This window comes from Empidonax traillii, unplaced genomic scaffold (assembly GCF_003031625.1).
Source record: "Empidonax traillii isolate 1590-97213 ecotype Southwest subspecies unplaced genomic scaffold, ASM303162v1 scaffold44:size1908036, whole genome shotgun sequence".
NCBI lineage: Eukaryota > Metazoa > Chordata > Aves > Passeriformes > Tyrannidae > Empidonax > Empidonax traillii.
Window position 1 is genome coordinate 1064666 of NW_020955237.1, and position 72089 is coordinate 1136754.

At 43.4% G+C, this 72089-nt stretch overlaps 1 protein-coding gene across 2 annotated transcripts; it reads left to right on the top strand.

The window, feature by feature from the left end:
* The first annotated feature begins 31598 nt into the window (after positions 1-31598).
* GDNF (glial cell derived neurotrophic factor) lies at positions 31599-50726 on the top strand. Of its 2 annotated transcripts, XM_027878702.1 has the most exons (3): positions 31599-31658; positions 32914-33111; positions 48805-50726. In XM_027878702.1, the coding sequence occupies exons 2-3, from the start codon at positions 32940-32942 to the stop codon at positions 49287-49289; spliced, it is 657 nt and encodes a 218-aa protein (XP_027734503.1). In that variant the 5' UTR covers positions 31599-31658; positions 32914-32939; the 3' UTR covers positions 49290-50726. The 2 variants fall into 2 exon arrangements, with proteins under 2 accessions (XP_027734503.1, XP_027734504.1); XM_027878703.1 differs by lacking the exon at positions 31599-31658 and having other exon boundaries at positions 32910-33111.
* Positions 50727-72089: the final 21363 nt, after the last annotated feature.

Genomic DNA, 72089 nt, shown 5'->3' on the forward strand with positions numbered 1-72089 from the left:
GGACCGTAAGTGCTTTGCTGGTTCAAGGCCAATATTTTTTCAGACTTTAGAGGAAGCCAGATTGGACCCAATGTCTACACAGGCTCTCCTAGAAAGATCAAAATAAAAACAAATGATACTAAGCAACAGGAATGCACATAGCATAGAGGAAAAGACTGCTGAACACAAGATGAGCCGAGGACGCATTACTCATTGAAACATCAGTATAGGGGAGAGTGGTGGCAGGTTGCTTAGTTCACAATATCCTTCAGTTTTACAGACAGACAGTTTATCCATCTAGAAAACAAGCATCTGTCTGACTGAGATCTAGAGAGGCAAATAAGCCTGCAGCAGAGCCAGAACTGTACCTTTCTCCAGAAGAAGGTTCTTATGCTGCACTAGTTAGAGAACAGGCTGTGCAAAATACTGTGTGCAGTAATCATCTTCTTCACACACCTGTAGTAGTATTTTGAGCAGCATAGGCCCCAGCTACAGGCAGAGCAGACAACTAAATGTTCAACCTCCAGCAGAACAAGCTCCTTTAGTTTGCACTCTCAGAGGTGAGAGCAGGAGGGAAGACCAGTGCTGAGTGCGCGACCTCTCTCCTCACACCCTCATGTCCCTGCCACTGCAACTCAAGTTGCACTACAGGAACAGCCACATCTGCCATTGGCAGGAACAGCCTGCATGAAGGAGCAACAGCTAAGTCCTGAGCCAGTCATGTTCTAACACCTCTACAAGAGCATTTCAGGGAAGTCATTGGTTCCTTTACATGGCACTGTTTAGCATAATATAGCTCTGTTCAAACTATGTTTTGTGCTATGACACTCCCCTCACACTAAGAAATTTTTACCATATTAGAAGTTGTGTAGACTTGTTTATTGTTTATGTGCACTCAGAGTTTGGTACATTCAGTGTATGGCCCACTGTATGTTTTAATGTGGCATCTACCACATGTATACATGATCATGGCCAGGGATCACATAGCTTCTCTAAACCAGCTGAATCCTGCAAGCACATAGTCTCTCAGGTCCAAGACTGCTGACTGATTTATCTTAAATAAGGAATGAGGCAATTTCTTTTATTATTATTATTAATTATTATTTCTACTAAGTGAGGGGCTTTTTCTGCTGTTCCGGCTTTTCACAATGGCTCCTTAGGCAAAAACTTGCAGGTATACACTTTGGCTCTGATTTTGTTACTCCTCTAAGAATAATCCAGCCACATGTGTTGCTACTCTCATTGAAGTTAGTATGATTATTTTTGTGGGTAAGATTTATTCTTCTAAAGCCACAGACCCTTGGTTTTCAGATATATTTCTTTCAGTGAGATAGCCCATGCTGGGAGAACATTTATTTACTCCTCTCATTCCATTCAACCACACAATTAGTCAAGTCTTTTAGGCATGTGTATCTTTCTATGAAATAGAAACCAACTACCAAATGCTCTGTTGTTTCAAGCCAGTTGAAAACAATGCTCTACAGAGCACATGAACAACTCAGGTCCATGAAAGGCACATACCTTGAATTGCTAACCAGCCCTGGATAGACCAGAGAATGCATTTTAAATGACAATGTCACATGCAGCTTGTGAGTGAGTAATAAGCTATGCCACTGTGATGTCTCTGGAAATAAGTGCTACTGTTTTCCCCAGGCACTTCATGACCTTGTGTGTTGATCTCAGTCCATTTTCCAGGACTGTAAATAAGAGCACTTGGAAAAGCTTTTCTGTTCACACATTTGTAGTTACGAGGGAGAACTCCTGAATGGAAGCATGGCATCCATCAGGCAAGCGCAGCAGGTGGCACAGGACAGACTGCATTAAGCAGATCCTACAACTGGGACTTCTATGGCATTTTATTATGGCAACAACTGAATACATATTTATCAAACAAAATTAAATAGAAAAAAGTCATTCCCAAGCACAGTTGTAAGATGGCAGGTTTCCAGTCAGCAGTTTTACTGCTGGCAACACAAAGAAGTCACTTGCTGGGGTCACCAAACTGCTGTGAATTTGCAATTATTTTTATCATATTATATAATATATAATATTATATTACATTATTGTTATAAGAAACTTTATTTGGGTTCCTTTATACTCCCAGAAGAACTCTTATCCAGTCAAAAGAGACTAGTTAAGCTTAACTGCTTCATTGATTGTACTGTATACAGAACAGTTACTTTTCCCCCCTTCTTCAGTTTCACAAGTGGTGATATTTTCTGTTTTCTCTGTTACTTTCTATTTGTATTATTCTGTTCAGGGCTATGCATACTGAATGATTAAGCAGCAAGTAAGATTACAAAGTGGCTTTTATCAACTACAGATTTTTTTTGTTTTTTATATTGTCCATGCTGGCATGGATAGTAAAAATGCTGCCAGCATAGCATCTGGGTGCTGATATGAACTAGTTCTAATCCAAAAGTCAGAAATGAAGCCTTGGGAAACCACAACTACTCTACCATTCTCCCACAAGGAAAAAGAAAACACTGAGATGGAAAATTACATCTACAGGATAACATATGTGCTAAATAAGCTGCCAAAATGAGGAAGCAGTAAGTCTTTGACACCTGTATTTACCAAAAACACTAATGCAATTATAGTAAGTGCCTCACTATTTTAAAAGAAAAACCTCAATTCTTTCTTATTTCCTGGAATCACCTCTAGTAACTTCAGACACACAGAAAAGAAGGAAAAATAGAAGAAAAAAAAAGTAGAAGGGAGACAGCCGTGATTGTTGGCAGTTTCTGCTACTTCCTTCCTGTAATCTTTATGGATTACATCACCTGCACATTGTTCTCTACATGATCAGCTATAGCTACATATTTGCTCTTGAAAGGCCAGACACTGCCTACTAGAGCTTGCCTGGCAGCTCCCACCCAATATTTGAGAGGACAAACGAAATACAGGAGATGGACCCATTTCAGTGGCCCCATCTCAAGCTGCAAAAATCTATTGCTAAATTTTCATCCTCTTTTTTCATTACAGTGGTGTTTGCATTTGGGAGCAGCTCCCTGTGAGCAACTGCAAACCTGCCTCTATGTCCCCTTTAAAATTTTTCCTTAAAAATTTACTTTTCTTGTGATGTCTACTAAGAGCTGACAACAGCAAAGCACTGGGATTGCAGCTTAGCCCCCTCTTCACTCTCCAGATGCAGCCAGATTTTGTCTCCTACTACTTGCTATAAATGCAAGAGTAATAACCCAGCAGTAGACAGATGGAGACATGATCTACTCCTTATAAGAGGTCTCGTTCCAGTCCAAAATATACTTTTACATTATGCCTCAAGAGTAGAGGGCTTACTTTGATGGTCAGCAGAACTGAGAAACTCTGATAGCTCTTCCTTTCACAATTTCCATTTTCCTTCACACAATATCAAAGGCTTTATTAAACACATTACAGCCTGTCAATGGCTTCTATGATAACAGAAATCTCCCTGAGTACAAGAGTCCTTCCAAATTCCACTTTAGGGAGGAGACTTCTCATACAGGAATAAGAGTAATTAGACTAAAAATCAGTAGCTTAGAGATATGCTAAACAGAGTATCAAAAAGTGGACATACTAAACCATCAGAGCTTCATATAACAAAAAGTTCATTGGATTTAATACAAGACTATTATTCCTTCTTATTAAAAAAAAAAAAAAAAATCAGTGGTTTTACCGGTAATTACTCGTCCCCTGAAGTTGAAGAAGAGAAGCCTTGCCAGGAGGAAGATGGGAAATTGCAAAGATAAGCCAGAGAAAAGTCTAAAAATAATGCAAAGAAAGTGGTAAAGAGAGAGTGTTCGAAAGGATCTTCACACACTGTAGAAAAAAGGATTTCTTTCCCGTAAACATCTTTCTCTTTGTTAAAGTCCCTACTGGCTAGACACCGATTCCAGCCCTGTAATACAGCATGGAAAGACGATGGAGAATTATAAGACAGAAAATCTGCACTGAAGAAAACGCAGGATTTCAAGTAGGAGTCTAAATAGAAGTGGTTTTCCTGTGAATTTGTAGTGTGATAGGTCTAAATTTTTATTATCCTATGGCATTACTAACACTTCAGAAATGTGGCACTTTATCCCATATTTAGTAACAGGGCAGGAAGGAGGAGATTGCCAGTAACAACACTGAAGAAAGGATGTGTCTTTTCGCAAAATATCTGGTGTTAGGAGTACCTTTAGGACCTCCAGCCAAAGTCACTTGCATAGAGGTCTTGTTCATCAATGCCATTAAGTTTCTGACCTCTTTTGGAAAGAGAGACTGATAGTCATTTATAATCCCCACTAAAGACATGTTTTCCTATGCAGTCTTTTGAGCTGTCAAACCCTGAGCCAGACCTTTCTATAGCAACAAAGCACAGTAGGAGTCATGCCTTCTGGAAGCTTGGAAGGGCAGGAAGAGAGAGATGCCAGTGTCTCTCTATTTATACCTTTAAAGCTTATGAGGAGACTGGCGGGTCATGAGGACCGTGGCCAGCTAGGAATTCCTTGCAGAGCTAGTGTTGCTAGCTACTCTGAACCTAGATTTCTCTGTCTGCGCTAACTGCTACTCTGTGGAAATTACAACTCATGCGTTTTGCCAGTATTTTGAGGCAAACAAATTAGGATATACGGGAAATTAAGGGATCATATGTTTAATTAATCAATACAGACCACATGGTATTTTCAATTACTTAGTTAAGCAACACAAAATAATCCAATAATTATGAAATTTCAAAAAATTCCACATGTTCCATCCTGAAACTATCAGAAACCCATTGAACAGGCTACCAAGACTGCCCACAAAAAAGGACAACTAAAGGAGAGCCAGCTGTATGCAATTAGGATACGTATTTTATAATAAAAAACCCAATTCATAATACAAGGAAAAATATTTATTTGATCTAGATCCACATAACAACTGATAAGTATTTCTTGGCACATCAAGTTTTTCCCAAAGGAGTCAAACACTTACGTGCAATTTTAATAATGTGCATAAATACAGTAAACATTTTAAAGTATGGCTCAACATGCAAGAAAAGAAAATATATTTAATGACAAGGCAAATCTTGCATTGTATTGAGATCGAACAAGATTTGTTTCTGTACCTTCCTAAATGGGAGTATCTGTTAGGTAGATCACTAGAAAGATTGAAAAGTGTTTTTAACTTCACTTTTAGATCACTTCTTAATTGGTTCCATGGAAAAATATGTCCTTTCAGTGCAGATTTTCAGCCAATTATTTTGTTTCCATTTCTATTCTTTAATGCAGCCTAAAGCATTCAAACCTAATTTTGCACTGCCCCATTTCTGGGAGTTTGACGTGAAGTAGTGCCCCGAGATCTTTGCAGCACCTCAGAACCACTGTATCTACACAACACAAAACAGCCTGGGGTCTGCACCCACACCATCATTCTCGTCTGCCCTCTGGACAGAGGGAGGCCAGTGAAAGGCTAAGCCAAAGCTGTTTTTGTGCCTTTGTAATGACAAATTTCAGAGAACTTAGCACCAAATCTTCAACTGAAAAATATTTCTGATTATTTATTACTAACTTACATTCTTCCTTCGTGTGCTCATTTTTCAGATATTCTCTGGCAAAGATTCCGTATCTCTGATCTGTTGATTCATAAAGTTCATTTTAGTTTTCATTTTTCAACCTGTGGTTGAGTCTGTAGAGGTTTATCCAGGAACATAATAGTACTCTTTGTAAACAAGGGCCTAGAAAAGCTGCAAATGGATTAATATCTTGGCCCCATGAGAAGGCAATATCCTCATGAATAGTAGAGAAACGCCTCTTGAAGTTTGGTCCTAATCATCATACTGTTTCATGATCTGCTTTTAACAAGTCCAGAACTACTTGCTATAAATGCAAGAGTAATAACCCAGCAGTAGACAGATGGAGACATGATCTACTCCTTATGAGAGGTCTCATTCCAGTCCATAATTGTTAGCAGAAATAATAAATAAGATGCTATTTATTGCACGATGTAGCATTTTGTCAACCTAAAGCTTTTCTCTTTCCTTTTTTTTTCCAGTTTTCCATCTTCTTCTTAATTAGTACCTGGCCTTTACCATCTGCTGAAGAGAGATATGATAGCAAACACCAGATTATCTTCACAAGTATCTGATACAGCTAACTGCTTTATGTCAGAATTGCCTAAAATGTTTTTCTCTGAAGGAAATGATAAATCACAGCTCTCATTTTTCAGCACACGTTCCAAGGCAATGGTTTCCAAACTGTTTTGGACCTTGCCCCACTGTTAACTCTCAGCATTACTTACACAACATCAATCGCCATTACTGTCAAACATTTAGCCGAACTCCTAGGAAAGCATGGCTGTGTGTGCCAGCAATAAGCCTATGCCCTCGCAGGCCACCATTTGGGACAACCTCCTGCAAACCTGCTAAGGAACAGTAGAGTTAGAACAGGCCGCAGTAGAGTTAGAACCAAGTCTCCCCTCACCACTTAAGTGGGAGATCTGAGACACAAGAGAATTTCCATCTTCCCTTAAGTCCCAGATGACGACAAGGTATAAGTGACACCCCAGTGTTCAGATGACCTCAAAAATCCTCTTCTCTTCCTGTGCTGAGAGATTAAAACCAAAATGCTTTTGTTTCTGCAGAGAACAGCACAAAATCACACAATCATACAATCATTAAGGTTGGAAATGACTTCTAATATCATCAAGTGCTAGTCATGAACCTAATAATGCCAGGTCCACAACTAAATCATGTCCCCAAGTACCCCATTGAGACATTTTTTGAACACTTCCAGGGATAGTGATTCCACCACTTCCCTCAACAGCCTGTTCCAATGTCTACCACCCTTTCAGTGAAGAAATTTTTCGTAACATCCAATCTAAACATCTGCTGATGCAGGGGCCATTTCCTCTTGTCCTGTCACTTGTTAGCTTGGAGAAGAGACCAGCCTCCTTTTAGGTGGTTGTAGAGAGCAATTAGGTCTCCCCCGAGCCTCTTTTTCTCCACGCTGAACATACCCAGCTCCCTCAGATGTTCCTCATCAGACTCATGCTCCAGACCCTTCACCAGCTCCATTGCCCTTCTCTGGACACACTCCAGCACCTCAGTGTCTCTCTTGAAGTTAGTGGCCCAAAACTGAATACAGGATTCAAGGTGTGGCCACACCAGTGCCCAATACAGGGACACGGTCACTGCCCTGGGCCTGCTGGCCACATTGTGGCTGACATGGGCCAGGATGTCTTTAGTCTTCTTGGCCACCTGGGCACACGCTGGCTCCAGTTCAACCTCCAACAACAAGCACCCCCCACGTCCTTTTCCGACAGGCCACTTTCTAGCCATTCTTCCCAAGCCTTTAGCATTGCATGGGGTTGTTGTGACCCACAGCAAGAAAAATTTCAAAAATTAGAAAGCATCTGGCAGAAGGAGTCTACCAAGACAGGAATATAGGGGTTGAGGTGCATGGAAAGTGTATAAAGGATATATGTTTATATACCTTCCTCTCTACCTATGTATCTCCCTGTGTGCATGCAGAGGAGCTCATGCAGCATGTGTACTTCTGTTACCCAGAAGAAAGCTCCAAAAGGTCCCAGACACCCTTCTGCTTTGATGAAATATCATGCCTATCACAGCACTGACCCCAGCTTGCTCTGTGAGGCTGTCTCCCACTCCTGCCTGTACTGTCTCCCATGCAGGACTGCTCTTCCCTTCATGTGACAGTGCCAGCAGCTCTAAGGAACTGAACAATAAGGCATTTGATTCCCTTGATTTAGTGACCATGAGGTTCCCAGTCCCCCTCAAACACCTGGGCCTGACCCTGCTGTCACTGAAGTCCAAGGTTTTGTGTTTGAATTCTGTGAAAGCAAAACACAAGTCTGCTCAAGAGACTCAAACCCTTCTGACTAGACTGTGGAAAAAGCAAGGATTTGCATTATGTACCTGCATAATGTCTAAAACCCCAAATTTTAATGCTACCAAGCTTCCCTAACAGGCTATTTTTCAAACTTGAAAATTATGCATATGCCCAAAGAGAAGAGACAAGAGAAGTTTCTTTGCAGCTGACAGACTGAGGATTTTAGCTTTCTGGCCTACAGTCAGCAGAGCATCTATCCATTCTTGTGAAGCTGTTGTAAGTGTGTCATCAGTATACCACATGCTTTGATAATTACTCTGGTGGGTATTAAAGTTAATCCTGTGCTGTATAGATCACTTACAAAACACAATAACTGGACCAGAAATCCTTATGTGAGACAGTAATGAAATCAACGTCTCAAAGTGCCAGCACGTCTCTGACATGTCCGGCGTAAACTGGAACCCAAAATTCCTGCCTAAAGTAGTCAGTCAGGAATCCAACTGTCCTGTGATTATGAAATCTGAGGCATGGCAGAGCAGCTTATGTCAGATCTACTGTGTATCCATGAGCCTTAAACCAAGACTTGTGAATATAACCCATGCCCTTCCAGGATTGTGAGAAGGGTCATTTTATTTCAGACTGAAATAGCCAATGTATCACTCCGTGAACCCAGCTCTTCTTCCTTTAAAGACCAGACACCTATCTCAGATGCACTGGTCCTACCCAGATATATTCCTAGCATGAAATCTCCTGTTCTGCAGAAAGCCTAGTGAAAAAAAATATTCTTGGCTTTCTCAGCCTTGTCTCAAGGAAAGCCACAAAGCTAAAGTCACATTTACAAGGATCATGGAGAGGGAAAAGATATCCATCCTTCTAACCCTTCTGCTCTCCTTTGTTATCTCCTTGCAGCAGCTGACACATTATTGTGTTTTCACAATAACTTTTCCCTATACTTTCACCATCCTGCTGGTGAAAGTCCCAACTATGAAATATGTTGATAGTTTCAGTCTTTCTCAGTAGGAGAAATCCAGTGAAATAAATAATAATAGCAAACAGCATATCACTTTAACACCTCCCTTGGATCATTATCTTCCCTGGGTTTTCCTATGTCTTCGTATTGTATTGCATTAGATAATAAAGTCAATACAGAAGCTGGACTCTAACCCTGGGTAACAGTCAGCACCAAGTATCAATACTAAATATCACCATCTGCTCCACCACAGCTGTTTAGAGCTTGGACAACACTGGTTTAAAAGTGAAGAATGGTTATAACTAAGTAACAATGCTTGAAGGTAGTTTTATGCATCCTGAGTCATCTGCAGGCATATAATTATCACTTTTGCTTGAAGATTTCCCTGTAACTGCCTCCGCTGTGCTGGATTCACTGTGTGCTCTGAAAGCAGTATTCATTAATAACCCTTTCTGTATCCATGGTTAGGTGCAAGAACCTTTCCTCACTTTCAGATTGGAGCTTCAGCCTTTAGGAGACAAACAGTTCTAACACCAAAGTAGCATAAGATATTTGAAGGATATTGGGCCTATCTGTCCTGTAAATTGGCTCAAATCAGCTCCAAGGTTTTGACCATTGTCTTTGAGGCATTCATATTGCCTAAGTTCAGGATATACAAAAGGCTATGAGCTAAGGGTAGGTAGGAAAAATTTCTCCAACGACTGGGAGTAAAACCTTGGGTATCTCAATATTCACTATTTCACATATACAACTCTTTCTCTGGTCTTATTCTCCCCATATTTAAACAGACAGAAATATCCAGAGCTTAAAAAAATTACATATCCTTGCTAAAATATTTTACAGAAATAGTTTCTCATAGAGCAAAGAATAAAGTAAACAGAGCAGAACCTAGGAGTTCAGGCGAATTTTAAGACTCATTGGGTACCACCAAACGGAACAGAATTCACCTTGCAATAAACTATCTTAAACCTTGGGAGGCAGAGGCTGAGTCAAGTCTTCCAGACTGAGGAGAAGGTGAGGAGATGGAGAAGACACAGCTGGATTGGCAGTAGCTGGTGTAGCTGAAGGATGCAGTGGCCTTTGGGAGCAGATAGAGGAGATTTATCAGCCCACTGGTGCATCCTGCCTTAAAGTGGGTTAAGCCAACCTTCTGATCAGTGCTCATGTAGGATTTAGTAAGACATTATACTTGTAATTTCCATCCTGGATTATATGCAATGGTCCCTCATGCACATCTACCTTTACATAGCAAGAAAGAGATGTGTCCTTCCAAAAAGAGCCACACAATATGCTCCCAAGGAGGTAGACCTCTGTTCTTAACATCACAAAAGAGATGCAATTCCTAGTTTCACAGACTCTAATATATGACTCTAAGAATCTAGAGGGCTTAGGGTTTTATTTCTTCCTGGGGCTGAAACAGGGTTAGAATTTTATATTTTGGTTATGCCTAAGAGTCTTTTTAACCACGTTCCCTAACAATGTTATTTTCACTACCCTTAATTATTTTAATCAGGCTCATTATCCTACTCTTTAAATTTGAAGTAGAGGCAATTCTCAGTGATCTCTGAGTTACAGTGCCACTAAGACTGAATAGCTATTAATATTAATCCAAATGAGCCCTAAAACCCAGTCAAACTGAGGTTAAAAACACAGCAAACAGACAAATTAGCAGGAACATTGGAATTAGATGGCCATTTTGGTTAGAATGTCAAACTGAGAGGACAGGAAATAAATCTTCATAAATCCTTAAAACAGGAAGTTAAAAGAGGTAGTTATGTTAAAAGAGGTAGTTACAGATTATAGGAGCAAATTTTTGCCTGCAGCATTAAAATCAAATTTCAGTTGGGTATACATTTTAGTGCTGAAGCAAATTACTGTTTATGTCTAGATCACAATCTCTAGGCCAGCAAAGGCTTCCTCCCTGCATATCTGTTGTATGAAGACTAATCTGTTTCTTTCTGCCTCCCCACAGAAGTTATGGACTTCAGCGGGGCAAACTTTGAGGCAAATGCCTAGCAGCTTGCTCTCACAGATGTATTTGTATAGATATAGATATAGGTACCTGACAGCTTAATTTTCCTGGAACTTGGTGCAAAATGGGACCCAAATATTTCAGTCTGAGATTTAGCCAGTAGAAATGTAAGAGATTTTCCTTGGTCTCCGTGTGAGGTTTTTGCAGGAACCATAGGCACAGGGCAGCATCAAGCCAGTAAGCTTTACTGGCCTTCCCAAAACAATTTGCTGTCCTGAATGTCTTCAGCTTCACTTTTTATCTCTGAGCTGTCCTCCCCAGAGTGTCTCTGCTGGAGGTTTCAGTGAGTATGAAGCATGCCTTGAATTTGGATAAGAAGCGTACAATCCAGGCAGTTTCATAAAAACTGCTGAGCTAGAAGTGTTGTTAAAGTAGTACATGTGATCACAATAAATATAATCAAAGTTGTAAAAAAGAGTGTGTGATGCCATCTTTGAACCCTCCTCTCTGGAACAGGTGATCAGAGCATTCCTTTGGTAATACCTTTGGTATTACCAGCACTTAGTAGAATTTCTGAAAAGCCATAAAGAGCCAAAACAATGTCTAAATGTGAGTAGAGCATAGAGGTACACCAGTAAGAACGGATCAGGACAATTCTGGGTTCTTGCACCCTGGGTGCTCTATGAGGCAACAGGAAATGAACAATTGGTCCCCTTTCTGGCTCCCAAGCTTCTCAGAAGGGTTTCAAAGTTAAGTTGTCATTCTCAGCACTTTACTGTTTCTCTTCCAGGGAAGTGATGTAGAAAACTAACTGTATAATCATCAGAACACTTTATATATAAACGTATAAAAAACTCTTCATATCCAATCTCACATTTCATTCTTTTTCTAACTTCTTAAACTATCTGAAAAACATATCCCAGGAGAAAAAGTTAATACCTAGGAAGAAAGATGAGAAAGGATCCAGGGGACTTTTCAGTGATACCTTGGTGGAGCAACATAGAATCATAGAATGGTTTGCATTAGAAGAAACCTTTGAAGCCCAATGCCTCAGCTGTGAGCACTTCAATTAGACCATCTTGCCCAAAGCTCTATTCAACCTGGCCTTGAACACTTTCAGGGATGGGCCATCCACAGCTTCTCTGGGCAATCTGTGCCAGTGTCTCACCACTCTCATTGTAAAAATATTTCTTCCATATGTCCAATGTAAGTCTACCTTCTTTCAGTTTAAAACTGTCAAGTCCTAATCAAATGATTATTCCCATCCCAGCTACAACTATCCTCTTGCGTAGATATGATTACGTACATCCTGTCCCACTCATGCACCACACCAAAAGTCATCCAAGCTGTGATTCACATCCCTTCCCAGGGGCCACTTCAAAAATTCCTGGCCATGTTTGCCATTGGAAGACTGTCTGACTTCAGGCCATGAGAAAAGCTCTGCTGCCCTGTGTGTTTCTACGCGATATGCTTGCCTGACCTTCAGAAATAATAGCAATTGTGGAAGAGTTTTAACGACATTCACTTCATTAGGGCTCCTTCACAGGAAAAATAGTTTGGCAAAAATAAGTACCAAACGGAAAACAGATGCTAGAATTGGTTGGCCAGTTCCTCAACCACCTGTTGCTCCATTAAAAGGTTCACATCACTATCATGGTCAACTACCTACCCTGTAGCACTGGGTTTCTGTATCAGTCCCACATAGTCAGCTGCATCAGTATTTTCTATCACTTGTCAAATCAGACTGCAAGTTTATATTTCTGAAGGGAAAACAGTGTCCTGAGAGTTAGGCATGCAGCAAAACCATTGGTGACTGAGACTTTTTTCTCCAACTTCTTGTAAAGTTGTAAGTTGTGACAACTCAAGCAAGCTTTACTCATTTTAAACAGGCCTCTCTCCACGCACACACTTCAGTGGGCCACTATGATTTCCAGAGAGATTTTTGAGCAAGCCTAGAATTTCATTACTGTATGCAGATTATTTCATGAAAGTGAAATCACTCTTAAAAGTAAGTACAGCCACTGGTGTCCTTCTTCTCCAGCTCTTGCTCCATTCAGCTGAGTTTTGCGTTACAGCAGGAAGTGATTCAGGAAATAATGATTTTCTGTGGTAACTGGATCTGGGAAAGCATCAATGAAATTATACCACATCAATCAATGCTCGCTTACAACCTCCCCAGAGCAGACGCAGGCACAGGCAAAGCACTCAGCTCTAGAGGAGTTCCTGGTATAGGACTTCACAGGAAGGCTGTAGCATCGATCCCACAGTGCGAAGCCATCTCCTCTGGCCAGGTTTAGTTTTACCCTCTTTGTCTTCTGAGGGAGAGAAGAAAATTCCCGGATGACCTGTCAGTAAGCCAGAGAGAGGCTCCTGCTTACCAACGCAAGAATGATTCTTTGAGACAGTTTTGTAGCATGAGAAACACTACTTTACTTACATTCTCCTGCATAAATTAAATAAAATGCTATGCAAATACGTCCTACACTACCATAGATATAACCAAAATATAACTTACTATTGGAAGATACAACATTACGCCTTGTACTCAGCATATATTAGAACATAGAGTTCTGCATATTTTTATGGATTTCTTGATTCCCAGATGAGTGACAAACTTCAGAAATGTTATTTTTAGTGGAAAGAGAAACAGACAGACTATTTTACATTGATCTTTAGAAGACAACAAGACTTGCAGGGCTTTTTCAAATAATAGTAATTATCAAATAATTTCTTCTGCTCTATGTCCATAGTTAGGAGTTTAGGGACAGAACTGCAGTTACCACTGACTGTCCAGTAACTGATGCTAACAGATGATCTTACATCTGCTAGCAGATGTGGATGCAGGCTCTCACTGTTGTTTGTATTCGTCCAGTCCTAAGAACTGACACAAGTGAGCAGCAGGAGCAGATGAGGTACTAAAATCTTCAGCAGTGCCATACTTGCAACCACTGGCTTGGTGATACCATGACAAAATTACCTATTCAGCTCATATAGGTCTTATCTCCGTTTTTGCTTCCCAAGCTACACTTGGTTGCAGTGTTAAGGAATTTGCTTATGTCATTGTAGATTTTCATGGAGTTGTCTTTTTTCCTCCCAGCTCATTTTTTTTCATCAGTCTTGTTCGTTATCTACCATCTATCTCTTCTTTTTCTTCCTGATCTAACTTATGTGGTTATTACTAGAATACTTCTTCATTCCATAACAGGAATTTGAACAATTGTGCACATTATTTACTTCGGGAATTCCAGTAGCGCAAAAATAATAGGATCAGATTCTGATACTGGTTAAGCTTATGTAAGCCTGGAGTAACTCTACTGATTTGATGAGAATTTGCCTGGATTTACATTGGTATGAGAAAGATAAAAATCTGGCTCAGAGTTACTATTTCTTCACTCACTTTGGGCTTCACCAATCAAGCAACCCCAGATGCTAATAATTTGACTAAAACTGGAGATGGTTTTTCAGAGAGGCTAGCACTTCATGGTCTTTTCCCCCTAAGGAACATCAGCTGTCTCTCCCAGGAAACTTCTGTTGACTGAGAGAGTTTAAACCTCCAGCCTAAATGCCAATTCATCATTTCAATCTGCTATTAAAGTGCTTTTAGAATTTTTTAACAAGTCTTAAATGCATGGGAAATTTCAAAATCAGCAAACTACCTGTTTGGTCTACAAATCTCATTTTCAAACTAACGCAGCTATACACTGGCTGTAATTTATTGCAGTATCCTCCTCTTTGAGGACCACTTACACACACGATGGATATGAAGTTGCTTTGCTGTAAATAAGAATAGGGCATTTTATGTTCAGCATTTCTTTTTGTCATTTATTGTCAGTAATTCTCTGCAGTACATTGATTTCATCTTGTGGATAAGATGCATGTGGCTGTTTATTGCCTTCTGATATTGAGACTTTTGTCCTCCCTTGACTCTGCCTGTCTCAGGGCATGATACTCTGACAGTGGCCCCAGGGTGTGCATCACCAGCCATGCCTTGAGGTTCATCATCACACACAATTTGCCCCAGGGCAGCAGCAATTTTCCTGCAGCACTGGCTGCAGACATCAAGGGCTTTTACAGTACGGGTCACTATCCGTAGCAGACTATCTGTGCAGTAACACTGCACAATCGAATGCCACTGAAGCCACTGGAGCACCATCAGACTTTAGGTCAGCAGAGTTTGGGTAGCAGTTCATTCATCCTGCTGCGTTACGTAAGGCGTGGTGGCTGCCCACTACTGTTGCACTGGGCAATAGTTCCTATAAGAATATTATTTTTTCTCCCTCGTGATTTATTCAAAGCACTTTGAAATCAGTGGAAAACCAGTGACACCCTGCAATTTTTATTTTAGCTGACTGGCACAGCCATCTTCAGAGTTTAAATGAGGAAATTTACTATAGCTGAAACTATCTAAACCCAGATCCATCAACAGGGTAATATCATTTTTAGCTTGCTGCCTGAGGGCACATAACTGACATTTTGTCTATATAAAGTATTGGCGTTCCTCATATGTCAGAGTTTAAACCACAGAAAGAATCTTCTGGCAGATTGTAACAGAAGCTCCCAGAGGCAGCTGAAACGGTCTATTATCTATGCGTGCCTGTGTTGACTAAAAGTTACACATAGGCTGCACTCCACTGTCCAGCAAGCAAGACACAATGCCAGCCTTATCCCTGCAGTATTTCAGAACAGGAGCTCCCAACAGCATCAGGGCTGCTTTCCCACATCCATCATGGGAAGAGCTGCCCTCTGCCAAAGCCAGCAGGAGCTGCACAGGGATCACACCATATCTGTCACCTCAGCTCTGGAAGTTAACTGCACCTCTCCAGTCACTCAACAAAAGGAACTGGAATTGTATAGAGATGGATCACCCAGGAAATTATTTTGAAGGGTTAGAGACTAGCAAAGGGTCCATGAAGCAGCTTGCACTAAAAGTACCAAGACGTATGCTCCTAACACCTCACAATTCAAATTTTTTTCACCCAAAGATAGCCCAAGGCCTAGGAGAATTGGAATTTTTCATTTATACTGGTTTCTTAGGGCTGCTTGAATGGGTTCTTTTCAGTCTTTAATGCTTGTTTCTCAAATCTTCACTTTCTTACTTGTAAAGCTAGGATGCAAATAATAAAAGCTGCCAGAGAGAGCAGTGTTTATCCTTGTGCTAGGTTTTATAGAGAGAGCTTGAACATCTGTTTGCACTACTAAGTTCTGTGATTTTAATTATGAGCAACCTAGTCAATGCAGGGGCTCATCCTAGATCTTCCATTTATAATCTCATGAGATGAAAATGCACAGAAAGTGTTTGTTTAATTAAGCCTGTCTCACCAAGTCAAAATGGGAATATTTTGGAACAAATGGATTTGTGTTATTAAGAGAAGAGTTTATATTAAGGGTTGTTGTGTACAGTGTTGGATGTCATACCAAAGCCCTTGCTACTGCTCTTCTGGCATTGAAACAAATAAACAAACAAACAAAACCAGTCTTACAGTTACCCCAAATTTAATTTAGATACATAATAAGCTTTATTTGTGTTTTCAGTGAGATTTATTGTCAATAAAGGTTTGCCACCACTTAGTTCACTCTTCTGTCCCTGGCTTATGACCACAATCAGCCACTGCAGGTAAAGCATTTAAGCATTTTCTCCCACATATCCAGTGGGACAAAAATAACATTTATCACTGTGTTTTGCTCCATTTTTGTAATATTCACCAGATTCATGCTTCTTAGTAGATATCTTGTTTCCAGGCTTATGCAAAATTGGCACTGAGGAATTTTCTATTTTACCTACCAGATTTATATATTCTAGTCAAACACCACAGAAGAGTGTAGTGATTTTTTTCTATGGGTGTATATCCTCGTATGCAATAATATACTTATTAAAGACAGAAAGCATTTTTCCTATTGTTCAAAGCTGTGATTCTGTTTTCTGCCTGTTCCAGTATTACATAGCTGCTGCCCTTCCTCCGCAAACATTAAGTTCATCTTGAGGGTAGGCTCAAGTGGTTGACCTATAACAAAGTAAACACATGTAGCTCAATCAGATGAGCTCAACGCATGCTTGTGTGAGGTTGCTTGACAGTCGGGGGTCTGTGAAACAAAATGTGTAGCTGCAGCAGTGCAGGCTGCTCCAGAAGGGAATAGTTTACATGAAGGCAAAGCAGAATTTAGATTAATATCCTCTGCTACAGGGATGTTGCAACCTTGGCCGAGATTACTCACCTCACTAAGCTTCACTTCACAGCCTCCAGGTCTGTAAAAACCACACTATCTGATCACCAGAGCACTTCTCCCCTGCCCATCTTTCTGTTTAGGAGCTATCCAGAGCTGTCTTCTGCTCCAGCCAGGTTCTCAGCAGCACCAAGGTTGGGTACATCAAAGAAGGAAGAAATAAAAGTTCTAGCGGCTGTTCACAGCATCACCCACTACTCCCACAGCGATGGAGAGGACATCTCTCAAGGTCTAGTAGGAAGCATTCAAGTGTAGTTTTACTTTTCCCTCCAAAGTCATTGAATCGGGAGCAAAATCATCCACAAATATCAAAACCTGTAGTGGAATGGATCCATAAGCCCCAGTACCGTTTCTCTAACTAGGCTGAACATCTTCTGCCCAGTTCAACGTGGCCTTGTGCCCTAGTCCCACCTCACACCAATTCCAGCTATAACGTCCATGTTCCTTTACGATTCCTCATCACACACCCCTTCTCAGCCATTTCCCTTCTCCCCTTCCAGACAAGTTACTCGTGGTCCAACTTTCCTGAGCCAACGGAACTGAAACAGAATGACCACAGTATTTGAAGCCATGGTGCAGTTCTCTCTGCCTGTTTTTCCTCTCCTTTTTCCCTCTACCTGTATCTACCTGCAGCGTTTGTGCCATGTAACGCAACTCAGCAGTTCAGCTTTCATATCTTTTGGCATTTTTAAAATACGAAAGCAAAAAATACATTTTCACCCAGTGGAAATAATTTGAAGAGACAAAATTTAAATTGCACCTGCTCTAAAGTAAGACTCAAATTTTCAGGCACCATCTCCCCCTGCCATGGGGAGCAAATCAAGCATGAAAGTGGCTGTTTGCACAGGCAATATGGTGTCTAAGCACCTCAGCCTGTGGCTGCAGATAAAGATTTACTCCAAGTAGTTGCAAATGAAAGTGCAAATTACTCACTATAAAACTAACTTCAATTTCTGTATGGAAGAAATGCCATACCTGATCATGTCAGACTGACAATTTGGTCCCAGTAATTCAACATCCACACATACTAAGTGATGACTGGGCTTTTGGTAACTTGAAAAGGGAAAAGCTTGGTAACTTATGTGAAATAATTATCTCTGCATGCAGAAGACAGCTCTTTTCAGCTCTAGAGTCAATACATTGTCTACAGAAATGTTCTTTCTGTATATGGAGTTGATCAGATGTGAACACTGTTCATATCTAAACTGAGCTTCTTTTAAGTTTTCATTTCTCCTTTCCTACAACTACTTTTCACCACAACATAAAATGACTGATTACAATATTATGAATGCTGGTGGTATAATATTTCAAATGCACCAGCAGTTAAGACTTCAGCTCATAAAAGAATCTAAGCTAATATATTTTTTTATAACAGAGTTTTTCTAGCAGGAAAACTAGATGTGTACCAAGGGCTAATGGCCACAGCCATCAAGAACTCCAGCTTCTCTAGCACTCTTTCCAGGGCCAGCATTTAAAAGCCAGTGGGTCCTCTCTTAAAACGCACACAAAAATATTGTTAGGCTAAATACTTACAAATTGACAATATCCTAACAGCAAACATATTGTCTAGTTCATTTTCGTCCCCTGTCTTTATATAGTAAGAGCAGTGTAGCCCACAATGAGAACACCAGTGCCCATCTCGCATAGGAGACAAAGGATTCTCCCTTTCACAGCAGTGGGCCATGGCAGCCTCTCTCTCATCCTTCAGGTGGTGTTTATTCCTGCTGTCAACAGCAGCAGTGGCATGCTGAGAGTGTTACCAAAACTGTTTCGGCTTGTTGCATAAGGAATAAACAAACTCACTGAGTTGGGACCTATACCGGTCAACAAAATCCATCCTGTGTCTCCTATGGCATTACCAGGCTCCTATCTGCACTCCTGTGTATTTTTGGGCTGGGAGGCACGTGTGTGTGTGTGTGCGTGTGTGTGTGTCTGTGTGTGTGTGTTGTGATTCTTGAACTTAAGTGTGGCACATTCAGCAATTCACGTCGTCACTGGAAATGTATTTGTTGAATTTCTAACAGCTTGGAATCAATCGAGACTTAAAGGTCAGTTTGCATCAGGTTTTCTATTTAGCAAGTAAAACTTAAGTGCTCAAAAATACGTCTCATCCAAATGAATGTATTTAGTCCAGTAGGTTTATTTCATAGTGATGCTTTGAAAGACCATAAGCATGATAGTTACTGTCCTATCATCAAGAACACTAAAATCAAGTGCTATCCTGAGAGGTTTTCAGGATTTTATCACCCACACAAAAGCCAAACATTCTTTTAAAGCAATTGCCCTTAAAAATAGAAAAGATATTTTAATCAAACTGCTGGACTGCATTATCTTGTTACCTGTGCCCAGAAATGGAACACTTTTTTCCTTTAATAGTTATTTTTCTTAAAATATCCAGATCATAAATGGTTTTTAAGCAAAATACAATGGAACAATTTAGTCCTGCTTCTCTTCAGGGCAGGGGAAACCTGCCACCCCTTCCAGCACAGAGCATCTGAGCCTGTGACATGCACAGGCTCTACCCTGCAAAGCCATTTCACCCCCCATTAGAGTTCACGGACAAGGGGGAGCTCTCAGTCCCTCTGAGTATCAGGGCCAAGGGATGCTTTCCAAATGATCCACAGTAGAATAGCTTGGCATGCACAGCCAGCTGACAGATGAGAGTCCTGTGGGAAAGAAGCTTTCAGTTCTGATTTACAGAGTGAAAGGGCAGCAGTATCTATGGCATCTTTGGGCAGGGACTTTGAGGGATGAAGCAGCAGCTGCCCAGCCTGCAGAAATTTACGAGTAGGTGAGACAAACAGGCCACTATCTGCTGGCCCTTTGGAGGATGAAAGGTGTGACCAGATCTCACAGAGAGAGAAAAAGCTCAGGTTCAAACCCTGAAGGACTTCACAGAGTATGTGAAAAGCGAATTACTTTAAAGGAAATACTGAAGCCGAATGTAAGCAAAGAAGTAGCATAATATTCACTAGTGGTTGGTGGAGCGCTGGAGGCATATGTAAAACAAATTATGGCAATTTTTTTGTGTGCAGCAAACCAGCATGAGAGGCATCACAGTAAGAAATGTCTATAAACAAACTGCTGTCAGGGAAAGGTGCACTGGCAAAATAGTTTTTCATGAACTCATGTCAGCCTCAAGAAAATCTTCATTAAGCAGTCTAAACAAAATTTTTGTCATTAGCCATGAGAACCCCTTTATTTTTGCTTTGAATTTCATTTCACTTCCGTTGTACTTATGTTTTATCAAGATGCTTTTGCACAAAAACTATCACTTCCATTCTCTAGTGCAATAGCTAGGAGATACAATGCTTACTTAACTCTTAAAAGTTATCAGATACTGAATACAATTTAAAGACACCTAATCAGAGAATTTACTATTATACTGTAAGGAAGGAACTTCAGCCAGCTCAGTTTATTACAACATATGCAGACAAGACAAATATACAGTCAAGTATTTTGAATGGAAGAGCTGCAGGTCTAGGAGACACAATGCTGATACTTCTAAAAAGGTTAAAGTCAGAGTTCATCATAGAAAAAAACAGTGACTAAAACATTAAATCTTCCTCCTGCAACTTTGCTTCTCAGTAAAGGTGCTGAAGAAACAGCACCTAAGAGACCAGACAGGGTGAAGGGTTGCAGATTCACAGGTAATTGCTGGGAATGCAATTGAGGGTAAATTTCCAGATTATCTAGATCCTGATATAGCTAGAGAAAGAGTAAGAATTTTAAAACAAAGCAGTGACAAAAAGGCTTACGAAAAACATCTAATACCACATCAAAATGCAAAATTCTCCTTCGTAAAGCATGCACAGATGTAAAAGCAGAAGCCTAGAAGACACACAAAAGTTGACCCCAAAGGAGAACCTGAAAGCTATCAGGGGGATGAAGAGGCTCAGGTGAGCAAGGACTGTCAGCCAAGGGGCTACAAGCCTCTCCACATTCAGGGCAGCAAATAAGAGATCTTCCCAACATGGGGGCAGTCCTGGACTATAGAGAAATAAATGTAAATCGCAGTAAATAGCAGCCAACTCCTCTGACCACAGTCCCAGGCTCCTCAGGATGTCAGTCTGAGCTGAGTCATTAGAGACTCTTCAGTTTTCCACATTTCAGGGGCTTCATTACAGAGTTATTCTCCATGCAGAAGTTTGGGATTGGGTGTCTTCCCAAGTAAAATACTAGGAATACAGCTGCTTACCATGTTTTACAGTAGGATTTAATATTATCATTAGTGACTGTAGATGACAGTAAAAACTTGCCTATTAACTGAACTTCCAGGTAATTTCCAAAAACTAATCAGCCATTTCAGACATATCATTATCTTTGCAGTCACTCTCCTCTTCACAGATTGCAAGTGACACAAAAACTCTTTCATGGATTGTACTGAAGATTGCTAACATTGCTTGTGCCAAGTTAACTCCAAATCTTGCAGGAAAATTGATATAGCTGTGATGAAGCCAAGGAGGTGAACTACTCCCATGTGTTTCCCATTTCCTAGTCAGCACAAGCTGCAGTAGATACACACAGAGCAGGCAGAAGAATGCAGAGTTTGTTTCAGCTTTGGTGATTGTATAGCCAGTTACTGGGAGTGCAGCTGTTGAAAGCTGAAGGCACTTCACTTCCCTTTGCCCATCAGACATGTGCTGACATCCCAGAAACCTTACCTGAGAGATTGCACACTCATAACATCACTGTTAGCATTTGTCTTCTAAGGTGTCATCAGCTTAGCAATAATTCATTGAACATGGTGATTCTTAAATACATTCTGCTGTGCTCAGGGCCTATGCCCTTGCATTTTCCCATGTATTTGTGCTGCCTTTTCCCTGGTGCCAGGGAGCAAGCCAAGATTCACGTTTCTCCCTAGGCTACATCTTTTTCTGTGAGAAGATGCTTGCAAATTTTTTGCCAAGAAAACCTGGGAAAATTGAAACCAGAAGAAGTACGACTAAGTTCCCTCTGGTCTTTGTGCTCTAGGAAATTATGGAGGAAGGAATATCTGTTGCATATGCAGTGTATGCACACAGCAAGGGCTAGACAAAAGGAGCATTCATCCCAGCTCACTGGAGAGGAAAACTTAGGCAAGAAATACCTTACAAATTAGGTGGTCAACTCACCTGACAATGGCAGCTTTGGGGAGGGAGGAAAGGGCTTTCAGGACCACAGGGCATGAGGAGTCAAGTGGGCGTGTTTCTATATGGAAGCAAGTGTTTATGACAGCCAGCCCAGAACACAGTCCAAACACTATGTGTGAAAAACAAACTTCTGAGGGCTCCTGCCAAGCATTAGAAAACAGGTCCTCTCTCCCCTGCTCCCATCCTATAGACCTGTTGTCATCTGAGCACGTTTTGCAGAGAAACCTCTTTTATGAGACTGGTCACTTTTGGTTTCATTCACACCACAGACAAGACACAGAACTGCTGTTCACTTCTTAGGTAGGCTGAGTTGCCCTCTGTAGAGGATGTGCCCTCTGTGAACTACTGAAAAGTTTTGTGGCAAACTGGCGCCTTACAAAAATTAGGTGAAGGGGGGCCAACCCACAGTACCTCTCCCAAAATCTCTCACTGAGATTTCCCCAAAATAAAGGAGCATCAAAGGGGAAAAGATGATTCAAGAGCATCAGTGCCAAGAGTCTGTGGGTATTTACCCTAATTCCATTCCCCTGATCCCCATTTCCCCCACCAAAAAGAAAAAAAACCCTCATTAAAATCAGTAGCCACCTCGCTACAAAGTGGATGTCGAGGACTGTTGGAATTCCCATAAAGAGATAAGAGATAAAATTATGCATTCAGGAGACTCAGTACTAAACAGTTATTTTGGTTTGGAGCTTCTTTTTCTTTGTTTCATATTTTGAGGGAGCAAGTCAGTTTTGTGAGTTTGGTTGTTCTTTTGGGGAGGGAGGGTCGTTGGGGTTTTGAGTTGGTTTTTAGCACTTGTTTCAATTAGTGCTTTGTCTTATACTGTCATCAGAGAGGCAAGTGCTGGAGCTGTGAGCAGAGAGGACTGGTGCCTGGCACCTGCACCCTGCATTCCCACGATCCCAGGAGCAGGTCCCCCCAACACTACACCTCCTGTCTGCCTGCACCCAGGCACAAGCCCTTTGTGTCCCTGAGAGCATCACTGGAGATGAAAGCCTGGGTAGCAGAGGAGGAGATAGCAGCTTTTAGGTACAGAAGAGAATCCATGAAGAGAGAGGTGAGAAGCAAATGGAAGGATCACTAATAGTGGGGGGAGGGTGCTGCTTGTAGCTCCTGTAGAAAGTGAAGCAGGAAAGGTTGCAGTATGGAAATACAAGGGCTGCTGTGGCCATCTAGAAACAGTGAAATGCAAAGGAGCATTGAAGGAGGAAAACATGACTGAAATTCTGACAGAGACTGGAGCCAGAATTGGCCTTGTATCCTGGGTTGTCAGAAAGTGAAGACTCCTTCATTTCAGGAACAGATAGTTTGGTATCTCAGGATTGTCTCCAAATTAAGGAATCTGTTGATGTTTTGGGGTAAACTGATTTGACATCAAAAGCTACCTCGATTAAATCCTCCCTGAATTTTCCTCACATGTACTGTTCTGACATATGTTCCCTACTGCTATAGCAAAGGGCTGTTTGCGAGGGGGCTTTTTACCCTGAACAGATAAAGCTAGTGTCTTTCTGTTTAGATTCATCCTCACTTTAAAAATGCAAGTTTGGCTTTAAAAATGCCAGTTTGGCTTTAAAAATGCCAAGAAAAAATAATTTATTTGAACAAGCATCCTTTAACAGCTCCCACCATGATATCACATGCTTATCCTGAACTTTTTCCCAGCTCCTTTCTAAAGGTCCTAGAAGAAAAATGCAAAGGGAAACATAATCAAGAAAGGCTGTGTGGAAACTACCTTTTTACCCATTTTCAGCAAAAATAATTAATTGGGATCTTACTTAATACTTATATATTCTTAAATCCTGTGCAAGAGCAAATTTCTTCTTGCAAAAATAAATTTCTCCTTGTTTCCATTTCTCATTTCCATTCCCACAACCATACCGTAAGTTCTGAAAAACCTGAAACAGTGGCTTAGAGAGTACAGGTGAGATATTTCATGAAAAGAGTGACATTGGAAGCAACTCTCTCCTGAGAAATCATCACAATTAAGTCAATGGAAGTATTGCTGGAGTAAGAACAGCAAACAGTTCCCAATATGGATTTTGTATTAACTTTCATGAATCTAAGACAGCAGATACTTCAAAAACTTTGTACAAAATTTTCCAACAGTGATCCACGAAGCCTTGTAACATCTTTCCATACCAAGATATACAATATGTTTTGGGGGTTTAAGAAGCTGTGCTGCAAATTTTAACATTTTTGACATTGCTTTTCAAACTGATCATTTATTTCTGGTAAAAATGACTGATCATACTTGGGATTCTTTCACACCTTCCCTCATTTACTCACCTCTACATTTCTAAATGTCTGCACTCTATTTCAGTTTGCTGATTAATACTGTCTTGGGGTTCTTTCACTTCCCCTGCACAAAAGCAGTGAAAATATAGCTTCATGATGAGACATTTAAAGATCCAGGAACCAATTCTGCAAAAAGGTTGCATGTATCAATGTTAATCATCCTTAGCTCAAAGTCAGTGTTTCACTGTTATTCTGAACCAAGATGCTAAACATAATCTTGAGAGGAACTTCCTTGAAGGTCACATACATCACTGCACTTCAGTCTCACTAACTGTGGAGAGCTCATAAGGGTAGGCAAGATGATGGTACAGTCCCCCACACTTTTTCTTGTTGAAGGAGAAAGAGGTCTGTGCACAATCCATGCAAAGATTTCATAAAACACAAGGCAAAATTTACTTGCTCCTACTGAGTGACTTTAAAAGGAACCTGGTATAAATAAAATGTGACAGTTTACATTTTTATCCCAGATTATATCCTCAAATTTTCAGAACTTTTTTCCTAGCTGCTGAAGATTTTCACATCTGTAAATTCACGGACCTTTTAATTATTGTTATACTTATTTTGCCTGTGAGCTATTTTCTCTGAATTTGTAACAAGTCATAAGTTTTCCTCTCCACTGAAGTATAATCATAAATGACACTTTCTGAACACAGGGACAAAATAAATGTTTCTAGTTTCAGTAATAGTGAAGTTTTCCCAGTTTAAGCTAGCATGTTCATGCACTACAAGCTAATGCTCAGCACACACTATAACTGTTTTACATAAAAGCAAAATTAAACAAACACTTCCATAATTCCACATTTGCAAGGAGAAGACAAAGTATCAGTTAATTGTCTCTACATGATGATGCACACATAAGCAAGAAGCAGAGATTTATAGCCCAGTTGTTCTCGTAACCAATCCCAATTACAATGTGTCTCTGTTCATCCCAACAGAAACATCTGCCTAACCACTAGGGCTAGGGATAACCACTGCTATCTGACATTCCAGTGGTTTACAAGGGCAACGCAGTTAGAGCTGCAAATCTGCCGTAAGCAAACAGCTAAATACTCTGCTGAATGCACCACAGTTATTCAGACTACTGAGATGCTTCTTCCTATCCTTAGTAACAGGCTAAGATGGATCTTCATCCAAAAGAACCAAGCTTCTGCTCCATATCTCATAAAATTTGATGGGGTTTGGTTTGTGGTTTTTTGCAGTATTTTTTTCAACAGCTTATCCTGGCAGAACTTACAAGCTAATGAATACTTCTGAATGACCTTCCTTATGTCTTATGCCAACAACTGACAGCAGAATTCAAATTCAGAAATACGGGAAAAACCCTTGTGAGAGAGAATCCAAAAAGAAAAGCTCACCACTTGTGCAAAATGTCGCTGCTTGTTCCAGTTGTCCCTCTGCATGACTTTCTCCTCTTGGCTGCTTTCAGCAAAGATTAGTGACCTTCAACCCTGACAAATATGTCGCCCTCATGCTTTTATGATCTCATAATCTCTCAGAAGGTGACACATTCTGAGATTAAATACACCAAGATCCCAGTGGCAGCATAATACAGATGCAGTTGTGATTAATGCCAATTAAAACAGTAGCAGCATGTGACAGCTGTTACAACTACTTTTAATTAGCAAGTTTTAAAAACTCTGTTATCAGGCTTCACTTCGAAGTATGCAACTAAAATAGGTCTTAAGTTCACGATTTCTTAGTCCTTTGAGTGGCTTTCTGCTAGAGAACTACTGCATGAAAGGCTTTAGCAGAAAAGCTTTGCATGATCTGCTCGTATTCCCCTGGAAACTGCCTTGTAAAGGATAAAGGAACTTCAGCTATGGGGGGAATTTGAGCACAGGACACTGCCCAGATGAACTGTTAAACACAATTTGCCTACAGTGTTCCCCATGGCGCATTAAACTTCACATATAAATATACAACTTAAACAATACAAGCAGGTATCTACAGTAAAGTTCTGTAGCAGCAATCCAAAAAGAAGAGAAGGTTGCTTTTAATCCCCATTTGCCACATCTCACATCAATTTTAGGAACATGGTATCTTCTCCCCTTCTCACACCACAGCAAGAGAAGAGCCTCTGCTTAGGACTTGCTTCCCATTGCACTGGGAGGTCTGCCTGAAGCACGTGCAGACATGCTGGCTGCACCTTTCCTGGGAAAATAAACACTGCCAGGGGTGCTGCCAGGCCCAACCACTGATGCTATCACGCTGGTAGAACAGTCACTGGCATGCTGGGACCCATGCTGTCCCAGGAAACCCCATCCCACATGGGTGCAGGAGTCCACAGAGGCCAGGAGTCACCCCATGCAGACATCCTCTCTAGGTGGGAGTGGGAAGGATGTGGTCAAACATCCCAAGCAGCAGTTAGCCCCCAGGCAAAAGAACAGACCTTGGCACTGGCACACAATAATTCTAATAAACACAGCAATTAGGGATACCTTTAGCTAGATTGCTTGAGCAACACGGGTAATCTGGGCTCCAGCACAGCTAGGCACCGCATAGGCCCCAACAGACCTGCACTGCCAAGGGAGATATCTGTGCTGCCACATTTTCACTCTAGTTCTCACCTAATTCAATGTCTTACCCCTTGCCCACCAGTTAAACCACCATAATACATGTCCTGTGAGATGCAGGAACAACAGGTCCAGTGCTGGATGTCAGCACAGAGCAGAATGGCCACCCATGTCCCCAAAACAATGAATTCAATATAAACTTTAATCATCTTAAATAAAGAAAGGGAATGAATGCTCAAAGCTAAGTTTCATACAATGGCCCAGTGCTGCAGGGATCTCCTGCAGGTCTAGGGCTGACCAAGGGAATTCGACATCTTGTGGGTTCAGGCAGCTGTGGCCCAAAACACAACTACTTCCGCAAGCGTGCAGCCGCTCCGTGCTTTTCCCTGGTACTCAGATAACGTCCAAGGGCGCTTGCTTTAACAACAGCACAGTCTCCTCTGTTACTAATACCAAAGAAACGACCACTTACTGCGTGAGCAGTCATACTATGACTAAGAAATCATGTTTCATATTTCAAAGGTAACTTAGAAATTACAATATGGAGCGCTTGACATCTTAAGAGATCTATACATCATGTTGACACATATAAACAAAAAATGAGACCATACTGCATAATGTCAAGCAGCTTTTTAGCTTGTTTTAAAAGAGGCAACCTTTACAATGTAAAGACACACTTTATTTAGGTCTGAATGGGTCATTTTTCTCTTCCTAGTTTTTTTTCTTGACAGCAGACATTCTTTTTTTTTTCTTCACCAAAAAGAGTTTTATCTCAAGCAGCTTCTAAACACTTTTATGATCTCCATAGAAAAATATAATCAATTCTGAAGTTTTTGTAACTTTTGTTAGTTTTTAATAGAACTATGGAAATCTTTCAGCAGCTACTTTAGTTTTTATGAAGCAAGAGTTTACAGGGCTCTCCTTACCAAGAGACTTGCACCAGCAGTGCAGGGAGAGGCAGGTACATTATTTTGTGATTAAGAACTAGCAGGTTTTCTCTCCATTTATTTCAACCACCCTATTAGCGCAGCTAAGACATCTGCATAACATTTCCTTTCACTGTGGTTCACATGAGCTAAATAACGCATAAGTAAAAAATGGGCTTTCAGCAGCTTTTAATAGCAAGGAAAAATAAACTCCTGCAGTATTATAGATGGACAATCTCTCCTGGCTTCCTTACCTTATGTTATTTAAAGAAAATTAGTGGCTTTGCACAGACAAAACCAATGCAAAAGAATGATAGGTTGGGCTCATTTTATCCAATATGTGCAGTAAGGCTTTAGCTAATGATCTTTTACTTAAATTACTAGGATTCTGTGTCACCGCAAACAGGGTAACCAAGGCATTCATTTCAACATGTCTCTGTCCCTGAACTTTAACGGAGGCACCACGTTGTATTCGTTCCTCTGCTCTGGTCAGGCTGAGAGCTGGGAATGGCTTTTTGTGCATACAGCATTTGGTGTATACAGCACTTGCATCCATCTCCCATCTCAGGACTACGCATAAATAATTTTGTGACAGAGGCAGCACAATCTGAACAGTATTGCTGAACCAAACCAAGCACTCCTTCTTGTAATGTCTTCTCTTGTCCCCTTCTGGCATGCATATATATATAAACAGATGCATTTATCAGATGCCTGTGTCTTTATTGTACAGATAGCACACTACTGATTTCTATTCAACAGATTCTTCTGTCATTGTTCCACCCATTTGTCATCTGCAAAGAAGCTGCACTTCAGAAAGTTTTATTCCAGGTGCCTATCATTGGATTGTCTGTGCTGTAAAAAAAAATCACTTTTAAGTGAACATTTACATTTATGTATATTACTCTTTAATACTTATAATGGGAGATAAATTTGAGGAGTATTTTACTCTCCTGTACTTAGAAGAAATCTCTTTTCTGCAAATTAGTCTTTCTCCAAGTGGTACAGTTAGGAAAAGAAATACCCTGAAGTTAAAAAGAAATAATAATAATCTAATAAAGTAATTCATTCAGACATTATTTCGGAGTCATGAATCTGTTGCTTCTGTAGACATCAGGACGTGTTCCCAAGAAAAGCTGCCCACTTCATCACAAATGCCCCATTTAGTGGAAGACAGTTGTGAAATTTCTCCTCAATAGCTGGATGACTGTGGCAACGGAAAAGCCATGCCGCCCAAAGGGCTGCATGAGGAGGTTCATGTTCTTCTCTCCGTCTTGTCATCTGATGGAAATTTAGAAGATGCCTCCTGCAGAAATACTTGTCCTGGCAGCCCATCCAGAGGACATTTAGCAGACCCCTCCAAATTTCCAATAACCATCTCAAAAATCTTCACTACGTTGACTGTAGAGGGCACAGGGATTACATCTCACTCCCATTACATCCAGAGTGGTGACTGTGATGCGCTCTACAGAGCTACAGCTCCTGACCTGAGATCTCCTTCAGAGCTGAGTGCTTGGAGGATTCTGCACATTTCATACTGATGAAGACCAAACAAGTGGTGTTGGCGTGCACAGACGTGGCTCTGGAGACCACACGCAAGGTCCTCACCCTATTTCCTAGCCAAGGGATACAGAGAGAGTGCAAGTGGTGCAGCGAGGGCTGCGCACAAAGCCAGGGCATGCAGCGGAAGCTGACCCCACCTGCCTCATGCATCCTCTCCCTGCGGGGCCTCGGCTGGCTGGGACTTACAAAGGGGAACGGCCAGAGGGGAGAATACGGGAAAGAAAGAGGGACTGAGAAAATGGCATAAAACAGACGAGCTGGCGCAGGGGAACGGCCAGATCGGGGGATAGGCAGCCCGTGCTGCCGCTGACGGTGGCGGTGTCCGGACGGGACTAGGCTCGGCACCCCCCTCCTCCGTTTCCCCGCCCTGCCGGATCATCCCCCGCCCCGGAGTGCAGCCGTGCCCGCCGTGGTGTGGAACTGGGCAGCGGCCACGGAAGGAATTTCCCGGCGGCTGCTCGCCTTTCCTGGGAGAGAGGGACGAGCCGGTGCGCACACGTGTGAATGCACAACCACACCGTACGGGCGGAAACAAACCCCAGCCAGGTGTCAACTCTGGGGGCAGCCATGCCCAGCCCGGGTCCCTCTGTCCCGCAGCTCCGGCGCTCGGGGCTGTGCCGGCGCAGGGGCTTCGGGAGCGCGTTGGTCTCCTGGGGGTTTTGCTGCTCCATCTCATATCCGAGCGCCTTCCCCCCCAAAAAATAAAATACTGAAAAGCAGAGAATATTCTAAAAGAGAAGCCGCGCGGGGCAGAGGGAGCGGTCTGCGGGACGCCGCACAAGCCCTACGCTCCCCAGCCGCCCGCCCGGGCTGTGCCGCGCTGATTCCACAGCACCGGCGACATGAGGACCTCATACCTCCGGACAACTGCGTGAGTCATAAATACACGGCCCGGGGCTGAAAGCCGAAACTGTTTACAGCAACTTCGCTGCGGCCTCCGGCGAGTCAACCCGCCGCCCCCCGCGCAGGGGTCCCGCACCCCGCAGCGCGGCTCCCGCGGGGTACCCGCGGCCGCGGCACCTGCGGCCGGCGAGGGGCGAGGAGGGGGCGGCCTCCCCGCCGCCTCCGGCCGTGGGTCGGTCCGTCAGTCCGTCCGTCCGCGGGAGCGCGGCGAGCGGCGCTGGGGAGGGACCCCGGTGTTGGGTTACCCCGGCCTGGCCCCGCCGCCGCCGCGGGGCCAAGCGGGTGCCGCGGGGCTGCGCCGGCGGCCGCGCAGCCCACGGTATGTCGGGCCGGTGACTTCAGCCGGGAGATATTTGGAGGCTCCGCGGGGTCCGGTGCGGGGGGCCAGCGTGTGTTTGGGTCTGAAAGCGAATCAGCGGAGGGCGCGTCACTGCCAAAGGGCCCTATAAATCCATCTGTGGCGCCGAGTAGCCCTGGCAAAGCCCCCGCGTCCGCACGTCCGGCTCCGTGCTCCCTCCGCCCGCGGGTGCGGCGCCCCCCGCGCCTCGCCCAGCCCTGCGCCCCCGCCCAGCCCCGCCAGCGCCCGGGCAGCCGGGCGCGCCCAGGCCCAGCCGGAGCGGGCGCTCCCGACACCGGCCCGGCTTCCCGCCGCGCTCCCTCTTGGATCTAAGATTTCGCCGCGACGAGACCCCGCTCTGGAGTAGGAAGCCTCGCTGCTGCTGCTACCGGCTCTACAAATTCCAGCGCCGGCCTCTGATTCTCACAGCAGGCTGAGGGGGGGTTTGATTTTTTTTTTTTTTTTAATACATTTTTCCCCTTCCTTCCTCCGCTGGGGTGGGGTTTTTTTCTCGTGGTTTTCTTTTTTTTTTTTTTTCTTTCCCGCCGTTGTGTGCGTGTCCGAGCGGTGCGCGGCTCCCCGCAGTGCTGGACCAGCTGGCATTACAGGAGCGCTGATGTCTTCATCTGACTCCCCGCAGTTGTTGATGGAGTGTCTTTCTCAGATTTCCAGGCAGGGTCCCAAGCGCAACACCCAGCGCCAGCTCCCGCTGCCAGGCGGCGCTCCCCGCGGCTCGGGCCGCTCCTGCCGCTGCTGAGCGCGGCCCCGGGGCCGGAGCGGGCAGAGAGCGCCGCGGCGCCGCTCCTGCCGCGGGCACAGCACCTGCGACGGCGGCGGGGGAGACCGCCGGGGACTGTGCTGGCGGCTCCCCGCTGCCTCCATCCAGACCTGCGACCTCACTCCCCCTCCTCCACGCGTCTCTCCCCCTTCCCCCCTCCTTTGTGCAAAGAGGGTGCCGACGGTCGGACCCCCGACCTGCCCACATGCATCGCCCGTCCGGCCGCTCGACTCCACTGCGTTAATGTCCATCTCGGGTCCGACGAGACCAGCTCAGAGGTGAGGGCGAGGCGGAGTGCGCGGAGGGGCGGGTGGCTCGGGCGGGTACTGTCCCCGGGGACACAGGGCTGCCCCGTAGCACCCCCCGGACACGGCGAGGTGCGAAGGCAGCGGCCGGCGGGGGAAGCGCGCACCGAGCAGCAGCCGCGCTCCGCAGCGGGACCGGGACCGCTGCGGGTCCCCCCGGCGGGGCTGCTCCTCCCGGGCCGGACACTGCTCTGTGCTGCTCCCCGGGCCAGGCCGAACCGGGCTGGGAGCAGCTGTCATCCCCGGGCAGCGGGTACGTGCCGTGGCAGACTGCAGGCAGGGCGGCCGGGGAGAGAGGAGAAGAAAGAGGGACAAGGGAAGGGAGAGAAAGAAAGAGAAAGGAGAAGGGAAGAGAAAGAGGACTGGAGAAGAAAGAGAGAGAAAAAAATAGAGAAAAAGAAAAAAGAGAGGAGAGAAAGAGAGGAAGAAAGAACGAAAGAGGAAGGAGAAAAGGGAGTTAAAAGGAAATCTTGAAGAAAAGGGAAAGGGAAACAGGAAGGAAGAAGAGGAGGAAGAAAAGAGGAAGATGATAGGGAAAGGGGAACGAATGGGAAAAAGCAAAAGGATAAGGAAAAAAAAAGGAGACGAAGAAAGAACAGGAGACTGAAAGAAAAATGAAGAGGGTAGAGGACTGAATAGGGGAATGGAAAGGGGAAGGAGAAGGGCGGGGAAAGGAGAAAGAGGAAAGGAAAGAGAAAAAGGAAAACAAAAAAGAGGAGAGGGGAAGGAGAAGTGAGGGAAAGGGAAAGGAAGATTTGCCTCTAGCACATCAAGTCTGCACAGCCCAGCACCCCAGATCAGCACGGTCCTTCCTGGTCCAGCCCGGGAATAAGTGCCCTGACACCACTCAAGTGTTGGAAAAGCACAAGGTGACCTGCCTGCCAGCCAGCACAGGGCCATGGTCACACTCCTACGTCCCTAGAAACAGACTCCTGGGGCTTGCCTGCCCACATGCCCCAGTACAGCTCTCTTGGGCGTTGAGGGACTGGTAGCTATCCTCTCTCTCCCTCTCCCACAACACTCTCTCGCTGGGGAGAGCCCATCACTTGCTCTGGAAGGCTGAGCTGGTGACAGGTTGTTTCCCCTGCCCTGTCCCCAGGCCTGACCCAAGTGAACCAGTCTGATCCTGGGTGCAAGATTGCTCAGCTTTGTCTCAGGACTGCAGGGTGGGGGCAGAACTGGGGGAGCACAGCAGCTGCAAGCTAACCCCGCTTCTCCTTTCTGACAGGGGCCCGTGTTGGAAGGAGATCTAAGATGAAGTTATGGGATGTTGTGGCTGTCTGCGTGGTGCTGCTCAACACGGTCTCCACCTTGCCCCTGCCCACCGGTAAGACGCCTCCCAAGGGGTCCCCTTCAGTGGTAGAGGGACCTGAAGATGATCTCTCCCCCATCAGCCTGCTGCCTTCCTATGCTGTGCACAGTGACTGTAAGAAACATTCCCCTTTGTAGAAACTGCTGTCTGTCTTGCTAAACCTGCTTCCCTTTGTTCAGACATCAGGGTGAGGAAAGGTTCCCCACACTTTCTGCCCCTGTTTCTCTCCTGTGCAGGGTCACTGGCTTTGATCTTGCTCCAGCAGCTCCAAACCAAGTCATTCTCCAAAGCTTGGAGTAGGCAATTGCAGTGGCAATGCTCCCCCGCCCACTCCAGCTCTACCCCCCTGATCCCTTTGGCTGAAAAACATGGCTAGGTGAGAAAGCTTATTTTATGCAGAGGAGCCGAGAGAAGGATTATACACCTCGCAGCTCAGGCAGGGAAGGGGAAACAGGAAACTGTTTCCCCACTGCTTCAGCCTCCTCTCCCTGTCAGACCTGCCAGTGCTATTATTCACTACCTGTAGTGGGCGCAAGTCCTGCTGGAGGTTGGGCTCCGTGGTGGGAGGCACTGTACACATCCTGGAGTGCTGTTGAGCTTCATTACATCCTCCTTGGATTCTGATCTCAAAATTAGTGTGCCCGCATGGGAATTTACAGAGTAGTGGCTGTGGTGGGGTTAGGAGCTCGGTGCAGAGCAATCCACATGAACTAGCTCACAGTAAGACAGTTTACAATCCAAATGACAGATAATAATGCCTCGCTAATAATAGGTCTCTCACAATAGCAGGTATAGGATTTTCACAGTGGTATGTGAGCATTATGCTAACTCTGGTGGCTTTTTAAAGAGAGAATTAATATGACTCACTAAGAAGTAGCAAAATACTCACATGAATACTGGAGACATTCACTTAGCAAAAGCGCAGATGCAGCTTCAAGGTTGCTTCTTTTGCCCTTGCTCAGCCCTCTCTGTTTAGCCCGTTACAGGATGCAGACAGTATCCAGTAATTGGGTTACATTTCTGTCTCCTTATCTGGAGGCATCTTCTTTCCCTGCGCCTGCCGCAGCTCCAACGATGGGCAGCCCAGCTCTGTTTTTTTCTGGGAGCAGCCAGGCTAACACAGCACGGAGGCACCAAGCGTGGAATCGTGTGTCGTGACTTCACTTCGACCCCTCGCAAGCACCCATCTCCTCTTCCACAGACACACATCTATGTCCTTCCCCATTTAGTCGTCTCTCTTTCCTTTTCTTGCTAGTGTTTCCCCTTGCTGGAATCTCGCGTAGGCTGCCGCCTCTACATATCCCAGCTTGGGCTCCTGCTGCTCACAGACTGGCAGCCCCTGACATCCTTTCAGACCCTCCACGGGGGGAGATTGGCCAAAAGTGTTTCCTCTCAGGGCTTCAGCTTGCCAGGATCGTTGGTGCTATCACACATGGTGATCTTCTTCTCCATGGTGAGCACTGTGCTGGATAAGTGCTGTCCTACAAAAGACAGTGATCAGCTTTTCTTGCTACTGTGTTCCCCTCTGCACAGGTGTGCAGCAGTGCTGGTGGCAAGAAGAACATTAGGGGGAAATCAGCATCAGTTAGTTTGTAGCTCTGGCAGAAGCTTCAGGGTGGGAGGGCCTTAATGCTCCATTTTTCCAGAGTGGTAGTATTTGTACAATGCTTTCTTTTATCTTGGAACTAATTTCTGCGTATATGGTTCCTGGTGAGCTGGTTTCTCTGCAGCAGCTCAAGGGGACAGGCAGGAGCAGAGATCCTGCCTGTTCCTAGCGTCCACAACTTCTCATTGTTGCCAGTTTTGCTTTTTCCTGTGGATTCAGTAAACAAGATACAGGAGGAAAGACAATCTGTGTTTTACTGGAGCTATGGTAGTATCAATGTACAGCCTCTTCCAGGTATCTCTGTTTCCAGGTACAGACATAGGCTTTGCCAAAGCAGAGCTGGGTCACAGGTTATTGATCAGGATAGTGATTTGAAAAAGGGGCGATAGTTTGGTTCCAGTTTCTTAACCCTGCAGATCACAAACAGATGGACCTGGCTACAAGGGAAAAGGATGGAGTGCTTTTCTTCACACAGCACTCAGAAATTGAGGAAAACCCAGGGAATTCCTGTGGTCTTTGCATGGCAACAGTTTGTACAGCACCCATGCCCAAAAGTCAGAAATTCTTCTCTCCCCTGTGTTGTCAAGTTGGATGAGTCAGGGGAGACCTGCAGAAAACGGTAGCTGTAAGAGAGCAGTGAAATACTTTGATCCACTTTTATGCTGTTTTCAGTTGATTTAAAAGTGTGTGGTGTCTGGAGAGCGGTCTTCAAACAGCCTGTGAGGCTGATCCTACCCAGACACATTACTGCCTTCCTGCTACAGCAGCACTTTGTTCAAGTCACCCCCATCACTGTCTTAAATGTATTTGTTTCTCTCCGCTTACGATTTGGTGGCATGAGCCCTTCAGCATGTAAAAGGCATAGAATGATGTACACAAGAGGAGTCAATGGCTACACCATGCAGACTTCTCTCTCCACGTTGAGGTTTCTCTTACAAGCACCTGGCAATGAACCACAAGCACGGAGAGTTGCTTGCAGCTCCCCAAATGTCTGCTGGTGAACCTGCCACTGTGAATACTGTGGATACTGTTGGTCATCTGCATTGCTTGAAGGCTTTTGCCTGTGGATACTGTTGGTCATCTGCATTGCTGAAGGCTTTTGCAGGAGGCAGCTCACAAAATGGTGGGAGCACCATCATCACCCATGTTGTCTCAATATGCACAGGGCAGTGTATGGGCACTGAGCAGGACTGGATGCTTCCTGCATTCTAAGAGAGGTGCACTGTTGTTCCCTAAAAGTGTCCCCTGTGCAGGCTGAGGGGAGTGTTTTGTCCCAAGGTGTGCACTTGTCTTATTCCAAAGAGGTTGAGTCTCACACACACCACTTGGATCAGGGGTTAGTAGGATTGTGAGATCAAGCCCCTCTCCAAAGGGCAGGCCAAATGACTTTCTGGAGCACAGATCTGTTTCCCAGGGCCTTGACACCTTTTTGTGGTCTCATTTGATGGGATTGCTTTCTCTGCAAAGTGCTTCAAGCTTACCTCATCCCTTTCAGATTGGCTTGAAACCTTGCTTCATTCCAGGCTCCAGGCAGGGTCCTAACCTCCTGGGCTGGCCAGGTGTAATGTGCCGACCTTTGCTGTCTAAGGCAGTAATTAGAGATGGCAGAGGACTGCAATTGCAGTCCTTCTGCATTTTTAAGTGGATTGGAGGCTGGAGTGTTAGTAGCCTCCATAAATGCAGTGCATTGGAGATGAATTCAGTGTTCTTAGGTGTTTTGGCTCCAATGTTTCATAGGATAGCCTGTTTCACAGAAAACCCAAAAAGAGTAGCTGTAGAGTTTGTAATTATTTCTTTGTTTCCCTTATGCTACAATGTGCTGGAGGAAGGACACAATTAGCTTAAATACCAACTGCAAACAGAACAAATATAGATCAAATTATTGTAAAATAAATACTAAGTCAGCAGCTTCAGAAGCATGACAGCACAGAGGGAGCCAAACGCTCATCAGACTTAAACGCAGTTCCCATTTTGTAGCTACTTGATGCTGTATGAACATAATCAACACGTATGTGAAGACTGGAGTGTCCAAAGGTCCAGGATATGATACATAGTCTCTTGATCAAGTGAGCATCTTTACTGAGAACTAGTGATAAATATGTAGAATCAAATGGCAGATTTCACCACGGGCTTTTCCCTCCTAATAGGGAAAAGCCTCCTAATAAGGGGGAAAGGTGGGGTTTTTGCATTATGACGTCTGAGTTACTCCAAGGCCACTGAATGGTCATTTGCTGTTGCAGCTCCTTTGGTATATATAAGCCATGGTATAGGTATGTTATACCTCTGTTAAAAATTCTTCATGCCTCTGCTAAGGGATATTTAATGTTAAGTTACTGCATTTAGCTGCAACTTTAACAACTAATATGGAAAGTATCTAGAATAAACAATAATACTGTAGAGCTCTTTAAGGCAAAAACAGAATTACATTATGCTTCCAACTGAATGGACTTTCTTTCCCTACAATATTTATTAGGCCCATTCAATGTTATGAACTACAACTCTCAAGTTCCTCTCCAGGCTTTCCTCCTCCACACACCTGTGGTGTGGCATATGTGCTTTAGCCTAAGACACCCAGGAGCTACAGAGGTAACCTATCTGTGCACAGTAAATCCAATGCATTGGGGTGGTATCAGCCACACTGAGCAGGTGCCACATGTGTCATTTGATCTCTGTGTGTCCAGCACAGCCAGGGCATCCAGCGCAGCTGGTGCATCCAGCCAGTGTCAGGCCCATGTTCCCAAAACAGCATATATATAGTGAAATTTGTTTGCATGGGGATGCCCAAGTTATCTTGGCATTTAGAAATCTCAAGCACTCAAGTTTGTCTGTTCATGGGCAAAATTCTAGAAAAAGAAAGAACAGGGTGGATCTGGTTAAATTCAGAGGCATGTAGCCTCAGAAACAAATTTCTCTGCAGTCTCGGGTACAAATATTGAATATGCTAAGGTGAAGTGTATTCTGCAGCTTAAGGAGGAAAGTACTGAAATGCAAGATAATATGATTTTATTATCAGTTTGAGTTATCCTTTGTTGAAAGTTTTGTTTCTTTGATGCTTTTTAATTTAGGGACCTCAAAAATTTACCAGTGAAACTGTGGATCCATTTAGACATTATGCAGGTGTTTATGGATAGATAACATACCTGAACATGCTTTTCTTGGCCATTTTTCATAAGCCTCTTTAGTATACTTTGGAAATCCCTGTGTTCAGAGTCTGCAGATGAAGAGCTTCAAAAGCTTCCTTGAAAGGCTGAAGAATTCAGCTGTGTGAAGTATTCATCAGACTATTGCTGAATTTGATGGGGGCAGCATTATTTGTCCACTAGCAGAAGATCCTCAGATTGATAGGTTGCAATGTCTCTGTAAATTCTACTGTTCCTGCATAAAGAAGTTTTAAAATATTTAAAGTTCCAGAGGCTTCAAGAAGCCATTTGGGCCATTGAGTCTCACCCCCTGCGACCTCAGATCTTCAGAGGTGGATATCTAGTGCAAATAGCCAGTCTTCATTCTCCACACACACTATCAAGAAACTGCAGCACAAAACTTGTAGTATATAAGGCCAAACCCTACATAACTACATTTGTTGTGGATTCTCTTATTTCTTAGGTAATCAGCTAATGACAAGAAATAAAGAACACATACAAAATATTGCAGCATAGCCATGATTGGGATCATCAGGCATCTAAATAGGCCACTGACACATCAGTGCTGCTAGAGTGGTTGGCACTGCAAAGCAGTCATTTTTCACAAAAGCACCTGTAGTTTCTGATCAAATAGTATTTGGTAAAGTGAACCAAAGGAGTGATTTCAGTGGTTCTTGGAAACTGATTCCTGATTACAAGAGGAAGAAAGAAGAAAGATCAAAAAGATTTATTTGAGATAGGTACAAATAAAACATTAAGATACAAAATATGTGTTAGAATATGTTGGGGTTTTTTTTAAGATCAAGGACATAAAAGTTATTATGTGAGGCATTTCACGTATCAGCATTCTTTCAAAGGAATAAAACCACTTGTATGACCTAGGCTGTATGTATTGGTACAGCACTTAAACTGAAACCTGCAGGCAGATTTCTTAGAAGTCTTTGGGACCTATGCAGATGCTTCAGAAACTACTCATGTATTTAGAGGCAAGCTGGTCATATCCCCTCTAACTAACAAGCTACATACAAACACCCAAACTACTTCTATCCCCATCCCAATCATATAGAAGATTTCTTTGGCAAAATCAGCCATTTCTCAGGAAATTTCTGACAGGGAGGGAGTATCCAGTGTAGCAGCTAGGAAGGAATTTGCTCTTCTGAAACTTTCCAGTGCTGTCTGGAAGGTCATGGTACATGCTTCACACCACCAGACCTTCTGCAGCACAGTACAGAGCACCTACCTAGAGCCAGGGACTGATTATTATAAAATTAACAAAAACATTTTCCAAACTGCAATATCATAACCTTCTGTATTGTTCCTTTCATAAAGACATGGAAATGCAGGTAGGAAAAGGCAACAGTGGAAGAACACTTGTTATTTATAGATCAGATCAAATCTGATAGTAACGCAGATAGCCACAAGAGAAACATCAGCCATGGTTTTGCCTGGACAGCTCTGCCTTACTGACCTAGGGAAGAGACTGGAATAGGGTTCCCTCATTATCCCTTCCTGCTGCTTTGCTACCTGTACTTGTTCCTTGAGAACACCCCTAAAACCCGATGAGAGATGTTTTGTAAGAGCACAGGCAGCCCAGTAAGAGTTGCTATTACTGATTTAGGCATGCTCTTTCCATTTAGTGAACTTTAGCACTAAAGAGGGGCTGGGTTACTGATGAGGGGTTTTACTGATGTCATGTGAGAGCTGGGCTGTGCACAAGGATGCTGAAGACAATTTCTTTTTACTACCGTCGGTATTTTTTCCAATAAAACCTTTGTGCCATGCTTATTAGCTGGCTCCATGTGTTCTTGCTAACAGAGATAGGTTTTGGGTTCTGCTCATACATACTCATTTGAGGATTTTGTAGTATTTGAGGCTCTTGCTTTACAAAATATTAAGCATAAACTCAGGTTTTACTGGGAAGCTGGATATTTACTCAGCATGGTATGGATTTGAAGGGGTACAAGGGGCACATACAACAGGTATATGCCTTGCTCAGGTTTGGCTCCTGCTCAGTCACAGGCTTCAGGCAGGGCACTGCCACTTTTTCCCTTTTATGCTGTAACTTCTTCTGATACAGAGATGCTTGTGGGTGCTCATGTACCCACACCACCCAATACGGTAAGGCCCTAGTGCAGACAGGCTCCTGACAGCGCCTGCAGGAGCTGCCACAAAACCTCAGGAGTGACTGCTGAAAAGCCATCTGCTCTGTGGTGCCTCAGAGCTGGTGTTTCAAAGCTCTCTGTCGGGGTAAGACCACATCCTTCTGTTGTGCCTCTGCTGCCTGACTGCCCAGTGAGACACTCCTTTGCCTGCCCCAGAGAGGGCAGAGGAGTGTAGCCCACCAGTGGGCAGGATCCTGTGAGCAACCCACCTTGACTGAGTGAAGAACAAGGAAATCTCATGGACAGGTCAGCTTGCAAGGCAGCTTCCTCTGCTTCACACACTTCACCTGACCTTGCTGTCTCCCCCTGCTCCCCTGGACTTCCCACAGCTGTCAGCAATTGTGATGGTCCTGTTGTATCCCCCCTTTCTTCACTGGGTGGAAACCAGCATTTCTACCTGCAAGAAAACAGGCAAAGAACAGAAGGGGAGGCACTGCCAAGCGTGGCAGTGCAACAATGCAAAGGACTCTGGGATTTGTCATTATGACCAACATTTGGGAAGTGGCAGGCTCAACTAGTGAGCTGCAAACACAAAACTTGACTGCTCCATCAGGGGCAAGCACACCAGGAAGGTCGATTCTATGCCTTTTACCAGTGCTGTCTCATCATTCCTGAGTGGCATGAGTGTCCCTGGACTCATCCTCCGGGTTACTTAGCACTCTGCCTTGATGAGAGACAAGTGACACCAGTGAGAGGCTCCATTTCTACGGGCTCTCTGAGTCTGAGAAGAGAACACAGCACGGGAGCTGAGAGTGAGGTAGTGATACAGAGCTGTATTAAACATTTAAAGATGAGCTGACCCTGCTGTGTTTGATTCTCTGTTTCCTAATGGATACAACCACCTGGTTTCCATTTCACTCTTTTAGCCCCATGGAGTTTCATGCAAGGCACGAAAGCAAAGTCATGCCTCAGAGGCAATATTTTGATTTAATTGTTTACATACTGGAAACCTTTCAGCATAAGTATTTTCAACACCTGCCTTTGTTTTGATGCCTGCATATAATAGGCTTTGGAGTTTTTATGAAAAATATTTAATTTTCAGTAAAATAAATGGTTTATCCCCACCACAGTTGGTGCTTTTTTACTTTGCAAAGCAGAATGTTCATCACATTAGTAATTTTAATCTGGCTAAGGTTGCACTTCTGCAAACAGATTACTCCAAATCTCTCCTAAAGTATGTCCTTGTGGTGTGAGATGGAGAGATTCTGTGTTCAGACTGGCCATGTCCACTATAGTAAGTACCTGAATACAGTACTGCAAAGCAAGCTAAATACAAAAATAATTATTGAATAAATGGTATACCAAAGTAGTCTTCCTAAGCAACAAAAAAATGAGAATGATTCACTGCACTGACTGTTAGAGACACACTAGTTGACTACTTCCCAGTAGCAAATGGCCTAAGAGGAAATGTCTTTGTGAATATAACATTGGACAAAACTTAAAAAATAACCAGGGAAGAAAGGAATTAACGAAGGTCCGAGATTAAAATACCAGAACTGCTTTTGAAAAAGGGCCATTTGATCCTATTGCAGATCTGGATCTGAATTTTCTAAACATTGCTTACCATTGTAATGAGCTGGATTAAACCCCTGCAACTTTGAAACAGTACTTTAGAGTCTGAATGCTGTTGTTTGAACTTCTCTAATTGAAAGACTGTGCTTGAGTTAAATATCCTAGTAATTTAATAAAATGTTTAGTCTGATGTTTTGATGTGGTAGCTATACACTGCCATAAATGCATGGATAAAAGCTGCAATCTAAAAGAAAAATTTTATCATATTTGTATACCTTTTTGACTTCTATTACACCACTATAACTCAGGAGATGCAAAGTGCCAAATGATGTGGCATTTATATGATTATATTTTCCGAGATCAGTATGGAAAGCTATTCTATAAAGGATAGTTTTAAATAACTTAAAATGAGATTATGAGAGTTGAAATTAATTAAACTGAATGAGATTTTTATGAGATTTAAAAAAAAATGAAAATTCACCTATATAAATTATTATTTTATAGGATTTAAGCTTTTCTTGGATGCCATAAGAGACAGCATTGTCAGAAGAGACTGTAGTGAGTCTTTTAAATCCATAACCAGGCACCAAAATGAGTAACTGGATTCTTTTTCTCAGAAACTGAAGATCCATCTGTTCCCACTGAAATCAATTTGTGGTCAAGTACAAGCAGAGGGTTTCTTGCTCTACCATGCTGGGTTATGCCACTGTCTGTGGGGGACTGTTTGGCTTGATAGTGAAATCTAAGGAATAGTTGTACAAGATGTAATTGTGAACACATTTGAACAGACAGAAATAAATTTTCCATTTTTACTTAATGGAGACTGTTTTTTCAAGAATGGGATGAGTTTGGTTTGGATATTCATTTCGACCTGTAAGTCTATCAGAACACTGTATAATTTAGTCTTCTAAAAAGCACAGGGATCAGATCCCAGTCCTGCTGTCACATGGTTTCTCTAATTAACTGGAAATGCAAAGGCAGGCTCTGGGTGGTTGCAGCAGGGAAGATGCCCAGAGGAAGTCACGTTTCCCTGCATATCCAAAGCAGAACTCTGGCGTGGCTTTCTACAGAGGCTAGTGGGGAGTGCCAATGGTTGTTTGGTTTCAGGATCCTGCACTCATGCATGCTACCAGCTCTTCCTGTGCCCAGGGAACAGTGACTATGTTGGGGATGGGCAGAATAAAACTTCAGGTTCCAGAGAGCATCAGTGAGGCGAGAATTTCAGTTTGCATTACAAAGGGATGTTCCTAACCTAAAGGTTCAGAAAACAAGCAAACAGCTTGCGAACAGCGAGGAAAAGATGCATATATTCTTGTGTTGATTGTTCTTATGCTTCATTTTTTTTTAATTGGTATTTAAAATGAGTCTCATTTCTTCTCTTTTTGTTTGACTCCTGAAATTCTGGACATCTGGTGCTCACCAGCTCTGTCCCCAGCATGCTCACTCTGCTAGATTTCCATGTATATCAGTCTTGTGACTTTTCATTCTTTTTTTCTTTACTTTTTTATTAATTTTCTGATCACGAGAGAAACCCCTCACAGATCAAGAATCCCTGTTCAGTTTGACATGGGAGACAGAGAAGGTGCCCAGAGGCAGACTGGCACATGAACTGCCATCAATACTCTGGCCCTAGAAAACAGGCTCATGCTCTGGTTGCGACCAGAAGAAAAGGCTTTGCTTGCTCCTGCCTGGGTGGTCAGGTCCTTGGCACAGCACTGAAAGAGGGAGCATGGAAACAAGCTGCAGGAGAGTGAGCTGAATGGAGCAGGACAGACGGGATGGCTGTAGTTCCCACAGGTACTGCTGCCTACCTCAGGCTCCTGCCAGAGGCTTGCTAGGTAGAGGTGATACAAAAACACCTGCACGTGTCCGCATACAGACTGCCTCCAAGGGACTTCCCTAGAGAGCTGGACAGTCATGAAACAGCTTTCAGAAATGTGACATAAAACCCAAATGAAACCTCCTTACTTCGTTCCAGTCTTGTGAGTGATCATGGCACCACAGTTTAAGTGGGGAGCTCAGCCTGTCACACTGCCCCAGTGGGGTCTGTGGGTCCTTCTCCCACAAAGTAAACAAGACACAGAGAGGCCATGTGTTCCCTGAGGAAGAATTTTACATTTCCAGGACATACATTCCTTTCCTTTGGGAAACACCTGCCTGGCAGTGTATCATATGTATGCAACTTTTGCAAACTTGTATTGAGCACATGGTGCGCTGGGCTATCCTATCTTGTCCCCTCCCATCCTGTATTGTCCCATCTGATCCTGTACTGCCCCATCCCATCCTGTCCTGTCATAGCTGACTTCTGATTTCTGAATTCTAATTCCTTCACAGCCTGGAGCCTAGGGACTACTGCTCAGAGATCTTTACTGCTCTTATTCCATACTGTCTGAGCATTTTCTTCTGGCACATTGCACAATGTGACAGGCATCTGTCATGTGTTTGTTCTCTCAGCTTTTCCACCAGAAGGCAAGTGTTGTCAGTAAACTAGTTTGTTTTGAAAAATGTGTGTATATAATTAGGTGTACTTGTGTGTGTGTGTATGTGTAAATGCAGCACACATACACACACATGCAAACTGAGTATCTGCTTCTCCTAGAGGTGTGAAATCCCCACAGAAAGCTCTGTCTGCTGTACACTCAAGTCAGCGCAGTCCATGTGGTATGAGAGAAGCAAAGCTGCTATGAGACTATAAACATTTTCTAAACAATATTGCAGACAGAGGAGTAACAAAGTATTCCTCGGTGGAGTGGCCTTATTCAGGTTATGACTCCAAGGCAGCCTCATGAGTGCAGTGATGTTCCCTGGGCACGGTGTTTGGCCGAGCACCCCCATTGCTCCCAGCAGAACTTACCACAGTGCAGAGACCAAATAAGTGCTCAGCATGTGGAGTCTGTGGTGTTGAGAGGCCTCAGCATCCCTGGAGCACATCTAGCATATCAGCATGAGGAGGTCCTGCTGCCATCCTTCTCCACCTTCCCTTCTGTCCATTAGCCTTTTATAGTGTTTAGTCCTTGGTCAGTGGTTATTGCTTATTCATGTATGATATCTCGTGGTAGCTTCCTTAGCATTTACCTCTAATGCCTTGTTTCAACCATCACACCTGGTGTCAGTGCTGGTGTTTCCACTTGATTGCTCCAGGTCCTATTTCTGCAGGGTTTTGCAGCACTTTTTTTAAGATTATAAGGCTTCACACCCCTAGTTACTGGACAGCTGACTATCCCTACTGAGTCACAACTGGCACCTAGGCATAGGACTAAGGCAAGTTTCCCTTCAGCCCTTTCCTCCAGACACCTATGACCCACTTCTAGAGAGTGTTTGTAGTCACGCTGATTACTCTGACTCACTGAGCAGCAGAAAATCAGTTGATTAAAGTGGTTGGAGGTGTTCCTAAGATAGTGCTAAATTATTGAAGCAAGTTTGGGGTACCTTGGCAGTGCAGTGTAAAGCTGCCATAAGAGCATCGCTGCTCTATTCATGACTAGTTTGGTGCTTCACAGGCAGAGGGGGTTGTTGCTTACAGAAACCTGCAAAATCTTACTAAGCTGACCAGTAATGCAGCTACCATTGTGTTGATGTGGTGTGTATCCATATAACGTGTAACAACACTATTTGTAGGTGGGCAGACATTGACAAGGACCAAGAGGTCCAGCACGTTTTCTCAAGGGGAGCTCTGTGCTCACTGTTCCCACCAGTTTCCTATTATCACCCTTATATCACCTTTATCACCCTATCACTCCTTTTCTCTCCTCTGGTGATGTAATCTCCAAATACTGGGGATCACTGTAGGAGTCCTATTGATAGATTTGAATATCTGTATGGGTTAATTTGCAATCCCCTGGGCTAAAGGCAAAGTCCACCCTGGAGACAGAAAATTTGAATTCATCTTACTCATAGTGCTGGCATTCCTCCTAGGGAGCTCCCCAGGTATCTGCTGGTGTTGCAATAAGGGATGAGCTGAGCAGGGTACCCAGCTCCATTAGACACAGCTTGGAACACTTCTTGCATGGTTTGTGTTAGAGCCTCCGTGAGATTAGCAGGGTGAGACATGCAGCCAATGACCCCATTTTCTGTGTGCGTCTAGACCACAATTGTTGGTAGAGTTTTTCTACATGGATACACTGTTGGATTGCTTACTTGATCTACTTTTTGCCTTACTGCTCCCACCTTCTGCAGTACTGACACCCCATGCCTGCATTAGCAGCATAGCATGGGGTTCTTCTGTGGTGTGGTTTCTCCACCTGAAATATCACGTCACTCAGCACAAAACGCTCTCCCTTGGTAGCATTAGCTCCCTTGGTGCAGCTGGAGCAGTGATCGCCAGGATAGATGTCATTGTGAGCTTTTAGCAGGGACACAATCCACCACATGGGCCTTTCCTGCTTATCTACTACACTCCAGGGTGTACTTGGATTGGCTTGGGCAGGACAGTGCTTGAACCCTATAGCTGTTGGATTAGTGTTTAGCCAAAGTAGACTACTGCACCTAAGCACTCTCACAGGGATAGGTGGTATTTTTTGCACCTGAATTGCAAGCAGTTTAAAAGTGATGTGCCTAGTCGGATTGTTGTCTCTTCAGGGAATCCACAGTTTTGTTTCTCCCTTCTTAGGTGAGTGACACTTTCTCCCCTCACTGCACTGGCAATGTACCAAGCTTGAGATAAGTATGAGACTGAAGGCTGCAAAAAAGAACCTCCACATGTAGGTTGGTTTTCCCTGTAACAGTCTCCTGTCCCCTTCCTGATAGTTGACCATTGCCTGAATTTCGTTTGTATGCTTCCCTTACTGTTGTGTTTGATTCTCCATAGCCAAGGTCTCGTGTCCTACTGTTGCTACAAGGGTTGGGCTGGGAACATGTGACAGAGGTGTGAGCTGGGAGATTGTCACAATAGTGCCAGAGGGGAAAATTGAAGGTGAGAGTGGAGAATGGCACAGCTAGAGCCATCTCCTCAGGGTTACATCCTTCCCTTATTGGGTTATGAACTAAGAAACCTAGTTTCTGTATAAGAAATGTAGAAACTACCCAGTCCCAGAGCAACAAGGGCCTTCTGCCAACTCCTCTCCATCTGTATCTGTGCCAGGGCCAAGCTTGTACTTCAGCAATGAGAGTTATGTCAGCTCCATGTCAGTTGTCTCTTTTGATTGTGTAGCAACAGGCCTTCCCCTCATCCTAGCTCACATATCACCTTGACATGGATCTTGCTCAGTTGGGCAATATTCATATGGTGTAGGCAGACCAGCCTGTTCTGCAGCACAGCCGGGTGGTGCATCCGATGGACACATCCATCCAAGCAACCTCCCCAAGTAGGTCTGGTTCACAGTGGATATTTTGGTACCTGCTACAGAAACAATGACAGAGGAGTGCAAGAAAGTTGCACTTACCGCTTGTGCCTCAGGAACATGGGGCTGGGTGCAGGATCCTGCCTTGTTCAGTTTCCACATAGCTGTATAGGTTGCAATCATCTCTCCCTCATGTCTTTGGACAGCCACTGATTGGTGAGATTGTTGTCTTCAGCATGGATATCTGTAAACGAAGTATAATTCACTTTTTCCAGTTCCAAACTTTACAGTTTATAGTATCCCACTTCACCTGTGTTGTCCTCCTTATGTGAAGTTACAAGATTTCCAGTCTTCATTACTTTTTTACCACTCTAAACTATTTTGCTGGATCCATCCATGAAAAACCATATGCTTCTGATCCACCAGTGTTTTTTCTTAGTGGAAGGCCTCTAGGATGTGGGTGCTTCAGGCCCATGTTCCTCCTTACAAGCAGATGCACTCTGTTTCAGAAGTTTTTTGCACTGAGTTAAGATCTGGCTGCCTCTGTGTTTGGTGCTTCTACTGACAAGATGAAGGTGCACATTTGCTAGGCAATGGGAGGCATCCTGTCTACTCTCTCCTGCTAACAGAGTCCATGCCACCATGTGTGAGCTGGGTACATCAACCTGGTCACCCATCAGGGCTCCTGTTTTACAGTGCTCATTAGGGAAATTTGCTTCTGAGCCTTTGCGTAAGGAGCTGTTCCTACTTCAGTAGGAACCACCAGTGGGTGAGAGCCTTCATGGCTTAGTGAAAGTACCAGCCCCTGGCCAGGTGCACTGCATTGGGTATTTCCTCTCTCAATGTTTGCAGTTCCTGCAGTATTTGTATGAGTCCTAGAGATGGACTTCCCTTGTGTGCAGGGCCAGAGTGATACTGGTCTTTTATGTGTTGGTTTGCTAGGAGTTAAGGTCAAAAAGAAGCTTTCTCTTTGGTTTTACTGCAAAGGAAGCAAATCCTGAAGTCTTAATTTTCAGCACAATGAATGAGAAAAAAAAAAAATCTCAATATTGCCAGGTAGTTTATGTGTTTAGGACACAGTCATTACTAGTGCAGATTAAGGGCACCTACACAGGCTCCAGACAGCCTGATCCTCCATTACTTCTCTTCACTCACTAAAGCAGATTATTTTGAGGGATTTCATCCATGGGAAGTTTAAAGATCTCAAAATGCCATTTTTTCCCAATCATGATGAAAGGATGAAATCTGGGACCATTTCAGAACACATTTCACCCTCCTTAAAGAGGTTCATTCTGCTAGTATCAAAATGTTTCATTGACTTCATCATATGATTCATTTGAATAATTTACCACTGATAGAATATCTATCAGGTGAAGAATTAAATAAATTAAACATTAAATTTTCAAAGAAAATGCATTAATAACATTTACCTTGAAAATTAACATAATACTTCTGACCTATTTCTACTCAGTCTGATCAGCATCTTGTGATACAAAATACTTACATGAGACATTTTTCAAAAGCTCTGAAAATAATTATCCCCCAGCAGCAATAAAAAGCCAGGCATTCAGCCAGGAATAGTATCTCAGCCTGGTACCCCAGGAAATTCCTCCTTCTGTCATGTTAACCTTATTGAAGGATGTCTTTGGCAATGCTAACTGCTGCTGGTGTGAAAAGACAACAATTAACAATTATAATCACAAAATTGCTTTAAAGAAACCTCTTCCTTTTGATGCTTTGCTGGGAAGAGTCTATGTCACCTCTCTGCAGTGGTTTCATCTGCCTGTTAACAATATTCATATCATGACATGCTTTTCCTTCCCTCAGTTTCAAGAGGGCTCATTCAATATTGGAAGATGTGCTGAAGTGCCACCAAGCAACAGCAGACACCTGCAGAGATACAAACATACCTCATTTATTTTTCCCCAAATGAGCTTCCATGATAATCTAAACCATCCCAAATTCTCCCTGATGTCTGAGAGTCCTGGGCATGTGCTCTGAAGCAATGGGCAGAAAAGCTTGCATATGTGTAATATTTTTGAGCCATGAATAGATAAACTTTATGACGATTGATGTGTGACAAAGTCTTTTCTCTCTTTCCCAAACAGCTAATATGCCAGAGGATTATCCAGATCAGTTTGATGAGGTAGTGGACTTTATTCAAGCCACTATTAAAAGACTGAGGAGGTCACCAGATAAACAGACTCCAATTTTTTCTAGGCGGGAGAGGAACCGTCAAAACGCAGTGACAAACATAGAGAATTCCAGCAAGAAGGGAAGGAGGAATCAAAAGGGCAAAAATCGAGGATGTGTTTTAACAGAAATACATTTAAACGTGACTGACTTGGATTTGGGATATGAAACCAAAGAAGAGCTAATTTTCCGGTATTGCAGTGGATCTTGTGATGCAGCTGAGACCACCTATGACAAAATTTTAAAAAACTTAACCAAAAAGAAAAAACTGGTCACTGACAAAGTGAGGCAAGCTTGTTGCAGACCCACAGCCTTTGATGATGACCTGTCCTTTTTGGATGACAACCTGGTTTACCACATACTGAAAAAACATTCCGCGAAAAGGTGTGGATGCGTCTGACAGCTGCTTTCCAGAGGCAGCATCAGTTTTCCCTTCCTACTACACTGCAAAGAGAGGGACCAAGGTTCCCAGGGAAGTGTCTACTCGGAGTGGAGAAAAAAGGACCAAGAACACAGAATGAGGAGCCATGAGAGCCTGGGAATGGGGGGACATGAAGCAGAGTAGAAGGATGGAGACTTTTGATGTCCTATGGGGATTTAGATAAAAGCTCAGGTGGAGATGCCGATGGATGGATGGTGTGCACGCTACCTTTCCTGTTTGACTCAGTCCACCATCAGTGAGACTCAATCCATGAGGAACGTGCTTAAAAACGCAACCCTGCCATACCGCGCTGTGTTGTAGTTATGCCATGATATACCAGTTATACCAAGAAGCTTAGCTAAGAAGTAGGTTAGGAGTACCTTACTAATCCCCTGTGCCCTCAGCTCTACTGAAAGACACATTGTGCTGCTGCTCATTGGAGGGCAGTTCCTGAGCGCTTAGGACAACTCCTAAGCTATACTAAGATTAACCTTGTAAGTAAGATGATATTGGGCAAATATCAAAAAGGCTAGGCTCAAGTTCTCACAAAGCAAAACAGTTCTGCTTACTGGCTAAGTTTGGTTATTTCCATCTCGTGTTTCTTCAAAACAAGTGCAGGATTTCATTCTTCTGCTACCTATGAAAACAAGTTGAGTTTTTAAGCACTTCTTCCTAGTATAGTAAGAGAAATAACAAGCCCAGCCTACACAAAATGCATTTCTTTAGGTTTACAAAGGACTAAAGTCACTTGCGTAACTACGTTTCTATTTGGTCATTGTGAGTGAGCAGAGACTACTTGATGCAATGCATCCCTTCAGAGACATAAATATACAGAAGATATTTATTGCGATTAAGTTATTGTTATTTATTACAGTTCAATAATGAGTCTCCTTATTTATTAAAGTGTCTTTCAAAGGTGCCAAAGTAGATGGCACTTGGGGATATAGAGAGACAAAGACGTTGGGAACAACGGTCCATGCTTTTGATTGAAAGTGTTAACTTGAATGCAAAAAATCACTTACTTTACCTTTTTTTTTCCTTTAAACAAAATCTTGATTATGTTCACAAAAGGTAGTGCCGAAGCCTGCAGCCCTGCTTCCTATTCACTAATCCTTTAGAAAATTTCTGCAGTCAAACGTGCAGGAGCAGCAATGGCTCTGGACGAGTGAGGGTTGCAGGACTTGGCTCAACATTAGCAATTTGTTAGAAAAACTAATTTTAGTCATATTTTAAATGTAGCCACATTTTTTTCTCACACTTTATGCCAACTGACCTCATATAACTATTGACAAATGGAAAATAATCACATTTAGCCTTATAATTTCTTGTTATATTTATTTAAGCTTTTCCTTCCATATTTCCGTATAGAAGAGGTTAAGTTCCTCTTACTAGTTAGCCCTGGATTTAATATAATCTGCAAGTGTTTTGTATAATTTGCTGAAATATTACAGGATCGTACCCACGCAGCAGAGCAGTTCGAGTTTCCTTAGGACGAGGGAGGTGGTACAGCGAAGGTGTTCACACGTGACCGCTAATGCACACTCTCATTCTGGAGACATTTTTCGCAAAGGAGCAGGAGTACAGGTCACCAGACATACCTGACAACCAGTGAAGCATCAACTCCCACAAAAACAATATGAAAAAAAAAATTCCTACTGAAAAAGATGATCCAACCTTTTATCTCATGCATGCAGTGGCTCTCCATACTCATTTTGCCCCAGGGCCCCTCGGGGCACCACTGAGGAAGGGTCTAGAGGTCAAAAAAGTCCAGAACAGGCTTAGAAAGATGTACCAAGTATATGGCATGTAATTCATCCGTGACTTTCGCTGCTTTCCTGGGCAGATGGAGGCTGGCCCCAGAGAACCACCTGCAGGGTCTGTTCTCACACTACCAGGGAGACTCCTTACCCTCCATGCTGCTCAGGAGTGGTGACACCACCAGCACTGGCATGATGTGGGCACTAAAAGCCTGCCCAGCTGAGGGTCAGCTGCACTGCTGGGCAGCTGATGAGTGACAGCGCTCAGGGATGTGCTTTCGCTGGCCCCAGTTGCTGAAAACAAAACTTGCCCCAAAGCATTTTCTGCGCAGCTTGAAGAGGCTGCAACCAAAGCAAATCTCTATGTTCAAAATACAAAAGGGTAAAGTTTGTGATTTTTTTTTTAAAATTTTTTTAGGGTTTTAGGTTTTTTTTAGGTTATTGGTTTTTTGTTTTTGGTGGTTTTTTTGTTTTTTGGGTTTTTTTTCAGTTTTCAGACCTTACTGAAGACAGGAGTGTGCTTCTCTGGATTTTTTTACTTCACCTGCAATTATATGTCTCAGTCATTTGTGTTAATCAACCAAAGTTCTCTACAGACTTTATTTTTGTACAATATTCATTTTATAACTTTTTACAAAATAAAACTCATTTCTATTGTTACCTGATTGTTGCTTGTGCTTCTCCATTGTACCACTTCCAAGTTACAGCATTGCCCAGTTCCTAACCTGCATAAGGCGATGCTGAGAAGCCAGCAAGTCCTCTGCAAAGTGGAGCTTTCTTATCTCACCAGCATGTTTAGTGTGGATCAGAGGTGTCTGTAGCTCCTTAGCAGAACACAACGTTGTTGGGTGACTGCAATAATTGACTTGAAAATGCATGGTAAGCAGTGACAGTGATCCAGTCAATGGCAGGCTTGAAGCCTGGGGTTACCCAAGCTGTCCCTTGCCCACATGGGGCTGTAGTGTCTTTGTGGTGGCCTTGGCTATGCATGGCCACAATTCCTGCACTTGGAGGACAATTTACATTTTGCATTGCTAATATAGTCATTACACCAGTTGGACTAAATTCCATCCACTTTGGCAGTTCTTTTTCCTTCATCTTTAAAAAGGAAAATAAAACTTGAGGAATTTTCTTTTCCACCACCATCACGGAAAAGATGAGGACAGGTTTTGTGGCTGTGGCCAGCAACGTTTTCTCAGCTGTTTTGTGTTAAGTGCTGCAGTTCCCATCACAGAGCCCATAAACACACGCAGACCTACAGGTTTCAACACCGGACTCTGTACTCCTCAGACTGCTACAGAGAGGAAGAGGGAGCATCTGAGCAGCGAGCCAGAGTGCATGAGATCAAACACGCTTAATGGGCAGCATATGGATGCCTTGGTTTCATTCGTGCTGACGGGGGCCACGCACGCAGCTCTATCCCAGCTGCTGGAGTGCAAAGCAAAGCTTGCAAGCCCTGCCTTTGAAGCGCACAGTATTGAAGGCATTCCTCCTCACATGCCACCGCCTCCACCCCTTGTAGCAGAAAACCATCAGTCCATCCACGACAAGCAAAAGCTGCACACATGAAGTGTTCAGCATGGAAATGAATTGCAGCTTCATGTTCAGAGAAGATGGTGCACTTTCCCAAGGGTTCGTGGGAGTGTCTTTGTAAAACACAGCTGTGAGGTGCTCTGAAGTTTAATCTCCAGTCTTACAGCCCAGAACTTCTGTCTGCGCTTGCATGGATGGGGAAGCACAAAGCCAATGCACAAGTCTTGCTTGGCCTTACCACAGGCTTTGAGTGGGTCACGTAACAGGTGGCAGGAGCAGCATTGCTTTTGTGGAGCTGTTTCACCCTCCTTGGAGAGAACAGATGGGGCTTTGCTATTGCAACTCCAGGCTCACTACTGCTGGGCTGGCACCTTCAAGCTCCTTTTCTGGTTAAAGTGAGGCTTGTGGTATTTTTCTGGCATCCCACATGCGTTAAAGCAGCTTGAAACCTTCAGCTGGCAGACTGTGTAAAAGATTTCAAAAAGGACTTAAACTTTCATTTGTTACTGTGTAGTGCCAGCACTGGGACAGACACTGTGTTGCTGCCTGAGTAGCAAGGACAGCCCTACCCTAGGTTCCTTCTGGATGGATAAGGCATCTCCCAAACTCAATAATTTTTTTTACAAGAGAGGGTGATCCAAACACCATAAAAACATTTACTCAGCACAATCACGAAGACATTAAAAGTTTTATTACTTGACATCTTGATAAGGCTTTTTTATTTATTTTATAATATTGTGTTGGATTTTGTTGGATTAGTTAGCACTGTGCTGCCAGACAAGAATGGCTCTCTAGAGACTTGGGACAAATTATAAACATCTAAGGGAAAAGCAGGTGTTTTAAAAGGAGGGCACATTTAGTGATGCAACTTGGAAGTCTGATCCTCAGTTAGTCCCCTTCGGCAGAAGGAATTGCAGCCATTCCACAGGCAGTGTCACCTACAGGGCATCGAGAGAGAAACTGCCATAACAGCGGGTCCTTCTGCCATCTCTCTATGCTCTCCATCCCACAGCGGACTGGTGCTGCTTGTCTCAGTACAAACAGGATGAAATGGGCAAAACTGCATTTGATTTTAGGATGTTTCACCACTTCCCACAAAAGGGGAGAAAGGACAAAAGCAGCCAGTGCCTCAGTCTGTAGTACCACGGGAGGAAACCAGAAGCAACCTCGCTCCTTGCAGTCTGGATGGCTAAACAAAAATACAGAGAAAAATATCAGGATGAAGAAAACAAATGGAGCTGACACATTGTATAAATAGGTCTTCAAATGTCATGCATGGCTGGAACAAAGATGTTTTGTTCCAAAGCAAGAGACAGCTTGAAATGGCTCAGTAATACACATTGAGAAGTTTGCTTATTTGGAACAGAGCTCTTCTAATGAAAAGGTTAATTGTGTTGCAATGGAAAAGAAAAAAGGCATAGCAGAAGCCAGTCCTGCACTCCTCACCCTAACAAAATTTCCCACTGGCTCAAAGTGAAGATTTTCTATCACAAACATCACAGGACTGAACTACTAACATTCCAATAAATTATAAAGTAGATATATTCACGGGTCAATAAGAATAACTAAATAAACCATATATTCTAGCAGCACTAATCCTGCTGGCTTTCAGGCAAGTTGCAGCAGCATCCAGTGAGAGAAACATGGTGCTTGGCTCAGCATGAAGAAGGGAAGTTTCCTTGAGCAGGCACCGAGCACCAGTACTCAGGATCAGCATTGAGACATCTTCACTTACCATTGGCTTTTTCACTTTGAAACTGCAGCATTTTATTCACTTTTCCCCCAAAGGTTCACTCACAAATGAAGCGGAGAATTGGCAAATAACACAATGAGCTTTTGAAGGCTGAAAAGGGCTACTGTAATTACCCACAGGGTAATTAAAATTTATCTGCAGCTTCTCCAGCTTTTTGACAGTAATCTGAGCCCTTCCACATGTGAAAATTTTCTCCCCTGTGCCCCAAACCCTTGGTTTCCTTTCTGCTGGCACACTGGATGAGGAAAGGTCCCTTCTCTGTCACCCCAGGGAAGGTGCAAGCATCAGTCCCCAGTCCAGAGTTGTACACCTTAACCCCAAGTGGTCCTGGCAGATCTAAAGCCATGTACACCCTCACCAGTACTGCTCCACTGACTGTTGTGGAGTTACTCCTGTTTCATAGGCATGTAAATAAGTATATACTGTTTATTTTCCTAGCAATATTCACATACAGTTAGAAAGACTGCATCCTTGTACAATCCCTCTAGACCTTCTGTTTCATAGAATCATAAAGTGCTTTGGATTGGAAGGGACCTTAAAGATGATCTCATGGCAACCCTTCTGCCATGGGCAGGGATGTCTTCCACTAGAGCAGGTTGCTCAGTGCAGAATGTAACATGTCCTTGAACACTTCCAGGAATGAGGCATCACCAGCTTCCCTGTGCAACCTGTTCCAGTGTCTCACCACCTTCACAGTTAAAAATTTCTCCCTAAGTTTACCATCTTCAGTTTGAAGTCATTCCGCCTTTTGCTATCATTACATGTGTTTGTAGGAAGTCCCTCTCCAACTTTCCTGTAGGTTTTTAGGTACCCTTTAAATACTGGAAGGCTGCTCTGGATTGTCCCTGGACCCTTGTCTTTGCCTGGCTTAATAACCCCAGTGCTCTTAGCCTGTCTTCGTAGGAGGGGTACTCCAGCCCCCTGATCACCTTCAGTATTCTGGGGTTTCCAGAGCTTTAACACATTTCTCTGCACTCTGATCATGCTACTAATTCCTCTTTTTTTTTTTTTTTTTTTTTTTTTTTTTCCCACTGGCATCCACCCATAGCTTTCTCTTCTTTGACTGTCTCATGACTCCCACATTAAACTCCGGCTTCACAGATGCTGTAAACATGTCCCATAATTCTTATTTCAGGTTAAAATCATTCCCCTCTGAGACCAGAGAGGGGTCAACAGGCATTTCTTGTTAGCATACAGTATTATTTTTAACAGCATTTTCAATCTGGGGTTTAAACATTTCCTTTAAAGAACTCACAGCTTAGAGATCCACTTTGGATAACTCTGTATTTTAAAAGACACAGAGACTCCTTTCCTGCAGGACTAGGCAAGCTCTCTGGGGGTGAAAGTGGCTGCACAGTCAGGGCAGGATGGAGATCTCTCAGTACCTCATCTCTTGCAGTGTCCCTCAGCTGAGAAAAGGAGTAGAACAAAAAAGCAAACTGGGAGTGGTATTTTCCCTGAAAACCCCACCCCAGATCCAACAATTTGCAGTTCAGAACATTCTGAGCCAGATGTTTTATCAGTGTCCAACAGTCCTTGGCAGGTCTGTCTCACTGGGAAGGTACCCAACATCCTCCTTTGTGAATTAGAGCTCCCCTGAACTCTGGGGCAATTTAATTCTGTGCAATGTGAGCAAGAGCTTCTCAGCTGGCACTGAAACTCCATTTCATCGGTGGCCTACTCATTCCTCTGTCCCGATGAGTTGCCAGATCTCCTCCACCTTCACAGTCCACGTGGATCTGTCCAATCTGAGGAGCCCTTGTGTATCTCACTATCCGTGTCTTTTCTTTCCTTTCCAACTGGACCACATTCCTCTTGAGGGGAAGATGTCCCCATTAGGATGCTGGATAGGAGCAAACCCTGGATTTCCACAGAGGCCCATCAATATTTTCTTTTCTGTTTTCCATTCTGTTTCCAAGAATTCCTTTCAGGTGCTGGGTGGGGAACTCATCAGAAGCATGACTGCAGAGGCAACATGCTGCATGTGTCCTTTTGGGAATCCTCTTTGTTTAACACAGAACTTTTGCCAGCTCTCAGGTCTGAACCTGACTAATTCCAATTGTGTTGGTCTACACAAGTTACCACATGGCAGCCAAAAGAATATTTCTTTTTACTGAGATGTAACCATTGTGTGCAGTCACCATGGAGCCAGAAGGCATTGCCCCAAGGCTGGACCACTCTGCCATGCCCACAGACACTCATCTCCCAGAGCTGTCCGTGTGTGGAGATCCCAAGTCTCCAGGTTTGAGGCACACACAGTGACTTAGGAACTTGCCTTGTCTCACTGTACACAGGAAGTTAAAGGGATCCGGTCCTCTGGGAGTGACCCAGGGGGCTGCCTTAGATCAAAAATGGTCGTAGACAATGAACTGGACTTCCTTGAAAACATTATTCCAGGAGAAAAGGATATGGCAGTAGCTTAATGACAAACAACAGTGACCAAGCACCACTGTACACAAGGGGTTCAGGGAGAAGCCAAAATGTGGCACAGGCAGCCTGCCCCCAAGTTGAGGTGAAATGGAAAAAGGTTTCTGTTAGGCAAGGAAACAACTGTGTAAATGCAAAAATATATCCAAAAGGGAAAGTTTCTGTGGCTTTCACATGGGCCTGGTGCATACCACAAGGAAGAAATGAAGATAGTCCAAGGGGCCTTTTGGGAGAAGCTGAAGAAAGGCCTGCAACAGATTTTTTTGGTGTTTATCTAGGACATCAAATTCTGCTTACAGCAAATGTTTTCCTGTCAAGGATATCTAGTTTCATTTCAGCTACAAATGTGAATCTCATTTAAAAACCCAGAGCAAGTCAGTGATAACACGGTATTTTTCAAGGAGTATGGAAACCTCCCTTTATGATTCTGAGAACCGGTGAAACAAAATTGGGAATACTTGGAAAAAATTCCAAGGTTTTGGAAAACTTTTTCTATTAGTCTGTTGAGAACTTGGTAACAGCTTCAGCTGACTTCTTAGTGTCAGTAGCAGGTGACTATGCAGGTAAATGTCAGTAGGAACCTGTGGTTTGCATTTGACTGTCAGTGAGTGTATATTATGTGCTAGCATGAACCAGTGAAGCATCTCTGTGCCGTATCCTCTCTTTGGGATAGCTGCTCTGGGAAGATTGTTTTCAATACCTTAAAATCTTTGTCTGTTCTTTTAGAATAGATGTGATATTGGCCATATTTAATGTAAATAAATCTCATAGATTTTTCTTACATAACATTGGTAACCTGACATGACATTCCCCTACATGACATGCCTTTTTGTAAAAGGTGAAATAATGCACAGCCTAAAATTTTTTCCCCTCATCTGAGGGACTAATGAAAAGCAGAAATGTCCAGAGTTGAGGCCAGAATGGTGTTATTGTGTTTAGGTCATAAAAGTTCCTTAAAAATTTCATGTATTCTTTTAACCTGTCTCATGATAAATCATAAATCTCCCCTATCTTCTTTGATAACCCCAGACTCAGAAGTTTACTTTAGAATTACATTGTGCAAAGATTTTTAAATAATTATGATAAAGCCTCGCTTAAAAACAAGTGATCCCACACGGTCTTAGTCATGCTTATGCACCTCTTCCAATGCTATAACTCAATAAATAGGAAAGCCACCATATAGTTTTATGGCTGGCTCTGCTCTCTGCTGCTCATTTAATCGTGTTTTGTTGTCAGCTCTTCTCAAACTGTCGAGTGTTGACCCTTACATGCTTTCTGTAACACACATCCATCCCCCTAGTCTCACTCATCATTTGGTACTATTGCCTTTTCTTTAGCCTGTTGATGACATTTATAGCTGTTTTTTCCCAAGAAACAGCATATTTTAAAACAGGGCCCCTTTTTCACTTTTTAGTGCTTTGGCTCAATAATTTCTCACACACTAGAAATGGCCCAGCTGATGTCTTGATGTTTATATCTATTCCCATCCAAGAAACATAAGCAGCAGTGAAAACTCAGTGTACTAATTCCACCTTTCTTCAGGAGCCTCCATGGAAAAGCCCTTTCCAGCTCTGCTCAGTAACACCGATGCAGAAGCTGCATGTGCTGTGGTTCTTTGGCCTCTACCACCCTCCCTGAGCACAGACACTGTAACCATGGGCAACGAGACCAACCCAGTGCAGAAATGCAAACATTTGTCCACATTCACACCCAACAAACACCACCAGTGGCATGGCACTGCAAACTGGTGCTATGTAAATGTGTAGTGGCTTCCATTGTGTGCAGGATTTACTTATGCTACAGGGCTGTGTCCATACAAAGTCTAGAACAGAATAGAACAGAATATTTTCCACTGGAAGGGACATACCATGATCATCTAGTCCAAATGCCTAACCACTTCAGGCCTGAACAAGTTAAAGTAAGTCCTCTGAGTCAGATCAAAGAGGATCAGGGGAAGAGATGCCAGTGCAGTGGTTACCAGCCTCATTTAGACCTACAAGAATTCACACAGACAACTGTTTAGCAAGAGGAAACAAGAAAATACTCTGCTTCTTGAACTTTTATGCATTTCCACATACAAATATTTTAAGAAAAACAGTAAAGATTGACTGTTTTTCCTACTGCTTTTTCAAACTCAGCAGTTTGCTTCTCCGTCAGAAGTCAGCTCAGCAAAATGGAAACCTTTTGTGATAACTCATCCGTTCAGCCAACACTTCCGATGGCAAGCAATGAAAGGAGCTCAGCTCACATCTCCCATGGATCTCACTCAGCATGTTGGGCTATAAAACAAAGTGCTCTGGCATTGTAGAGACAAAGTATCCCACCAGGTTTTCAAAGAAATCTTCAGCTCCCCACTCCTGGCACTGCATTTCCAATATTGGTCTGCAAGTATGTTGCATCCATCCTGACAAGACCTGTGATCAGCCAGCTGATGAGATACCAATAAGGGCATACACATACACACTTCCTGGGACATGGTGAGACTGAAGACAAAAGCAAAGAAAGCTAGTCCCTTCTGATAACTAACTACTACAGAAGCCTCCTGCTAAAGATAGTGGAAGACAGCAAAAACTGATATATCATCACTTTAAGAGGAACAAAATCACTGGAAAAGATAGTCCTAAGATGTCATTAAGTCACACAATTTTCATCTTATAACCCATGTACTCTCTAAGTGTTCCGCAAAGGCCCAACCTATGCTCTAGTCTGCCTGTATTGCCAAAATTGCTCAGCAAATGGGACAGATGAGAGGGCAGGCAGAAAGCAGGAAGGTGCTTGGAGTTGGAAGGCTGGGTTGCAATACCACTATTTCAATCCAGCTGAAAAAAACCTATTTTTTTGAGATCTTAGAGAGAGCAAAGCATGTGTGTTTCCCAACCTTGGCAGGGGTCTGGTTGAGAGGAGCCTGTTTCAGTTGCTGGAGCCCTGCACATCAGCTTTGCAGATTTGCCAGCTCCCCCTGCAAGATGGCCTGCAACATGTGTACACATGGTATCTGGCAACAATAATTCAGTGAAAACGAAAAATGCTTCTCATTCATTGCAAACAAATGGGTACAGTGCAATCCCAGGCAAACTTTCCCAAAGCAGGCAGTTTTCTGGATTAAAAAAGAACAGAATGAAAAGAAGAGTGTAGGGGCCTGGAGCACCCCTGACAGGAAATGCGTGGGAATGGTTACTTCAAAGAGTGGAGTAGATATCTAGAAAAAAAAGCAAGTTTCCAAATGCAGCCTTTGCCCTCTGGTCTGGGAAAGATGAGTTTTTCCCGTGACGAGCACAGGCAGTTGCACGTGCACTGCCAGGGCTGCAAACCATGGCCACAGTCAGTGCCCTGCTCATTGCTTATTACCAAGTTCTTCCCAAAACAACAACTTCTGGCATCCTAAAGCCCAGTGACTCTGCATGTCTGGGCATCTTGTGAGAAATAAACAGGCCTTCATTTACTGCCAGGTTTCTTCCTTGTAGAAGCTTTGTCTACCAGAGCTTGTGATAACAGCACTCAAGGCCACTGGAAGAAAAAAACCCACAGGAGAAACTTTAAAGGACAGTCCCTAAGCTCATCTAAATAGGGATGTTCCAAATGAAGACATCAGAGCTACGAGAGTGAGTGTTGACACAGCTCAGAGCCATATGGCCACACAAACTTTGAGCAAACCAGCTTGCCTGTCTCTGCATCTACACCTTTACTTAATAGTTCTCCTCAACCTTCAATACAAAACTGGCAACTACTCAGAAAAAAGCCCAGCAAAATTTCCCTAGGTGGAAAAATGTGTGGCATATGTACCACTCCTAAGCATGAAAAAGCTACAGTACTTAACATAGGCAAGCAAATAAATCATCTTTAAGAAACATAAGACAGGAAATTCGGTCAGGTTTTGGATTTTATCTGGTGTGAAAGCTAAGGCACATCAGTATGTGTGGACAAAGTTTAATTCTCCCTTTAGCTTAGGCATACCTGTGTTTATTTTTACATGTCAACAATGTACAGCATTCACAAATTGTCTTAGCAATGGGACCTCAAGGCAAACATAACCAATTTCATAGCCAACAACCAAATGCTAAATTTGATAGCTCATCTGATCTCTCCAAATCAATAATAAACCTATAGATTCATCATAGCACTTCTACTATCATTGGTTTAAAATTATGAACAGGCTTTCCTGAAGATTTACAGGGAATAACAGCTGGTGGCAACATCACCTGGGACTCTAGACGAGTGAGGTCTGCTTGAGAGTTGTTTTGCTTTCCCTTGTAAAAGCTCTGTTGTGTTTACTTCACTGAAGTTTAACTTGGCTATGATTTCATGACTCCTGAATTCATGCAGCCCCTTGGCCAAGCCATAGAATAGCAACTCAATAAAGATGAGTGACATCATTAACCCAATACAGTAGCTATTCAGATGTACGCTGTGGTCTCCTTACATAATTACCTAATTTTAGCTACTGAGAGAGCCACATACAGTGCCACAGTGTATTATGAGTTCTCAATAACTGCCTAATATCCAGATGCTTTTTCCAAGGTTTTTTTTATTTCTCTGGGTTTTAAATTTTTTTTTTACGCAAGTCTCCAGGTACTATTTTCCCCTAAGCAAACACTCTCTTCAAAACCTGTTCAAGGCTTCTGCTGCTCCTGATCACTTTGGCACATCATTAGCTGGTCATTGCAGTTGTAATGGTGCTTATGGTACTACTATAAGCCAGGACCTTGGGATTTTATAATGACTGTCAACAAGAACAGACCTAGAAAAGAGTAAGTTGATACAAGCCTTAATTCAAGCACCAGACATATACATGCTCAACTGAAACCACTCAGTCTGCTAAAAGTAGCTGTTTCTTGAAGTTTTACAAAACATCTACAAAAATACTTTTTAAACAAGAAATATTTTGGTCCAAGGACTATTTTTTTTTTTTTTGCTACATGCTAAAACAGCAGCAGCATCAAGCCCTCTACCCTGTAATCTATTAAGAGCAAAAAAGATGCATATTAATGCCATTTAGCAATACAAGCTCCAGATACAAGTTAAATGCAGTAGCTTTGACACACTAGCAGTAGTGTTGGAAATCCCACGGATGGATGTTCCACTTTGGAAAAACAAGAAGGCAGGGCTTTCATTGTTGGAATCCCAGGCATGATGTGCACCCAGGAGCGCTGTGCACACCCTCCGCGTAAGTTATGTATTATGCACAGTGCACACTCAGGCTACACAGATCACTTACAAACCCATCAGTCCTCTTTCATCCAGTTTATCTTTCTTCAGCGTTTTTTTCTGACATTACTACACAACTATGTTCTAACACTGAGAATTTTAACTTCATAGTCCTACCATTTTTCTGGAGTGTTTTTCATCTAAATGACTTAACACACTAAATCTCAGAAGTTCTGATTGCTAATTGCTCCAAGATTCATCTGCTTGTGGGAACTTAATGAAAAGGGGTTGATGGATCTCTTTGTACTTACAGAAAAGCAAAGACACAAGACTCTCCACAGGGCTTATACCAAGACACTTTATTATGGAGCATGCAGAAGGAGATGTCGATTCACTTGTTACAGTCCCCAAACCACAGTTCTGCTAATCCCCACCATCTCTGTACTGGGCATTCGACTTTCGCTCTGGGCACACTCTCCTTCACTGCTGCCCAGAGCTGTTCTTCAGCCAGGAGAGCTGGCAGCTGGTCCCTGTCCCTTGTGTAATCAACTAGCTCACCTCAGAGATATGCTTGCATTGTGCTGGTGCAGACTCACTTCTTCCACTTTACAGGACTATGATCTGCAGACAGAACTCTGGCCGGGCTTTCTGTCCAGTTAAAACTAGTGTCTTTGTGACAATTTCTGGAAAAACAAACAAGCCAAAACCCAAGGCAACATCCTCTGTTGGCTTAAATTTTGGCAGCTCCTTGATGTTCATTTCCATTAGCAGAGGTGCTGGCTCCTGAATTCCAGTTCGCTCTGCGCTACTGGCATAATATTTTTGATTGTGGAGTGAAACAAATCATGTTAATGTTGGGAGGTGAATGTTATGCTACAGAGGACAACTAGCCCAGCACAGCCCTCCCTACCCTTTCCCCCAGCATTGCCTTTATGTCTAGTGATGCCATGGCAATTGACAATAAAAATTCTCCACGTGGCAAATATTAACTGAAAAAATAACTGGTAAAAAAAATAGCATTTAATCATTGGATTAAACCAAAGCCCAACTGTGCAGAAGTACTGAGTGAAGTAAATGGTAATGCTGATCATGCCATGAGACAAGGAAGACAGTCTAGCTGTCCCACAGGGGTCCTGTTTGTTTGTCTAGGCATTTATAAACAGCGTAAGAGAAATAGCACGGTTTGATTCTGCCCAGACTGCTGGAGTGCAGCCCCTGTATTCATTCCGGCAGGCAGAGGGCTCTACATTCGAGATTCTGAACACTTTTTAATTAAAAAAAACAACTGACTACCAAGCAGTGCAGTGTGATTCAGTAATAAAAATCATCAACACTGAGACTGGGCTGTAGAGAGCCAGCGCAGCACTCTTACTTCCCAAAGGAAGTGCCAAGTTCCTCGGTCAAGCGCACGGAACAACACACCAGGAGGAGGGAGTTAAGGAGTAGAGTGAAGGCAGACAACCACAAACTAGAATTCAGCAACATGTCAGTTGGGGTATATCTCCAAAGGTGCCTTTTCTACCAAAACTGCCAGGGTGATATGCCCGCAGCTTGAAGGATTCAGATTGTCATAACAACCAAAGGGCTATTGATGCAGATACTCAGTGCTGCTTGAACTCAGTTACAGGCACAAACCCACAAAAGTTTCAACAACAAGGTGAGAGTAAGTCCCTGGTTCAGAAAGGTGGCATACAGACTTCTGTGCAGCAGAGGTATGCTGGTAAAGAGCACCAAAGGCACACTGAAGTAGCTGAACTGTATTCCTAGATCTGTCAGCAATCTGACTAACTCTCCTCATCTTGTATTTCTGTTTCTTCAATCCTGCCATAGTAGTTGTTTTTCCCATTTAGATTTTTAAAGCAGATTCTCTAATCAGAGGTTTGAGAAGAATCTAATAGAATAAAAGTCTGAACTTGAAAAGGCATTCTTGTAGTAAGGCAAAAAGGAAAGGTGGGAAGTGGGGACACTCTCGAGAATTGAACTAAATTACTTCCCTTCCTCCCCCTCTTCTCCCTAAAGAAAAACATTTAACAACTCTTACAGAACTGTTTAAGCTCTACTGTATGCCAGAGTAGAACAGTATGCTAGGTAGTAAAACAAGTGATGGAAAGAGACAAAGTACCCCTGTGGTACTTACATCACTTCCAGAACTAGAGCTTCCTTTTTATTTTTTTAGTGTAAATGTGAGTTAGTAAAAATTGAGAAAGGAATCCTACAAACTAGCATCTTACAGAGCCTGAACCAAAAGTATTATCACCTTGTGAACAGCAAAATCTGTCATTGTATTTGGGAATTTGATAGTTGCCATCTTTATTGAAAGCTGCCTCCTCTGTAGTCTTTCTTGCATTACAGAATGATTTTGCAATGCTTTTGGAGTACATTATGGAGCTGTTGAAAACTGGCACATTTATTTTTTAATGACCTTTGGCTGTGATGCATGGGTGTGCATCATCTTCATCCATCACCTTCATCCTACAACTGGCCTGGAGTGCCCATCTGCAAGTCCCACCACTCCTGGAAAGGTTTCCTAAAAAAGTGTCAGTGCAATAGTAATGCACAAGCCTGAACTTCACAGCTGGTGAAAATTTCCAACCCCCTCTTTTTTTAAATTTATGTTTTTTGAGGCTCTCTGGGCTAATCCAGTCCATTGTTCCACTCTGCAAAGGGTTAAAATCAGTGTCTTGCCTAAGCATCCCAAGACACAGCCTTAATTAAGATGAACATACCCCCAAGACAACTGCTCATCGACACAGTAATGTGCTACTTGAGATATGTAGCATGTTACTTCTTGGGCATAATTCTCTGTATAGCATGTCCCTGTAACTAAAGGGAAAAAAATGTATATATACATGTATAAAAAATACGTATGCACCTGCGTATATGAACAGTTGTCACATTAAAGACAACTTGATCTCAGTTACTTTAGCAGGTGATGCACAAGAAAGTTACAGTTTAGTCGTGTATTTTTTTGCCAGTGTAACACAGAACACTCCTTTCATAATAATTTTCTAGGCAATCCTTAGCATTCAAGGATAAATTGTCTTGCAGTAGTCACTGTAGGGTGAGAAAAACCCTTCTGTGAATCAGGAGCCTGCTGCACTGGCACTGTCCAAACATCAAATTTTATAAGGATCATGGATCTGGAAATTAAGCATGGGGTGTTCAGTAACTTAAAAACGTGGGAACTGTTTTCCACCATACTACATATGGACAATTTATAATGGGCTGGTATGCTAGAGTTAATTTTTTTGACAGTGGCTGGTATGGAGCTGTGTTTTGGATATGTGCTGAACACAGGGTTGATGATACAGAAGTACTTTTGTTAGTGTTGAGCAGTGCTCACAAAGAGCCAAGGCATTTTCTGCTTTTCATATTGCCACACTGGTGAGGAAGTTGTCAGTGCATGGGAAATAGGGTGGAGACATGGCCAGGGCAGGTGACCCCCGCTGACCAAAGGGATATTCCATATGATGTCATGCTCAGTATATAAAGTGGGGGGAAGAAGGAGGGGACAACTGACATGATGGTGTTTGTCTTCCCCAAGTAACCATTACATGTGATGGGGAGCTGCTCTCCTGGAAATGGCTGAACACCTGCCTGCCCATGGGAAGCAGGGAATTAATTCCTTGTATTGCTCTGTTTGTATGCACAGCTTTTGCTTTCCTCATAAAACCATCTGAAGTTATGAGTTTTTTAGCTTTTACCCTTCAGATTCTGTCCCTGATCCTACTGGAGGGAGAGTGAATGAGTGAGTGGCTAGTGGGGCTAAACCACAATAGCTGGCAAGTCCAATATTAGGCTTATTTTTTTAGTTATTGTATTTCCTTCAAATCTCTATACACAGTTTGCATGGCAAGGGGACGGGGGCTGGAGGCGACAGGAGAGGGTCCAGGGAGGAGGAAGAGATCAAATCCCTAGATGTTTAATAGTTTGTTTCTATAAGGGAAAAAGCAAAAAATGTGTGCCCCTGTTCAACATCCACAAGAAATTCTAAAAGAGAGGACATGAAGCACGTTATATGGATAAGAGCATTACTGGGAAAAGACCAGCAGAATTGCTTTCTGAATGGAAAATTTTCTAGGCTAGAGAGAGACTCTTCCTGCAACATCCTTTAAAACGCTAGGATTTTAAAGATGCAAATAGCTGCAATTAAAAGCAGGAGAAAGACAGCATTTTTTTTAAAGCTGATGGGAGACAGGAGTTTGCCTCAGACAGCTGAATCTTCAAGACTGCAAACACAAAGGAGCATTTTTGACTTGCAGTACACATGACATCAGACTCAGGTGCTCAGAAAAGGAGATGCCTCTGTACTGTATTCACCAAGCTGATTTCAGAGGAAAGCCATCCCAATCACTTCTCTACTCCTCAGTGGCTGTGAGGCAGAGGGTGCTATGCTCTCAGCCCAGGTGTCACTGAAGCTCTCAGCTGGGAGCAATCCAAAAATTTCACATGCATTTTGTCTGCCTTGTCAGAGGAAACACAGAAACACAAACTGCCATTCACAACCTCTCGTGTAGCTGGGAGTCATCCCACCACTGAGGAAAAAAAAAAATCTGCATTTTGAATAATCATTTTCCAGATGTGTTATTTTGCATTTGTCAGGGTGACTCCTTGTTATTTCCTGCTTCTCTTTTTTCAATGATCTTTGCAGTATTCTTCTGTGTCATCTGTTAATTTCATTAACATACTGCTTAATGATCCTGAAGGGGGTAGCTTAAAGCAATGTTACATAAAACCGGACATAAATTCCCTGTTTCTGCAGCATCCCACCACTCCCCTCCTACTCATCTCTGTGCCCTCTTCTTTATCATGACCTGTTTCCTCATCTTCTGCAAGAGCTCACGCTGTGCGTGACATACCATTTTCAGGTGAAAATTCCTGAGCCACTGGGCTCCTAGTCTGGGATTGCTTCTGTTTTTGTTCTTTGTTCCTACATTGTGCCTTTAAGGATTGAATTAAATTCACTGAGTTGTTAAAAACAACACTTCTGCACCAATTCTTTGATGCACTAGTAAGATATGGGGAAATGCCTAGAGACACTTCATTGTTATAGATTGCAGCTGGGAACGAGGTGAACTGCCTTCAAACCTTCGTGACGCTGTCATCGTCACCTTGTACAAGAAGAAAGGAGATAAATCAGACTGCTCAAATTACCGAGGTATTACTCTGCTCTCCATTGCTGGTAAAATCCTTGCAAGAATTCTTTTGAACAGACTAATACCCACCATAGCAGAAGATCTTCTACCTGAAAGCCAATGTGGTTTCCAAGCCAACAGAGGTACGACAGACATGGTGTTTGTTCTCAGACAACTGCAAGAGAAGTGCAGGGAACAGAACAAAGGACTCTATGTTACCTTTGTTGATCTCACCAAGGCTTTTGATACTGCGAGCAGAAAAGGTCTGTGGCAGATTTTGGAACGTTTAGGATGTCCTCTCAAGTTCCTCAAAATGATCATCTCGCTTCATGAGGACCAGCGCGGTCAAGTCAGATATGGCGATGCACTTTCTGAGCCGTTTCCAATAGGCAATGGTGTGAAGCAAGGCTGCATTCTCGCACCAACCTTATTCACGATCTTCTTCAGCATGATGCTCCAAAGGGCCACGGCAGACCTCAATTTTGAAAACTGTGTCTACATTCGATATTGTACTGATGGGAGCCTTTTCAACCTAAGGTGACTGAAGGCCCACACTAAGACCTTAAATCATCTTGTCCGTGAGCTGCTTTATGCTGATGATGCCGCCCTCGTCGCCCACACAGAAGTAGCTCTGCAGCGTTTAACATCCTTAACAGCCTTTGCAGAGGCTGCTGAGCTTTTTGGTCTGGAAGTCAGCTTGAAGAAGACAGAAGTTTTATATCAGCCTGCACCTCAGGAAGTCTTCCATCATCCCCATATCACCATTGGTGAAACAGCACTCAAATCAGTCCAACAGTTTAATTTCCTGGGAAGCATCATCTCCTCAGATGGTAAGATTGATGCTGAAATTGACAACAGGTTAGCAAAGGCATACAGAGCTTTTGGTAAACTCCATAAAAGAGTGTGGCAAAACAAACACCTGAAGAAAAGTACAAAGATCAGTGTTTACAGAGCTATCGTGCTGTCTACTCTTTTATATGGGTCTGAATCCTGGGTCATTTACCGGCACCACTTGTGTCTCTTAGAACGCTTCCATCAGCGCTGCCTCTGTACAATCCTAAACATCCACTGGACTGACTAAGTGACCAACACGTCTGTCCTTGAACAGGTAGCAGTCATGAGCATTGAGGCCATGCTGCTGAGAACTCAGCTGCGCTGGGCAGGCACGTCTCCAGGATGCAGGACCATCGCCTCCCTAAGATCGTGCTCTATGGGGAACTTGCCACTGGCTGCCGCAAGAGAGGAGCCCCGAAGAGAAGATACAAGGACTGCCTGAAACAATCCCTCAGCCTTGGCCATATTGATCACCACCCTTGGTCTACCCTGACCTCTAATCAGGAGGTCTGGAGACACACCATCTATAACACTGCTGCTGCTTTTGAGAACACACACAGGATCACTCTCGAGGAGAAAAGACAACGCAGAAAGAATCGCGTCTCGTCGATATCACCTGGGGAGTCCTTCTGCTGTACGTTCTGCAACCGGACTTGTCTATCTCGCATTGGCCTTTTTAGCCATCAGCGTGCTTGTAGCAAACGTGGGTAGAGCCCTTCTCAAATCTTCGTTTGCGAAGCCTAGCCATGATGAGTACCTCATACTCTCCTAAAAATGTTAATTTTTTTTAACTATTAACTCAGCCATAATTAATTAAAATATGTATCAAGCCATTGACATTATTCTATGAATAATCAAGGAGACCTTACCGGAAAATACCACAAAACCCTAGAGCTGTTGATGGTAACACTGGTAGCAAAGGCTGTTTTGAACATTCTGACCTCTCTAATTGGGATATTCCTGATGTTTGCCTCTGCTTAGTCAGATAATTTTAAATGAAGAGTCAACTGCAAACTGTACGCCAACTTCCTCACAGAAAGGACCCCTTGTTAATGGTCCAAGTCATAGTGTTAGAAAATCTGACATTTGTTTGCTAAGACATGTATTTCATTAGAATTTCACTCAGACTCTGAGTCCTTTCCTTGCATAACCATTGCAAACTTAGGTTTTGTTGCACTAGAGGGATGCCACGTGACAATGCGAGGGAATAATACAGAAAAAGGACAATCCCCAACTGGCCTAAATGGCTGCACTACAACTTTTGCAGTTTATGTGAGACAAAGAAGTGTGCCCATATACAATCTCACACTACTACAGCAAAAGTATGAATAACAATAGTCACAATTGTTATGCACACAGTACCAAGCAGGTGCCCCTTCTTTCTCACCTGCCATCTCTTTGGGTCCTAAGCTGATGGTCTGAGTCTGAGGGAGAATGGGGGAGATGGGTGTTGTGACATACTGTTTGTGTTTCATGCACATGTGGATTTGATGGATGAACTATTCATTGGATGAGGAATTGGCGGGATGCATGCAGTCAGGGAGTTGTGGACAGTGGTTCCATGTCCAGGTGGAGTCTGGTGATGGGTGGTGTTCCTCAGGGCTCTGTCCTGGAACTGGTGCTCTTCAGTATCTTCATCAATGACAGAGTTAAATCGAGTGCACCTTCAGCAAATTTGCATAAGACAAAGCTGATCAGTGCAACTGACACAACAGAAGGATGGGATGCCAGCCTGAGAGACAAATATGAGAAGAAGGCTCATGGGAACCTCATGAAGTTCAACAAGTCCAAGTGCAAGGTGCTGCACCTGGGCTGGGGCAATCCCAAACACGAGTACAGACTGGGAGAATTCACTGAGAGCAGCCCTGCAGACAAGGACTTGAGCACTGTGATGGACACAACCCAGCAATCTGCATCTCAGAAAGCCAACCATGTCCTGGGCTTCATCCAAAGCATTGTGGCCAGCAGGTCAAGATAAGGGGATTCTGCCCCACTATTCCACTCTTATGAGACCCCACCTGGAGCTCTGCATCCAGCTCTGGGGTAACCAGCATAAGAAAGACATGAACCTCTTAGAGAGGGGCCAGAGGAGGCCACAAAGACACTCAGGGGGCTGGAGCACCTCTGCTGTGAAGGCAGTCTGAGAGAGCTGGAGTTGTTCAGCTTGGAGACGAGGAGGCACCGGGGAGACTGCAGAGCAGTTTTCCTGTACCTTAAGGGGGCTCATAAAAGAAAAGGGAGAAAACAACCAGACAAAGGGTTTTTAAATGAAAAGAGGGTGGGTTTAGATTAGATGTTAGAAAGAAAATCTTTACCGTGAGAAGCATCGGAACAGGCTGCCCAGAGGAGTTGCAGATACCCCACCCCAGAGGTGTTTGAGGCCAGGCTGGATAGGGCTCTGAGCAACCTGGTCTAGCGAATGGTATCCCTGTCCATGGCAGTGGCATTGGAACTAGATGATCCTTAAAGTCCTTTCCAACCCAAACCATTCTATGATTTTATGAAGTTCAGCACAAAGGACAAAACCCAAAAGAATCCTACATTACCACTGAACAGTGAACTGGCTGGGCAGCAGCTTTGCCATGGGGGTTCTGGACCTTTGAGTGGGTCTGGGACCTGTAAGGAAATGGTTATGACTTTTGCAGTACATGCCTTACACAAGCGCTCTGTGGTGAAACTTATTACAGAAAACTTCATTGGTGCTGCTGCACAAACTGCAAAAAGGAACAAAGTTTCAGTTCTGGCCTTGTGGGGGCAGGACCCACACATATTTCCATGGTAACATTCCAGTGCATATGTTATACAAAAAGTGAACAATAGGACTCTTGATTTTGGGGGTACTTGCTTTGTAGGACCCCCAGAGCAGAACCCATATGACCACCAAATTAAGACCTAAGCACGTGCAATGCAGAAACCACTCCTATCTTCACTTACCATGGTAATGAGGGACTGAAATCCACTCCTACCCTCATCTCCCAGGCTAATGAGGGACTGTATAAACGTAACTCAGGGTGTGAACCAGGTGGGACCCCACCACCACAAAGACGCTCAGGGCACTAAAGGAGCAACAGGATGCTGCAAGATTCACAGTGGTGACCATCTTCTGCTTACACCATCTCTGCCCTTCCCTCTCTTTCCTATACACTGAATGCTAACAAGTAACTTCAGTATTGTTGAATGGGCATTTGTACCTTACTTTCGGGAGAGGACTTGAACACAACCCTGTTTGGCCAAACTGCAGAGAGAAAAAAGTGACTGTAATGAAACAAGGAAACATTTTTCCTGTTTTGTCCTACAACAGTAGCTTAATTTGAAACACTGTATAAATTGTGGGCAGCACACTTCAAGAAATGCAGAGAAAAGCAAGTAACTGATGATACAGTAGACACCATAAAACATAAAGCAAAACTGAAAGAATAAGAGGAGACAGGAGAAAATAAGAAAATTCAAACATAGTAAAAAGCTGCCACAAAGAGGAACATCACAAACTGGGTTCAAAGACTGCTGGGAATCGTATAGGAAATAGTGGGCTTAAAGTGTTGTAAGAATGTTTTTCTTAAAGTTTATGAAAAATGTTACACTGCTAAAAGGAATGAAGCATAGGAACAGATTGTTTAGGGAGATTGTACCGTGCCTATCATGGCAGCACTGAAAGATCCAGTAAACATGCCAGACCTGGTTCAGGTATAGCTGTAACTTGAGCCAGGGATGGACTACAGAACTGCTCAAGGACCCATGAAGCCCCCTGTTTATCTACTGCAGGTATTCATCTCTTGCATCTACTTTTTCATGATACAAGGAAATAGTCCGGAGCCCACAGGAACACTTTCAAAGAGGAAGAAAAATCAAACTACACTAGCCTGACATATAACAGCCCTACAGGATAGCTAAGTTAAAAAAAAAAAAAAAAAAAAAAAAAAAAAAAAAAAAAAAAAAAAAAAAAAAAAAAAAAAAAAAAAAAAAAAAAAAAGGACAGAGATTTATTGGCTATGCTTTCTCAATCACTCTTCTTTTGAGTCATCTCTCAGAGAACAAGATGAACATACTGTCTGATCATCAGCCATTAAAAAAAAAATATCAAAAACTACTGCCAAGGCTTTCAAGCGACACATAGGTTATGGAAATTCCAACAAGCTGATCTGAGACACTGCTGCCAAAGTGGGAGACTGTCAGCATGCTCCACTACCTCTGTATG

Excerpts from the sequence above, each read along its gene's own strand:
- GDNF (XM_027878702.1), top strand. The coding sequence starts at position 32,940 with ATGAAGTTATGGGATGTTGTGGCTGTCTGCGTGGTGCTGCTCAACACG. Across the intron at positions 33,112-48,804 it reads CTATGCTGTGCACAGTGACT|CTAATATGCCAGAGGATTAT; the intron begins GTAAGAAACATT and ends TTTCCCAAACAG.